At 33.8% G+C, this 72,089-nt stretch overlaps 3 protein-coding genes and 1 long non-coding RNA gene across 7 annotated transcripts; 2 read left to right on the forward strand and 2 right to left on the reverse strand.

Annotated features, from left to right (window-relative positions):
- Positions 1–8,648: 8,648 nt before the first annotated feature.
- Positions 8,649–9,194, forward strand: LOC120166814 (putative RING-H2 finger protein ATL21A). Its single transcript, XM_039176011.1, has one exon. The coding sequence runs from the start codon at positions 8,649–8,651 to the stop codon at positions 9,192–9,194; it is 546 nt and encodes a 181-aa protein (XP_039031942.1).
- Positions 9,195–35,471: 26,277 nt separating this feature from the next.
- On the reverse strand, positions 35,472–56,892 carry LOC120166877 (endoglucanase 6-like). Of its 4 annotated transcripts, XR_005519979.1 has the most exons (10): positions 56,648–56,845; positions 56,353–56,565; positions 56,081–56,281; positions 53,627–53,716; positions 53,342–53,506; positions 52,972–53,256; positions 52,535–52,883; positions 52,371–52,443; positions 51,906–52,303; positions 35,472–35,486 (listed from the first exon to the last, which is right to left on the reverse strand). XR_005519979.1 is itself a non-coding variant. In XM_039176056.1 (9 exons), the coding sequence occupies exons 1-9, from the start codon at positions 56,843–56,845 to the stop codon at positions 52,003–52,005; spliced, it is 1,875 nt and encodes a 624-aa protein (XP_039031987.1). In that variant the 5' UTR covers positions 56,846–56,892; the 3' UTR covers positions 51,679–52,002. The 4 variants fall into 4 exon arrangements, 3 of the variants coding, with proteins under 3 accessions (XP_039031987.1, XP_039031988.1, XP_039031989.1); XM_039176056.1 differs by lacking the exon at positions 35,472–35,486 and having other exon boundaries at positions 51,679–52,303; positions 56,648–56,892; XM_039176057.1 differs by lacking the exon at positions 35,472–35,486 and having other exon boundaries at positions 51,679–52,298; positions 52,375–52,443.
- Positions 44,648–47,855, reverse strand: LOC120166878 (toll-like receptor 3). The gene is made up of 6 exons (XM_039176059.1): positions 47,537–47,855; positions 47,146–47,300; positions 46,727–46,944; positions 45,724–46,333; positions 45,012–45,521; positions 44,648–44,920 (listed from the first exon to the last, which is right to left on the reverse strand). The coding sequence occupies exons 1-6, from the start codon at positions 47,710–47,712 to the stop codon at positions 44,835–44,837; spliced, it is 1,755 nt and encodes a 584-aa protein (XP_039031990.1). The 5' UTR covers positions 47,713–47,855; the 3' UTR covers positions 44,648–44,834.
- LOC120166879 lies at positions 44,726–56,832 on the forward strand. Its single transcript, XR_005519980.1, has 3 exons — positions 44,726–44,799; positions 53,300–53,308; positions 56,821–56,832. It is a non-coding gene; the product is annotated as an uncharacterized LOC120166879 (long non-coding RNA).
- Positions 56,893–72,089: the final 15,197 nt, after the last annotated feature.

The following is a 72,089-nucleotide window of genomic DNA, read 5'->3' on the forward strand; positions in this document are numbered from 1 at the left end:
ATCCTCATCTGTTGCATGTGATGACAGCTCTGTGGCCATTTTTAATGTGGGGCATGGATGTTATTGGACAAATTTCACCCAAAGCTTCAAATGATCATCACTTCGTTCTGGTAGCAATAGATTACTTCACCAAATAGGTAAAACCAGGTTCCTATGCAAATGTTACACAATCAACAGTATGTAAGTTCTTAAAGAAGGAAATCATTTGTAGATAGGGATTACCAGAGAGGATTATCTCAGACAATGCATTGAATTTAAACAATAAGATGATGGACTATGTCTGTGATTAATTCAAAATAAAGCATCATAATTCCACTATTTATCTCCCAAAGATGAATGGGGCAGTGAATGCTGCTAATAAGAACATTAATAGGCTTATAGAGAAGATGACTAAGACTTATAAAGATTGGCATGAGAAGTTGTCATTTGCTCTATTTTCCTATCGAACTTTAGTACGGACGTCAACTGGGGAAACTCCGTTTTCTTTGGTTTATGGGATAGAAGTTGTCCTCCCTATTGATGTGGAAATTCCTTCACTTTGGGTTTTGTCAGAATGGAAGCTAAATGAGGCAGAATGAGTATAGGCCAGATACGACCAATTAAATTTGATTGAAGAAAAGAGATTGAAAGTAATTTGTCATGGTCAGATGTACCATAAATGTATGATACGAGCACATGATAAGAAAGTTCACCTTCTAGAATTCCATGAAGGAGATTTGGTGCTTAGAAGGATTTTGCCTATTCAGAAGAATTTCCCATAATTTCATGGGAAAAGATTCTCCCATATATATATGTGTATAAATATATTTTCTCTTCCGTTATTCTTTCAGGAACTCAGATATCAATGATACGAATGTTGATGACCCTGACCCAGAGATTGATTTTGAGATACCCATATCAAGGGGCAATCGAAGGTTGTGATGATGATAAGGGATGTGAACTACCTTCTGAATTGCTAAAGATGGTGGAAAATGAAGATAAACATATTCTGCCTCATAAAGAGCTTACTGAGATTTTGAATTTGGAAACGAATGAGGATAAGAGAGAAGTAAAGATTAGTACCACTCTGTTTGCTGAAGGAAGACAAAACCTGATAGAATTACTTCAAGAATTTAAGGATATACTTGCTTAGTCGTACGAAGATATGCCAGGTTTGGATACAGAATTTGTTGTCCATAAACTGCCAATAAAGCCTGATTGGAAGCCCGTACAACAGAAACTGAGAAGAATGAGACCTGGGATGCTGCTCAAAATTAAAGAAGAAGTGAAGAAAAAAATTTGATGATGGGTTTCTTACAGTTGCCAAATATCTTGAATGGCTGGCAAATATTGTCCTAGTACCAAGGAATGATGGGAAAGTTTGAATGTGTGTTGACTATAGAGATCTTAATAGAGTTAGTCTAAAGGATAATTTTCCTTTTCCACATATAGATACTTTGTTAGATAATACTACTGGAAATTCCTTATTCTCATTTATGGATGGATTCTCTAGCTACAATCAAATTAAAATGCACCCTGAAGATATGGAGAAAATGACGTTTGTCACTATGTGGGGACGTTCTGTTATAAAGTTATGTCGTTTGGATTAAAGAATACAGGGGTAATATATTAGAGGGCCATGGTGTTGTTATTTCATGACATGATGCATAAAGAAATAGAAGTCTTTGTCGATGGTATGATTGTTAGGGCCAAGATGGAGGATGAACATATTGAGAATTTGGGGAAACTCTTTCAAATATTAAGAAAGTGCCAACTAAAACTTAACCCAAATAAGTGTACTTTTGGGGTGACATCGGGAAAGCTTTTGGGATTCGTAGTGAGCCAAAAGGGAATTGAAATAGATCCAGATAAAGTAAAATCCATTCAAGATTTACCACCCCCAAGAACACAGAAAGAGGTTTGTTGAAAACATTTTGATGTTTCGATATAACAAATTAAGTATAAATAAATTTTAAGATTTTACAAATGATTTTCTAAGTATATTAGATTTAATTACTCGAATATCAAATTATTACTCCAAGTCTTCAAGAACAATTTTAAACCATACTAAATGTGTAAAATTGTGTTTTATACTTAATATATTTTTGAAACAATTTTCACAAAGTATTTTGAACCAAAATCAAGCCTAAAATCAATTTTTCAAAGTGATGCACCGATGCACCAATCCATGCATCAATGCACCATGGAATAAATTAAACATCGAATGCATTTCATGCATCGATGCACATACTATGCACCGATGCACTCAGAGTTTTATGAAAACATCGAATGCATTTGATGCATCGATCCACCAGCCATGCATCGATATACTCTGGCTATTTTGAAACATCGAATGCATTTCATGCATCAATGCACTCTTAGTGCACCGATGCACTAAGGGTCCAACGGTCAAAATATTTGAATTTTACACTTGATGCACCGATGCACCTTGGGTATGCATCGATGCACTGACGCTCCCAACTGATTTAATTAATTGTTTTCACACTTAAACGGCTCTATTGACTCCAATAATCATACCCAACGTTCAGAATCATTTGAAGGTGTATTTAAACAAGCTTAGAAGCCATTGATCAACAACAAGAAAACACAAGAAACAAGAATCAATAGAGAATCAAAGAGAAAGCATCAAACCACAAGTTTGAGAATTTCAAGCATATTTTTCTTTCAATATTCAGTTTGCTTTCAAGAAAACTACTTGTACTCAATTGTATTTATTTTTTAGTGTTCTTTTCTTTGTTCTAGAATTTTGTAAACAATCTACCTTGTGAGGATTTCCTTGTAAGTTTGCAAATTTGTAATCTTCTCTTTGAGAAAGAGTGTTCTCAAGAATTGGGGTATATTCTTGAGGGAGTTGTAAGGTTATCTCTTTGGCCTCAAAAGAAAGAACAAATTAGTGAATTTATTGGAAAATCCTTAGTGTGGATAGCTAAGGTAGTGGACGTAGACTTTGGTTGAGAAAGTCAAACCACTCTAAATCGTTATGCAAATCTTTTCAATTTTCTGCAAAAGCTTCCACCAAAATTTTAATTGCCAATTCACCCCCCTCTTAGCCAATTCCATCGATCGATTAACTCAACAATTGGTATCAGATCCTCACTCATTTGAAGGTTTAATAGCCTCTTGAGTCAATTCAGGAAGAGTTACATCGATTATCAAGTCATCAATGGCCTCTACTTCAAATGTCGACTCCGGTCTCGATTCGATGCCCATCAACAAGCCTCCTTTCTTCAATGGAGCTAACTATGCCTGTTGGAAGAATAGGATGATGTATTTTATTCAAGAAAGTGACATGGGATCATGAATGTTGTAGAATACGGATATATCAAACCTCTCACTCATCCAAGATTGTGGAGTGAAGGAGAGAAAAGAATGAATGAGAGAAAATAATGTTCCAGCTCAACTCCAAAGCCATCCTATCATATTTTGTGCTCTTGGACCAGATGAATATGGAAGAGTTTCATCTTGTACAACCGCCAAAGAAATATGGGATAAACTACAAGTCCCTCATTAAGGCACCGACGAGGTAAAAGAATCCAAAATTAGTCTTCTAACACATAGCTATGAAAATTTCAGGATGAAACCAAATGAAGATATCAAAGCTATGACGGATAGATTCTCAATGATTGTCAATGGTCTCAAATCATATGAAGAGATCATTCCAAATGAAAAGCTTGTGAGGAAGTTAGTTTACTCACTTCCAAAATCATGGCAATCCAAGAAGACGACAATCGTTGAGGCTAAGAACCTAAAGTCCTTAACTCTTGAAGAGCTAATTGGTTCCCTCCTCACTCATGAAATGATACTTGAAGATGAGGTGGACCTCGATAAGATTGACGAGACACCAAAGGAGAAGGAGAAGAAGAAAAACATTGGAGTTGCTCTCAAATCCACAAAAGATAAGAGTGATTCGGATGAAGATGACGAGGAAATGGCATTGGTTGCCAAACAGTTCAGAAAAATAATGAATCCTTACCGAGGAAGAAAATTCAAACAAAATGAAGGCCTAAAAAATGAACCAAAAGAGAAGGACCCTATCATTTGCTATGAATGCAAAAAGTCAGGGCATGTCAAATATGATTGCCCATAATTGAAGAGAAAGGGTCAATCAAAGAATAAGCACAAGGATCATGTGGCTACATGGAGCGATGAAGAAGGTTCTGATGAAGAGGAACAAGAAGTAGCAAACTTGTGCTTGATGGCACTCGGGAAAGATTCTAAGGTAACCTCTAACTCATCTGAATTAGATGATTTATCTTATGAAGAGTTATTAGAGGAATATAATGGGTTGGCTTCGGATCATGAGAAATTATTTTTAAAATATAAAAATGATATTTTTAAAATATAAAAATGATGTCTCAAAATTGAAAATTGAAAATAAGCTCATATCCAAGACCAACAATGATTTTAAAAGTAAAATCAAAGATTTGCAAATCAAACTAGAAGAGTTTGAAAAGAAAAATTCAGATTTGCAAAATTTACTTTCAAAGGTCAATGATTATCATCAAAAGAAAATTGATGATCTTAAAGCTTTTTTTGATAAAGTTGGAACAAAATGTTTTGAAAATGAAGAAAATTCAAAATCCAACTTTGTTAGAAAAAGTTTTAAAAACTACAATCATAGAGGTCCCCGAAGAACCTCTAATGGAAAAATTGTTAGAAGTTTATGGGTTCCTAAAGGACTCATTACTACTAAAGATAAGGATATCTTACACAAATGGATACCTAAGGGGACTAGGATTTTGGAAACTAATGAATATGGACCCAAAAGAATTTGGGTACCAAAAATTAGAAATTAATCTATATTTGTAGGAAAATGAGCATTGCTATAAGGCACGGGAAACAAATTCAAACTCATGGTACCTTGATAGTGGATGCTCAAGACACATGACGGGGACAAAAGCCGGTTCATAGAGCATAACTCCAAAAATGGAGGAGAAGTGACTTTTGGTGATAATTCAAAAGGTCACATTGAAGATATAGGTACAATAGGTAATACCTCTTCCATACAAATTAAAAATGTTTTAAATGTGAATGGGTTAAAGCATAATCTTTTGAGTATTAGTCAATTATGTGATAAGGGATTAAATGTCATGTTTGAAACTAATGGTTGTAAAGTCATTGACATTGCATCTAATCGGATTATGCTTGTTGGTCATAGAATATGAAACATTTACATGGTGCATTTAGATTCTATTGATATGACTAATTTATGCCTAGTTGCTAAGGATAAGCATGATAGTTGGTTATGGCATAGGAGACTAGGACATGCTAGTATGAGCGTTTTGCAACGGCTAATTCAAGGTGATGTAGTTCGAGGGTTGCGTAAACTAAAATTTAATAATGATAAAATCTGTGATGCTTGTGCTAAAGGAAAACAAAAGCGAGTTTCTTTTAAATCCATTAATGATGTATCAACTAGTAGAGTATTACAATTGATCCACTTAGATCTTTTTGGGCCATCTAGAACTACTAGCTTGGGTGGAAAATAATATGCATTTGTCTTGGTAGATGACTATTCTAGATATACTTGGGTTCTATTCTTACGTACTAAATATGAAGCATTAGAAAAATTCATCACGTTTTCAAAAGTAATCCAAAACGAAAAATGTTACTCTATAACTAGTGTTAGGAGTGATCATGGAACTGAATTTGAAAATCTTGGAATTACTAAATTTTATAATTCAAATGGTATTAGCCATAATTTTTCAGCACCTAGAACCCCTCAACGAAATGGAGTTATTGAGAGGAAAAATCGAACTTTAGAAGAAATGGCTAGAACCATGCTTTGTGAAAACAATTTGCCAAAATATTTTTGGGCGGAAGCCATAAATACCGCTTGTTATGTTATTAATCGAGTAATGATTAGGCCTATTTTAAAGAAAACTCCATATGAACTTTTTAAAACTAAAAAACCTAACATTAGCTATTTTCATCCTTTTGGATGTAAATGTTTTGTTTTAAACAACGGTAAAGACAATCTTGGCAAATTTGATGCCAAAAGTGATGAAGGAATTTTTATGGGTTATTCCTTAAATTCTAAAGCTGATCGAGTATTTAATAAAAGAACTTTGGTTTTAGAAGAATCTATACATGTTTTCGATGATAATCTCCTTTCGATAAAGGATTCTTGTAGGTGTTATAAATACAAATGACGTTAGACATGACATTGGAGACCATCATCAAAGGAAGAAACGAAAGACGAGAAAACCCATGATCCTCTCGAGAATCCAACCATTGAAGAAAGGGAAGTATCTTACCCAAGAGAGTACAACTATGTCAAGGATGGTGAAATTATAGGTGATCCATCCAAAGGGGTAACAACTCAATCTTCTCTTAGAAATATTTGTAATTATGTTGTATTTATCTCATGCATAGAGCCTAAGAATATTAAAGAAGCATTAAAAGATGAACATTGGATTATGGCTATGCAAGAAGAGTTATATCAATTTGAGAGAAGAAAAGTTTTGACATTAGTTGAAAGGCCTAGTAATAAATCTACTGTAGGTACTAGATAGGTATTTAGGAATAAGCTTGATGAGAGTGGTAATATAGTGAGAAACAAGGCTAGACTTGTTGCTCAAGGTTATACTCAAGAAGAAGGCATAGACTATGATTAAACGTATTCTCCCGTAGCTAGGATGGAAGCAATTAGAATGTTATTAGCATTTGCATGCTTTCATGAATTTAAATTATATCAAATGGTTGTTAAAAGTGAATTTTTAAATGGTTTTATAAAAGAAGAAGTGTATATGGAACAACCTCCAGGTTTTGAAGATTTAAAATTTCCAGATCATGTTCTTAAATTAACAAAAGGGCTTTACGGTTTAAAACAAGCTCCTAGAGCTTGGTATGAAAGATTATCAAACTTTTTAATTGAAAAAGGTTTTTCAAAAGGGAAGGTTGACACTATATTGTTTTTAAAACATAAAGTGCCTCTTGATCTTGGAAATAACGCGGCAACTATCAAACAAATATTTTGAATTTTTTTCCGTTTCGTTCTCCTATGTTTGACTTGTGTTGTACGTCTGATTTTAGTGGATAAGTTTTTTAATAGGATTTTTTTTACTTACACAAGGCCTTAAACTCGAAATCTACTTAAACGATATCATATTGCTTATCACTTAAATCAATTCTTTGGTACAAATTTTTTTTACTTTAATTTTAAGAAAGAGACGTTTTTTTACTTTAATGCACAAATGACAAATAATCAAATATCAATCAATATAATTCAGTTGTTTCTTTGTTTAAATTTAGTTTTTTTCAATTTGCAAACAATTAGTGAAGAAATAAATTTATGACATTAGCTGCCGAATTGGTAATTTCAACATTATTTCTAAGGTCAACTCTCTCCAATTTGTCTTATTAATTTCTCATTGGAATTATCTTATTAAGGAAGCTCCTACTTTTGGTATTATGCTTCAACAAAAAAAAGTTTTCCCATGAATTAACACAGTTCTAGGGTAACTTGTAATATCATATTATGGAAAAATATACGTATTCAATTAGTCAAGTTGTTCATCTTTATTCCTTTATATTCTTTTAGATCATAAATTCTGGACTCATTAGGAGAACTCTTATTCAGTCTCCTAGAGTCTCACTTCTCTCCCCTTTAAGTAAGATTATGATTAGATTTATAATTTGTCAAAAAAGAAATTATTATCATATTATAGATAAATTATATCGATGACCACTTAATGATTGTCATTTTTTATTTTGACAATCGAATCCTTTAATTATTTAATTGTTGTTAATCAAACCACCGACCGTTAACATTTAACGGAGGCACTGACGCGATTAATAAAATCAATATAATCACACATATAATCCTTATTACTTACACATTCTATCAATTCGATCCTAATTTTAAATTTAATTCAATAAATTTAGTCCACAATCAGATAGTGAGATATGTCACCATCCGATTGGAGACTTTTTTATCATTTAATTTAGGGTAAATTATGTGTTTAGTGCCTAAACTATCACTTTTGGTCTGCTTTAGTACCTAAACATTCAATTTTTTTCAAAACCATACCAAAACTTTCATTTTAGTACCCTATCGTTAAAAACATAACGGACAGGCTGACGGGGCATAGCTCTGGTGGACAAACAGTCAATCTGAACAGTGAACCACGAGAGAATGATGAGTCAACCAACATAGTCCAAATTTAGGCCCAAATGATGGTTGACGAAAGAGATTAGAGGAAGAATAAGTTGAAGAGTTCATCGTCGAATTAGGGAGATTGAGGCATTTTACATTAAAATGGAGGCCAAAAATAATGTTTAGGGGGTCGAAAAGATGTAGGCTGAAAAGTTTGGGCTTCATTAGCCGATGGATTTGACGATCGGCGACTGTAGATGCGGCGATCGATGAGCCCGTCTGTTAAGTTTTTAAAGACATGGTACTAAAATGAAACAAAAACTAAAAATTAGGAATGGTTTTGAAAAAATGAAAGTTTAGATACTAAAACAGACCAAAATTGATGATTTTGGTATTAAACGCATAATTTACCTTTTAGTTTAATAATTTAAAAGGAAAACCAACATTTGGTCCGAGGTGAGAGTAGAAATTAGATGTTTGAATGGTGAGAAACCCCTCATCTCTTGTTCCAATAAAGAGAAACTAAAACTAAAACACTAGACCACATGAAATGGGTTCCAAGCTTTGTTTCATCATCTCTTTCACTCTTATATCATCGACCACGAGCGATATCTGTCAACCAAAATGCGGGTACCAGGAGATCAACTTCCCATTTCAGCTCAAAAACGAAACCCGGTGCGGCTATCCAGGCTTCGACCTCTCATGCAATAACCAGACCGACACCATCATAACATTCCCATCATCGGGTAATTTCACAGTTCAAGTCATCAACTATTATGTGCAATTCATTGTGATAGGCGATCCAGATAATTGCCTTGCGAAACATCTACTGGAAGGGTTTGATACCACTGTCACACCATTCCACCAAGACTACCTACAGAACTTCACGCTGCTCAACAGCTCCTATAATGTACCCTACATGGAAACATTAAACCTAACATATACTCCTTGTCTTAGTAGTGATTATAATTGTACCGTGGTGATACCGGTGGACCGACCAGATCTGTTCAAATCGTTCTCGTCGTGTTGGGAAATAGAGACGGTCTCGTTGCCGTTGCTGGAAAATGGGAATTTCTTGATGATAGGATATGGTTAAGGTGGAATGAATCAGATTGTAAAAGGTGTTTAGACAGGGAAGGCATTTGCCAGTACAAGAATAATACAGGCTTTGACATTGGATACTCTGTTGTTTTGAATCCAAGTATGCTCTGATGCAGAGTAGCATGTTTCAATTTTCTAGTTATTGGGTGTAGACACCCATTTTTGTCCGGGTTCTAACTAATTATTATTATTATTATTATTATTATTATTATTATTATTATTATTATTATTATTATTATTATTATTATTATTATTACCATTATAATTACATTTTGTAGGCCCAACCCGAAGCCCAACAAATCCCAGTATACAAGCCCACAAGGAAACAAGCCCAACAACCCAAAGCATAATCCACCAACCCGATTACACTCAACCTAGACCAGTTTGGGGTTTTTATCTTAACTGCAAGTCACGTCCAACGTCAGCGTTCGATATGGACCCATCCTTGACGTTCGATATGGACCCATCCAACGGTCCAGATCGCCTAAAGTTTAGGGTTTTAAACTCTAAATATATTAACCAGTCATCGCTGTCAGCAATGAGCCACCACCTAGCCGACGCATGAGTCCCATTGCTCGTCTTCTCTCCACGTGAGCTTCCACTGAAAGAACCTCAAGTCACCACCGTCATCAATAGTGACAAAACACCAAATCAATCAGAAGATCAACTCAAAGTTAAAAAAATAAAAAATGAGAACAAATCAAATGATATCCCAAGGTAAATCTGGGACTGCCAATATGCAAATATAGAGTACTCAAACCCTATTTCCTTAGAAACAACAAGCCATCACCAAAATCAATAAAGAATAAGATAAAAAGGAATACCAGATTAAAAAAGAGGGGACTGGAATGAAGAAAAAAGAGAAGACTTCGAACATTCAAGAAAAAGAAGAAGAAAAAAAGAGACATCGGTTCAAAAAATAAGAAGAAAAAAACCAGAAAAGGAAAAAGAAACAGAGAGAAAAAAATAAGAAAAACATCGAAAAAAGGAGTCGACATTTGTTCTTGGATGGAACCGTGATCTCCATCGAGACAAAACCTTCAATTTTAAGAAGGTAACCACTAGACTTTTTTAGATCTAGGGTGAAGGGTTTCATTTCAGGGATTTTAGACTTGGTTTTTGAGTAAGGGCTGAGAGAAGGTTTATTTGGGACCAATTTCTTTTTCTTTCAGCGTCAACCCGTGGTGGCCGGGAATGTTTTCACGGTGACGGGTTTAGTTTGGAGAAAGAATTCACCCCCTTTGGTTTTGTAAGAAATGGCAATGAGAGATTAAAATGAGAAAATGGGGTTCCAGAACCCTTAGTATGATATATAACCCCACCAGGAAACAACGTCATTTTGGCGTTAGGGTTCCATGCGTTTAGAGCATGGGTTAATTGCGCATGAGGGTCCCTACTTTGTAACATTTGCGTTTTAGTAACTTAATGAAAGTTTTATCTTTCCATTTCGGTTTCTTCCTTTATTTTATGTTTTATTTTGGTCCCTATAATTTGGTTATTATATTTGTTCATATTTAGACTTTTGACCGTTGATTTTACATAATATTTGATTGTAGTCCTTAGTATTTACTAATGTATAAAGTTGTGTGTTTTATGTTTTAAATCATATTTTAGCCTCGTATTCATTTAAGTCACCAATTCATATTTATATGTTTGCTTATTTTTTAATATGGTCCTAAGGTTGATGATTCTTTTGTTTTAGTCACTATTTAGTATGAATGCATTTAGGCTTAATTATTATCGGCCCTTTTATATTCATGGTTTAGTTCATTTTAATCCTTAACATTATTTATGGATTATTTTCATTTATGGCACCTATATTGCTTAATATGTTCAATTGTAGTTCTGGTTTGCTTATAATTGTTGTTTGGTCCTTCAAGTTTCTGTTAGTATCATTTTGATCCCTTAAATCACCAAATATGATTATTTTTTTTATTTGTATGTTGATATATAATATTTTTTTTGTTTTTCATTCTAATCCTTCATGTATATATATATTTTGTATATTATAGCTATATGTATTATATTAAATAAACATTATTAGTTCTATGTGTTGTAGATATTTTATTCTATAGATTTTAAATTCTATTTGTTTTCATCATATTTCTTTATCTATCGATATGTTATCCGAATATTTTCAAGAACAACAATTTGTAGAATGGACATGGAAAGTATTGATTGGTTGAAGTAGTGCGATCTGATACGACGTTCGAACACCAATTCATTTTCTTATTTCAAGTTAAATAATGCAATGCATGTTTCTCTAAATAACAATTTTTTTTTTGTATATGTTGATGTTCAATTTATATTCGATTCGCGTTTTTTTCAAATCGAGGAGGGAATATTCTTTTTAGGCAAGAAATAGAATAGATAGCCTTCCTGTCGGAGGATGAGCAAATCTCACTATTTCTTTTCAAATTAAATGATTTTCCCTAATAAATAATTTGAAGCAAATTAATTAACTTTCATAAATGGATCACATTCTAACTTTATATTCAATTCATAATTTCCACTACCGCGACAATATATAGCGATTAAGTACCAATTTTGGGCGTTGTGGGGGGTGCTTATCCTTCCCCACGTGTAATCGACTCTCGGACCCGTTAAATAGAATTTTTGGTAAACGCAGACCTATTTTTTTCTTTTAAATTATTTTTCTGAATTGTTTAAAAGATGTTTTTAGGTATTCGGCCTACCTAATTTAAAGGTCAATGATGACTCCTATTCAATTTAATTCAAATTAATACAAAATTGCCAATTTTTCAAATATAATCATAATTATTTTTTTAAAAAAATGGTTATGACAGCTTGGCCACTCTACTGGGGACTTTTTTAGAGAGTCAGACTGTAAGTCGCTTACACATTGTCGTAGTAGGAAATTATAAGTTTGAGTCTATAGTTAACTTATGATCCATTTATTTAAATTTTTCTAAATTCTTTATTTTTTATACTAACATTTTAATTTTTGTTTTCAGCAATGTTCAAGTTTCTATTGAGAGTTTTTTTTTCTTTAGAGTCAAAGGTTTGTATGTTCCTCCTTACACACATCACGTGCATTTGCATGACATAAGCTCTAGACTCGAGCTTTGTTTCAAGTAAGTGAGTGAACGCTTTACTCTCGTAAAATTTATTCTTCGTATGAGTTTTAGCAATAACCTCTGGGGTACACATACCTTATACCTTCGTAGGGATTTATTCCTCGTATGGGTATAAGGAAGTGAATCCCCTCGAATTGAACTCGATTCGTTTACGCCTGTAATGGGTTAGGATTGAGGGTTTGGTAGCCCAATGGGCACTGACATCAAGGACAATTTGAGTATTATTTCCTCATAGAGCCGAAACCATGCATATAGTGAACCGTAGAACGGTCACCCTAGGTATAGCCATACCGAACCTTTATCGGCTTTATCCATCGGTAGGTGCCAAAATAAGTGTACACAAAAGATGAGTGTTCTTGAACCTTTACCTTTTGATTTAAGTTCATAGAATATATTATTCTTTTTGAATAAAAGCGTACAACTATAAATTATTTGTGGTTAGGATTATTTTTTAAATAAATAATTTTGGGTAGATATCATGATTAGGTAGGTGATACATTTAAATAGCATCATTTAATTCCATCAATTATTTTACCTGTACTAACTCGTTTCTTTTATTTTTGTCATTTTCACATTTTTGCATTGCATTTCATCAACATGACATAATGTGAAGGTGTTGACCCGCAAGGGGATATTCAAGTGAAAATTTTCACAAGGTGAAATAAAAGTTTTCAATCAAGCAGTCACGTACACAGACACAGACCGAAGGCTAAAAGAAATTCATAAAGTGCAAGAAGGAAACTTGCTAGAAGATCGTGCAATATTCGAGATTGGAAAGATGATACATTGATCCGAGAAGTAATCCAGTAGAAGAGTTTGTCTACGATCGTTCCATCGCTAATCACAAAGGAGTGACGCGTGACTTCAACACTGTTGGGGCATTAACCGAGTTACGTTACAGGTCATTCGAGGGGCATAATTTTCAAGGATGAAGCTCCGAGACGAAACATTGACCTATTTCAGACTCAACATCCAAGCAAAAGAATGTTTGTAAAATGGACTATCTTTCAATGTAAAGACTTTTATCTCTGGTGAAAATTATTCAATGATATTCATCGTTGGGACTAACACTTTTTTCATCTGCATTATGCATGACATTCATTTAGGCATTTTTACATGCATTAATCATGGATACATGGATTTATCTCGTGGAGGACTCTGAGGAGATATTTCTAACTATGCAACTTCATTCACACAGTACTGAGCATGGAAGCAAAATTTAAGAAACTGAAGAAAGAACTAGAAGATAATTTGCAAAGGATGCAAATAGATTGGGAAGCTAAAATGGAGCAAGCGCAAAAGGCCACTGTGAATCGCATCTTGCAAAACCAGGACCACCTAGTTGACCAAATTATAACAAAATTGACTGAGTTCAACCAAGAATGAGGCAAAGAGAAGATTTTCGACCATGGAAACCTCTGAATATGTGATGGCACAGATTAGTCCACAACTACTCATTTCGCCCAACAGGCTTCTAAGCCACCAAGTAGACTTATTCGCCACTAAAACTCAAGCAATTATGTTAGATCCTCATGATAATACTAATCACGACATGTCTAATCCCGATGAGATGAAAAAAAGACAAGAATGAGATCAGTGAGAACTTAAAAAAGTGGTGTAGAGAGACATTCAAGGGGATGAGAGGACAAAACTCTCATAATGAAATTGATGCAAGAGAACAAGTCTTAGTTCCTGATTTGATGCTCCCGCTCAAATTCAAAATGCCTGATTTTGAAAAATACAATGGAACCAGTTGCCCTACTGCCCATCTCATGATGTTTATTCGAAGGATGATTGGATACACCAACAATGATCAGATATTGATCCACTACTTTCAAGACAGTTTGACTGGACCCGCTTCTAAGTGGTATAAGCAATTGAGTCGTACTCAAATCCACTCCTGGAAGGATTTGACTCATTCCTTTTTGTGTCAGTACAAACACATGACTGATATGACCCTTGATCGAACAACGCTGCAAAATATGGAGATGAAGTGTGATGAGAACTTCCGACAATATGCACAACAATAGAGGGATGTTGTATATCAAGTGCATCCACCAATGATTGAAAGGGAGTTCATTACTTTATTCATCGATACATTAATACCTCAATATATTAACCACATGATAGAAGCTTCCACTAAGAGTTTCTCTATAGCTATCATGTGTGGAGAAATGATTGATAGAGTTGTCAAGAATGGCGAGATAAGAGGCTAGTAGTACTGACATTGAGTCAAGAGCCGAGATTAACATAGTGGGATCTTATCTAGCTAATCAGAGGATCAAACCTCATAAGGTGTTCCATGAAAAGATTCACATCAATCCAATTCCAATGACGTATGAGGAATCACTCCAAACACTAGTTGAGAAGAACCTTATGACTCCAGTTCAATCCAAACCAAAAGAGACCACATATCCTAAAGGCCATGATGTTAACGCCATATATAGCTACCATATTAGGAGCTCAGGGCACACTATTGAGAATTGTGGGGCATTGAAGTGCAAAATCCAAAATCTGATTGATTTAGGGGCTTGGACATTCGATGAGTAATAGGGCATTCCGATCAGGAGTGGACTATGATATCCATCAGAAATTTTCTTGCACTCTCATTAAAAGCATTCATCTTGTTTGAACTTGTTTTCTTCCTATGTTTGAATGTTTGTAAGTCATTTGACGTTCGAACATTTTAAATAAAATGTTTCCTTCTAAGGTAATGAGAAATGAGCAAATTTTAATCTTGAAATTCTTTGAATATCAACTCAATAAAAAGCTCTTTAATAATCGAGGTTGTAAATCTTTGGCAAATGACAAGATTAAACCTTTGTAAAAAAAGAACCCCTAATCCTACTCTAGAATATACACCAGAATACATAACATTCTCTTACAGGGACCAAGCTAGCTTTCTCCTTGCATGTGGAGTCAATCAAAGGGCTTGGCATTAAGGTATGTATTAGGAGCGGACAAAATGGGGCATCTTGCATATGAGATTGCAAAGCTAATTGGTTTCCACTTCCGTTGATGACGTTCAATGTGATCATGATCTTCACAGATGGAATGGTCGAGTAAGTGAATCTAGTTTAGGTAAGTTGCTTGGAAATTGAACTTTAACTATGAGATTCTCTAACCTTCAACAACACCTAGACTATAATAGGTTCTTCTTGACAAGCTTAAAAAATTGAATTTGTATACCAGAATATAATTATATGTATACAATAAAGCTGATCTATTCCGTTAAAGCAATTGGTTATAGAGGAAACTCAAAAGCCCTAGCTTTATGAATAGATTATATTCAAACCATGACATTGATCGGGTAATGGGAAATTCGGTGTTTGCTCCACTGTGATTGTCAAGTCAAAAATTTTGTGATTACATGAATCCTTTAACTAGCCAAATAAGGCAATTTTAAAATAAAACTGAATTCAGCTAGCCAAACCATGGCAAACTAAATCAAATTTACTAAATAAGAAGTTTCGGTGAATATGGACTAAGAGAGTTGAGGAAAACCTGTTATAGTCAATTTCACACGAGCACTCAGGAATCTCATTTTTAGATCGATATTTCTGCACTGTCTTGGCTAAATGAGTGTACGAAGCTTGAACAAATGGAAGATTTTAGAGAACTGAAATAGAAGTGTTCTAAAAAGTCTAGTAATTGACTATGCTAGTTGTGTCATTTTGTTCATCTCTGATCAAAATACCAAACTAATAAAGAGGGTATGTCATAATTTTCACGAAGATCGAGAAAAGGAAAAATGATGAATCGAATAAACAAACCTTAAAATTTAGGTAACTAACCTCAAAACCAACCTGTCGATCCTGAAATTTGTCAAAGATTTGTAATTATGAAACATTAAAAGAGAGTTGATTCTTTTGATATTCAATAAACTCATGTTTTGTTATTTACTTCAATTGTGAGGTCGAAGATGGGGCATTATTTTAGTTCATTCGACAATACAAATTCAGATATTCTTTCTTCAGTAAGAAAGAAAAGCATTTTCAAACAAGATAGTCTCTCTGGAAGTATTTCTTGGAATTCAACAAATATCTCTAAGAAGTTCATAATCGAAGATGGGGCAAGGGAAGCCAAATTTTTTGGGGTAAAATTTGGGGACAAGGAAAACAAATTATTGCAAGTCAAAGTTTGCAAGAGTACACCCTGGTGGAAAATAAAGACATCTGAATTAGGAAGAGAATGAAAACTACTTGTGCGCTCATTCCTACCATTAATTAAGAAACATGCATCATCATATATACACATGATTTTGCATATTTGCATCAAACGTTCATCAACATGTGCAATAAAGACTTTCATTTTCCCTCTCATGAGGATACTTTTAAAAATTTTACTTGAAATCTTGTCTTTCTTAAAGACATTTTACCCTCTCATGAGGACAAATTAAAAAATTGATCAAATCAAACACATGAAATAAACTTCATAATACACCCATAAAACATTCAAGATAATCATTCATAAATGCATCATATTGATCTTTTAGTAAATAAAGTTTGGTGATGACCAGATGTCCTCAACATGAAAGAACAATGTCATCCACAGATTTGACATCCTGAAGTGAATGATCAGATCTTCTAAAGGAAGCTAGATCTCCTCAACATGAAGAAGCAAACTGTCTGTCGCCTTTCAGATTATTTCTCTTGAAACAAAGCTTCGTCTCGCTAAAGACAATTTTTTCTTGAAACAAAATTGATCTCACTTGAGATTGTTTTCGTAAAATCAAATTTTGTCTTACTTGAGACAATTTTTCTTAAAAACAAATTTCATCTCACTTGAGACAATTTCCCATTTTGAAATTGTTTCACTTGAAATAAAATTTATCTTGCTTAAGATTGCTCTCAAAACAAATTTCGCCTCACTTGAGACAGTTTTTTCTTCGAAACACAAATTCGAAAATTTTTTCACTAGCAAAATATAAACCATTGAGATAGTTTCTCTCGAAACAAAGTTTAGTCTCGCTTGAGATAGTTTCTCTTGAAACAAAGTTTTGTCTCTCTTGAGATAGTTTCTCTTGAAACATAAACAATTGAGATTATTTCCCTTGAAACAAATTTTGTCTCGCTTGAGATAGTTTCTCTCGAAATAAAGTTTCGTCTCGCTTGAAATACTCTCTCTTGAAACAATTTTTTGTCTCTCTTGAGACAGTTTCTCTTGAAACATAAACAATTGAGATTGTTTCCCTTGAAACAAATTTTGTCTTGCTTGAGATAGTTTCTCTCGAAACAAAGTTTCATCTCGGTTGAGACAGTTTCTCTTAAAACAAAGTTTTGTCTCTCTTAAGATAGTTTCTCTTAAAACATAAACAACTGAGATTGTTTCCCTTGAAATAAATTTTGTCTCGCTTTAGACAGTTTCTCTCGAAACAAAGTTTCGTCACGATTGAGACAATTTCTCTTGAAACAAAGTTTTGTCTCTCTTGAGACAGTTTCTCTTGAAACATAAATAATTGAGATTGTTTCCCTTGAAACAAATTTTGTCTTTCTTGAGATAGTTTCTCTTGAAACAAATTATCCCTAAAGATGGCTAGACGTCCTCATCACATAGGAACAATCATCCACCGACCAGATTTCCTCATAACGTAAGAGTAGCATCATTCTCATATAACCAGATATCCTCATCACGTAGGAACTGTGTTGTCCCTAAATTATCCCTAAATATAGCTAGACGTCCTCATCACGTAGGAACAATGTCGTCCACCGACCAGATCTCCTCAACATGTAGGAGCAGTGTCATCCTCAGATAACCATACTTCTTCATCACATAAAACCATCTTGTCTCCAAAATCATCTCTAGATTGACCTGATTTCCTCAACGAAAAGAACAACGTCATCTACAACAAACCATCAAGTTTCAAAGAGACAAAGAAAACCGAACAAAAACTCGATGTCTTGTCGTCTTTGCCCTATTCCTGTTAATACAAGAATATGCAAAGAGGGGCAGATATAGACACTCGTTTATGTTTGGGTTCTAATTAATTATTATTATTATTATTATTATTAACATTATAATTATATTTTGTAGGCCCAACCTGAAGCCCAAAAAATCCCAGCATACAAGCCCACGAGGAAAAAAGCCCAACAAATTAAATCATAACCCACCAACCCAGTTCAGACCTAATTACACTCAACCCAGATGAGTTAGGGTTTTCATCTTAGCTGCCAGTCACCTCCAACATCAATCGTTCGATCTGGACCCATACAATGGTCCATATCACCTAAAGTTTAGGATTTTAAACCCTAAATATATTAACCAACCGCCATTATCAGCAATGAGCCACCACCCAGCTGGTGCGTGAGTCTCACCGCTCGTCTTCTCACCACGTGAGCCGTCACCAAAAGATCCCTGAGCCATCGTCGTCGTCAACAATGACAAAACACCAAATCAATCAGAAGATCAGCTCAAAGTAAAAAAAACAATAAAATGAGAACAAATCAAATGATATCTCAAGGTAAATCTGGGATTGTTAATCTGTAGAGATAGGGTACTCAAACCCTATTTCCTCAGAAACAACAAGCCATCACCAAAATCAACAAAGAAGAAGATAAAAAGAAGGACCAGATTCAAAAAGAAGGGATTGGAACGAAGAAAAAAAAAAGAAAACTTTGAATATTCAAGAAAAAAAAAGACATCGATTTGAAGAAAAAAAAAGAAAAAAACCAGAAAAGAAAAAAAAACGGAGAGAAAAAAAATAAAAGCATGGAAAAAAAAAGTCTACCTTTGTTTTTTGCAAAAACCGAGATCTCCATCGAGACAAAGACTTCGATTTTAAGAAGGTAACCACTAGAGTTTTTTCAGTTCTAGGGTGAAGGGTTGTATTTCAGGGGATTTTAGACTTGGTTTTTGAGTAAGGGATGAGAGAAGGTTTATTTGGGACCGATTTCTTTTTCTTTCGGTGCCTACCTGTGGTGGTCGGGAAGGTTTTCACGGTGGCGGGTTTAGTTTGGAGAAAGAAATCTCCCTTTTGGTTTTGTAAGAAGTGACAAATGGAGATTCAAATGAGAAAATGGGGTTCCATAACCCTTAGTATGATATATAACCCCACATGGAAATGGTATCGTTTTGGTTCTAGGGTTTTATGCGTTTAGCACATGGGTTAATCGCGCATGAGGGGTCCCTGGTTTGTAACATTTATGTTTTGGTCACTTAATAAAAGTTTTATCTTTCTATTCTGGTTTCTTCCTTTATTTTATGTTTTATTTCAGTCCCTATAATTTGGTTATTATATTTGTTCATATTTAGACTTTTGACCATTGATTTTACATAATATTTAACTGTAGTCCTTAGTATTTACTAATGCATAAAGTTGTGTGTTTTATGTTTTGAAACGTATATTTAGCCCTGTATTCATTTAAGTCACCAGTTCATATATTATGATATGTTTGCTTATTTTTGAGTTTGGTCCTAAGGTTGATTGTTGAGTTAATCGATCTAAGGAATCGTCCAAGAGGGGGGTGAATTGGCAATTAAAAATTTCGTGGAAGCTTTTGCAGAAAATTTAAAGAAATTGCACAGCGATTTACAGTGGTTCGACTTTCTCAAACAAAGTCTACGGCCACTACCTTAGCTATCCACACTAAGGATTTTCCAACAAATTCACTAATTTTTTCTTTCTTTTGAGGCCAAAGAGATAACCTTACAAAATCCCTCAAGAGTATACCCCAACTCTTGAGAACACTCTTTTTCCCAAAGAGAAGATTACAAATTTGCAAACTTACAAGAAAACCTCACAAGGTAAGATGTTTGCACAATTCTAGAACAAGAAAAGAACACTCAAAGATAATTACAAATGAGCACAAATGGTGTTCTTGAAAGCAAAATGAATATTGAAAGGAAAATTGGCTTGATTTGCACAAACTTGGTGTTTGATGCTTTCTCTCTTGTTTCTCTATGATTTCTTGTTGATTGATGTTTCTTCTTGTTGATCAATGGCTCCAGAACTTGGTTAAATACCCCTTGAATCAATTCTGAACGTTGGTGATAATTAGTGGGGATAATAGAGTCGTTTAAGTGTGAAAACAATTAATTTTTCTAGGTGGAGCGTCTCATGCATCGATGCATGATCAAGTATGCATCGGTGCATTCGTGTAAAATTCAAATATTTTGACCGTTGGAACACTTGATGCATCGGTGCACCAAGTGTGCATCGATGCATGAAATGCATTCGATGTTTGAAAATAGCCTGAGTGCATCGATGCATGGCTTGTGCATCGATGCATCAAATGCATTCGATGTTTTGAAAATATTCAGAGTGCACCGATGCATGGAGAATGCATCGGTGCATGGAATGCATTCGATGTTTCAATTAATTCACTAATGCATCGATGCATGGTTGATGCATCGGTGCATCACCTCAAATAATTGAATTTAGGCTTTGATTTTGGTTCAAAATACTTTGTGAAAATTGTTTTAAAAATAGTTTAAGTACAAATCACAATTTTACACATTTAGTAAGGTTTAAAATTGATCTTGAAAAACTTGGAGTAATAATTTGATATTCGGTTAATTGAATCGAATATAAAATTGTAAAATCATTTGTAAAATCTTAAAATTCATTTAACTTAATTTGTTATATCGAAATATCAAAAATGTTTTCAACATTGATGATTCTTTTGTTTTAGTCACTATTTAGTATGAATGCATTTAGACTTGATTATTACTGGCCCTTTTATATTTATGGTTTAGTTTATTTAGTCCTTAACATTATTTATGGATTATTTTCGTTTCTGGTACCTATATTGCTTAATATGTTTGATTGTGGTTCGGTTTACTTATAATTGTTGTTCGGTCCTTCAAGTTTCTGTTAGTATCATTTTGATCCCTTAAATCATCAAATATGATTATTTTTGTTATTTGTATGTTGATATGTAATATTTTTTTGTTTTTCATTCTAGTCCTTCATGTATATGTATATTTTGTATATTACAACTCTATGTATTATATTAAATAAACATTATTAGCTCTATGTGTTGTAGATATTTTATTCTATATGTTTTAAATTGTATTTGTTTTCATCATATTTCTTTATCTATCGATATGTTATTCGAATATTTTCAAGAACACCAATTTGTAGAATGGGCATGGAAAGTGTTGAGTTAATCGATCGATGGAATCGGCCAAGAGGAGGGTGAATTGGCAATAAATATTTTGGTGGAAGCTTTTACAGAAAATTGAAAGTAATTGAACAGCGATTTAGAGTGGTTTGACTTTATCAACCAAAGTCTACGACCACTACCTTAGCTATCCACACTAAGGATTTTCCAACAAATTCACTAATTTGTTCTTTCTTTTGAGGCCAAAGAGATAACCTTACAACTCCCTCAAGAATATACATATGAGCACAAATGGTGTTCTTGAAAGCAAAATGAATGCTTTCAACATTTAGTATAATACATTTGAGTAATTTTAAGATTTGTTTAAGAAATTATTTTTGAAATCGATTTTGAAAAACTTACTCCCCCTTACTATAGCACATCTTAAATTTTCTCCCCCTTTTTGTTAAATCAAAAAGACTCTATAAAAACGTTTTAAACAAGAATTTTGAAAAAAAACATAGCCAATTGATATTATATATATATATATATTAGGCTGCTAAGATCACAATCAAAAGAGAGATTAGCCATTAGTTTTCATAAACAATATTCATAATAAAATGTGAAATGGCATAATTTGGTCATAAATTTCTAATGATGCAAAATTAATAAACAGAAAGCGTTAAAATTTCAAACCAAATATATATAATAAGTTCAAGCATCCTCAAACAAACATCCAACAATTAATCAAGTTCAAAGTATCAATCAAAACACAAAAAATCAAATCCAAGTTTTAAGAACAAGAAAGCATGGCAAGTAAGTCTACTCCATCGGAGGATCGGGAGGAGGATATTGAGGAACGGGAGGACGGTTTTGGTGAGATCGACTAGAGGATGTCCTAGGGCGTTTGGGATTAGACATGATTAAAGTAAATCGGAATAAGGAATATCACCTGCAATTTGAAACACATGTATGCACAATCAATTCCCAAAACTCAAATGAGTCCTCAATAATTCAAGGTTCTCTAAACCATATCCTAATGGGCATGTTTTGAAAACTATTTAAAAAATAATATTTGATAATCATAATATAGTTTTCATGAAAACAAAACAATTAAATCAAAAATCTTACTAATTTTCGTTTTTTTTTTTAAGTTTCGAAATTCAAAGAAAATTTTTTGAAAAATTGTTTGTTTTTGACGAAATTGGTAGTAAAATCTAGTTTAGAACCAACAAACAATAAATGCCCGATATAATGTACATTCTAGAACTAATTAAAACTAGTTCTAAAATCATAAATTTGTAAAATAGAGGTTTTTAGAAAAATACCTTGAAAATTCGGATTGAGAGGGATGAGGAGTTGTTTTGCACGATTTAATGATTGAAGCAGGTTTGAGAGTTGAAAAGCTTGAAGATTCCGACGAAAAATCGTTGATTTTGAGCAAGAATGGAGATTAAGAGAGAGAGGGACGAACGGCTAGAGGAAGAGTTTTTAGGTTTTGAGATAAAATAGAAAAATAAGTCTTTAAAATCCCAAAACCCGACGGATGCATCGGTGCATGGTCTTATGCATCGATGCCTATTCAAGGCATGCATCGGTGCATCATGGTGATGCATCGATACATATTCAAAGGGATGCATCGATGCATTGTTAAATGCATCGGTGCATGAAGCACAAAAATGTCAAAAATCCGTTTTAAACACTTAAAATGCTAAATAATTTGGCTCTAATGGTAATGGCAACTCATATATCAAAAATTAATTATGTTCAATCAATCAAATTAATCTTCAAACTTTATTTGAACATAAAATTAATTTTCATTAAGAATCATAAACTCCCCCTAACTAATAGCAAGAATGCAATCAAAAATTATTATTATAAGCATTTTTCAATATTATTTAAAAGTGCTAAAATATTTTAAACACTAAGTGAAGATAGGTCAGTTAAACCTAATTCTCTTCTAAGTGTCCAAAATCTTTCTTTATCTAAGGGTTTTGTAAAAATATCCGCTAATTGGTGCAAAGTATCAACAAATTCTAGAACTACATCTTCCTTAGTGACATGGTCCCTAATGAAGTGATGTCTTATTTCAATGTGCTTAGTTCTAGAGTGTTGGATGGGATTTTTAGTGAGACAAATAGCACTAGTATTGTCACACTTGATAGGAATGGTACCTACTTCAATTCCATAATCAAAAAGTTGTTGTTTCATCCATAAAACTTGTGCACAACAACTACCGGCTGAAATGTATTCCGCTTCAGTGGTAGATAATGCAACACAATTTTGTTTCTTTGAAAACCAAGAAATCAACATATTTCCAAGGAATTGACAAGTACCGGAGGTGATTTTCCTATCTAATTTGCATCCTCCATAATCCGCATCAGAAAAGGCATGCAAGCTAAAGCTAGAGTCTCTAGGATACCAAAGTCCTAAACTAGGAGTGTCCTTAAGGTTTCTAAAGATTCTCTTAACAGCTAGTAAATGTGATTCCTTAGGACATGATTGAAATCTAGCACATAAGCAAACACTAAACATAATGTCCGGTCTACTTGCAGTTAGATAAAGCAAGGAGCCAATCATTGACCTATATAATTTAACATCTACACATTTACCTCCTTCATCTAAGTCAAGCTTTGTTGAAGAGCTCATTGGAGTGTTATGAGGTTTCCCATTTTCCAGTCCAAACTTCTTGAGCATATCTTTGACGTACTTAGCTTGATTAATGAAGATGCCATCTTTTCTTTGCTTGATTTGGAGTCCCAAGAAAAATGAGAGCTCCCCCATCATGCTCATCTCAAACTCACTTTGCATTAGCTTAGAAAATTCTTGGCAAAGAACATCATTAGTAGAACCAAATATTATATCATCAACATAAATTTGAACTACTAATAAATCTTTACCTTTTCTCTTTAAAAATAATGTAGTGTCAACCTTTCCTTTTAAAAAACCTTTTCAATTAAAAAATTTGACAATCTTTCATACCAAGCTCTAGGAGCTGTTTTAAACCATAAAGAGCTTTTGTCAATTTTAAAACATGATCCGAAAATTTGAATCTTCAAAACCTGGAGGTTGTTCCACGTACACTTCTTCTTTTATAAAACCATTTAAAAATGCACTTTTAACATCCATTGATATAATTTAAATTCATTGAAACATGCAAATGCTAATAACATTCTAATTGCTTCCATCCTAGCTACGGGAGCGTATGTTTCATCATAGTCTATGCCTTCTTCTTGAGTATAGCCTTAAGCAACAAGTCTAGCCTTGTTCCTCACTATATTACCACTTTCATCAAGTTTATTTCTAAAAACCCATCTAGTACCTACAGTAGATTTATTACTAGGCCTTTCAACTAATGTCCATACTTTACTTCTCTCAAATTGATTTAATTCTTCTTGCATAGCCATAATCCAATGTTCATCTTTTAATGCTTCTTTGATGTTCTTAGGCTCTATGCATGAAATAAATGCAACATAATTATAGATATTCTAAGAGAAGATCGAGTAGTTACCCCTTTTGATGGATCACCTATAATTTCACCATCTTTGACATAGTTGTACTCTCTTGGAAAAGATACTTCCCTTTCTTCAATGGTTGGATTCTCGAGGGGATCATGAGTTTCCTCATCTTTTGTTTCTTCCTTTGATGATGATTCTCCAACGTCATGTCTAACGTCATTTTCTTGTACAATACCTACATCATCATTAACAGAAGAATCCTTCCTCGGAAGGGGATTATCATCGAAAACAACATGTATAGACTCTTCTACAACTAAAGTTCTTTATTAAATACACGATAAGCTTTAGAATTTAAGGAATAACCCAGAAAAATTCCTTCATCACTTTTAGCATCAAATTTACCAAGATTTTCTTTACCGTTGTTTAAAACAAAACATTTACATCCAAAAGGATGAAAATAGCTAATGTTAGGCTTTTTATTTTTGAGAATTTCATATGGAGTTTTCTTTAAAATAGGCCTAATCATTACTCGATTTACAACATAACAAGCGGTATTTGTGGCTTCCGCCCAAAAATATTTTGGCAAATTATTTTCACAAAGCATGGTTCTAGCCATTTCTTCTAAAGTTCGATTTTTCCTCTCAACAACTCCATTTTGTTGAGGGGTTCTAGGTGCTGAAAAATTGTGGCTAATACCATTAGAATTACAAAACTCAATAAATCCAAGATTTTCAAATTCAGTTCCATGATCACTTCTAACACTAGTGATAGAGTAACCTTTTTCATTTTGGATTATTTTGAAAATGTGATGAAATTTTCTAATGCTTCATCTTTAGTACTTAAGAATAGAACCCAAGTGTATCTAGAATAGTCATCTACCAAGACAAATCCATATTGTTTTCCTCCCAAGCTAGTAGTTCTAGTTGGCCCAAAAAGATCTAAATGGATCAATTGTAATACTCTACTAGTTGATACATCATTAATAGATTTAAAAGAAACTCGTTTTTGTTTTCCTTTAGCACAAGCATCACAGATTTTATCATTATCAAATTTAAGCTTAGGCAACCCTCTTACTAAGTCTCCTTGAATTAACCGTTGCAAAACACTCATACTAGCATGACCTAGTCTCCTATGCCATAACCAACTATCATGCTCATCCTTAGCAACTAGGCATAAATTAGTCATATCAATAGAATCTAAATGCACCATGTAAATGTTTCCTATTCTATGACCAACAAGCATAATCCGATTAGATGCAATGTCAATGACTTTACAACCATTAATTTCAAATAAGACATTGAATCCTTTATCGCATAATTGACTAATACTCAATAGATTATGCTTTAATCCATTCACATATAAAACATTCTTAATTTGTATGGAAGAGGTATTACCTATTGTACCAATACCTTTAATGTGACCTTTTGAATTGTCTCCAAAAGTCATTTCTCCTCCATTTTTGGCGTTAAGCTCAATGAACCGGCTTTTGTCTCCGGTCATATGTCTTGAGCATCCACTATCAAGGTACCATGAGTTTGAATTTGTTTCCCGTGCCTTGTAGCAATGCTCCTTTCCCTACAAACATAGATTAATTTTTGATTTTTGGTACCCAAATTCTTTTGGGTCCATATTCATTAGTTTCCAAAATCCTAGTCCCCTTAGGTATCCATTTGTGTAGGATATTTTTATCTTTAGTAGTAATGAGTTCTTTAGGAACCCACATACTTCTAATGATTTTTCCATTAGAGGTTCTTTGGGGACCTCTATGATTGTAGTTTCTAAAACTTTTTCTAACAAAGTTGGATTTTGAATTTCCACCTTTTTCAAAATGTTTTGTTCCAACTTTATCAAAAGAAGTTTTAAGATCATCAATTTTCTTTTGATGATCATCATTGATCTTTGAAAGTAAATTTTGCAAATCTAAATTTTCTTTTCAAACTCTTCTAGTTTGATTTGCAAATCTTTGATTTACTTTCAAGATCGTTGTTGGTTTGGATATGAGTTTGTTTTCATTTTTCATTTTTGAAACATCATTTTTATATTTTAAAAACAATTTCTCATAATCCGAAGCCAACCCATTGTACTCCTCAAATAACTCATCATAAGATAAATCATCAAAATCGGATGAGTTAGAGTTTACCTTAGAATCTTCCTCGAATGCCATCAAGCACAAGTTTGCTACTTCTTGTTCCTCTTCATCGGAACCTTCTTCATCGCTCCATGTAGCCACATGAGCCTTGTGTTTATTCTTTGATTGAACCTTTTTCTTCAATTGTGGGCAATTATATTTGACATGCCCCGGCTTTTTGCATTCATAGCAAATGATTGGGTCCTTCTCTTTTGGTTCATTTTTGAGGCCTTCGTTTCGTTTGAATTTTCTTCCTTGGTAAGTTCTCATCATTTTTCTGAACCGTTTGGCAACAATGCCATTTCCTCGTCATCATCATCATTATTAGAATCACTCTCATCTTTTGTGGATTTGAGAGCAACTCCAATATTTTTCTTCTTCTCCTTTTCCTTTGGTGTCTCTTCAACTTTATCAAGGTCCACCTCATCTTCGAGCATCATCTCATGAGTGAGGAGTGAACCGATAAGTTCTTCAAGAGTTAAGGACGATAGGTCCTTAGACTCGATGATTGCCGTCTTCTTTGATTGCCATGATTTTGGGAGGGAGTAGACTAACTTCCTCACAAGCTTTTCATTTGAGATGATCTCTCCATATGATTTGAGACCATTGACAATCGTTGAAAATCTATCCGTCATAGCTTTGATGTCTTCATTTGGTTTCATCCTGAAATTTTCATAGCTATGCGTTAGAATACTAATTTTGATTTCTTTACCTCATATGTACCTTCATGTGTGACTTGAAGCTTGTCCCATATTTCTTTGGCGGTTGTACACGATGAAACTCTTCCGTATTCATCTGGTCCAAGAGCACAAAAAATAATATGGATGGCTTTGGAGTTGAGCTGGAACATTCTTGTCTCTCCTTCACTCCACAACCTTGGATGAGTGATAGGCTTGATGTATTCTTCTTCTACGGCATTCCATGCTCCCATGTCACTTGCTTGAATGAAGTACATCATTCTATTCTTCCAATAGGCGTAATTAGCTCCATTGAAGAAATGAGGCTTGTTGACGGGCATCGAATCAAGACCGGAGTCGTAATTTGAAGTGGAGGCCATTGATGACTTGGTAATCGATGTAACTCTTCCCGAATCGACTCAAGAGGCGATTAAACCTTCAAATGAGTGAGGCTCTGATACCAATTGTTGAGTTAATCGATCTACGGAATCGGCCAAGAGGGGGTGAATTGGCAATTAAAAATTTCGTGGAAGCTTTTGCAGAAAATTTAAAGAAATTGCACAGCGATTTACAGTGGTTCGACTTTCTCAAACAAAGTCTACGTCCACTACCTTAGCTATCCACACTAAGGATTTTCCAACAAATTCACTAATTTGTTCTTTCTTTTGAGGCCAAAGAGATAACCTTACAAAATCCCTCAAGAGTATACCCCAACTCTTGAGAACACTCTTTTTCCCAAAGAGAAGATTACAAATTTGCAAACTTACAAGAAAACCTCATAAGGTAAGATGTTTGCACAATTCTAGAACAAGAAAAGAACACTCAAAGATAATTACAAATGAGCACAAATGGTGTTCTTGAAAGCAAAATGAATATTGAAAGGAAAATTGGCTTGATTTGCACAAACTTGGTGTTTGATGCTTTCTCTCTTGTTTCTCTATGATTTCTTGTTGATTGATGTTTCTTCTTGTTGATCAATGGCTCCAGAACTTGTTTAAATACCCCTTGAATCAATTCTGAACATTGGTGATAATTAGTGGGGATAATAGAGCCGTTTAAGTGTGAAAACAATTAATTTTTCTAGGTGGAGCGTCTCAAGAATCGATGCATGATCAAGTATGCATCGGTGCATTCGTGTAAAATTCAAATATTTTGACCGTTGGAACACTTGATGCATCGGTGCACCAAGTGTGCATCGATGCATGAAATGCATTCGATGTTTGAAAATAGCCTGAGTGCATCGATGCATGGCTTGTGCATCGATGCATCAAATGCATTCGATGTTTTGAAAATATTCAGAGTGCATCGATGCATGGAGAATGCATCGGTGCATGGAATGCATTCGATGTTTCAATTAATTCACTAATGCATCGATGCATGGTTGATGCATCGGTGCATCACCTCAAATAATTGAATTTAGGCTTTGATTTTGGTTCAAAATACTTTGTGAAAATTGTTTTAAAAATAGTTTAAGTACAAATCACAATTTTACACATTTAGTAAGGTTTAAAATTGATCTTGAAAAACTTGGAGTAATAATTTGATATTCGGTTAATTGAATCGAATATAAAATTGTAAAATCTTAAAATTCATTTAACTTAATTTGTTATATCGAAATATCAAAAATGTTTTCAACATTGATGATTCTTTTGTTTTAGTCACTATTTAGTATGAATGCATTTAGACTTGATTATTACTGGCCCTTTTATATTTATGGTTTAGTTTATTTAGTCCTTAACATTATTTATGGATTATTTTCGTTTCTGGTACCTATATTGCTTAATATGTTTGATTGTGGTTCGGTTTACTTATAATTGTTGTTCGGTCCTTCAAGTTTCTGTTAGTATCATTTTGATCCCTTAAATCATCAAATATGATTATTTTTGTTATTTGTATGTTGATATGTAATATTTTTTTGTTTTTCATTCTAGTCCTTCATGTATATGTATATTTTGTATATTACAACTCTATGTATTATATTAAATAAACATTATTAGCTCTATGTGTTGTAGATATTTTATTCTATATGTTTTAAATTGTATTTGTTTTCATCATATTTCTTTATCTATCGATATGTTATTCGAATATTTTCAAGAACACCAATTTGTAGAATGGGCATGGAAAGTGTTGAGTTAATCGATCGATGGAATCGGCCAAGAGGGGGGTGAATTGGCAATAAATATTTTGGTGGAAGCTTTTACAGAAAATTGAAAGTAATTGAACAGCGATTTAGAGTGGTTTGACTTTATCAACCAAAGTCTACGACCACTACCTTAGCTATCCACACTAAGGATTTTCCAACAAATTCACTAATTTGTTCTTTCTTTTGAGGACAAAGAGATAACCTTACAACTCCCTCAAGAATATACCCCAATTCTTGAGAACACTATTTTCTCAAAGAGAATATTACAAATTAGCAAACTCACAAGAAAAACCTCACAAGGAAAATATGTTTGCACAATTCTAGAACAAAGAAAGAACACTCAATAATAAATAAAATTGAGCACAATAAGTGTTCTTGAAAGCAAAATGAATATTGAATGAAAAATAGGCTTGAAATGCTCAAACTTGAGGTCTGATGCTTTCTCTTTGATTCTCTCTTGATTCTAGTTGCTTGTTGTTTCTTGTTATTGATCAATGGCTTCTAAGCTTGTTTAAATACACCTTGAATCACTTCTGAACGTTAGGGGTGATTAGTGGAGTCAATAGAGTCGTTTAAGTGTGAAAACAATTAATTAAAGCAGTTAGGAGCGTCAGTGCATCGATGCATACCCATGGTGCATCGGTGCATCGGTGTAAAATTCAAATATTTTGACCGTTGGACCCTTAGTGCATCGGTGCACTAAGAGTGCATCGATGCATCAAGTGCATTCGATGTTTCAAAATAGCCAGAGTGCATCGATGCATGGCTGGTGCATCGATGCATCAAATGCATTCGATGTTTTTATAAAATCCTCAATGCATCGGTGCATGGTAAGTGCATCGATGCATGAAATGCATTCGATGTTCAATTTAATTCATGGTGCATCGATGCATGGATTGGTGTATTGGTGCATCACTTTGAAAATTTGATTTTAGGCTTGATTTTGGTTCAAAATACTTTGTGAAATTTGTTTCAAAAATATATTAAGTATAAAACACAATTTTACGCATTTAGTAAGGTTTGAAATTGATCTTAAAAGACTTGGAGTAATAATTTGATATTCGATTAATTGAATCAAATATACTTAGAAAATCATTTGTAAAATCTTAAAATTCATTTAAACTAATTTGTTATATCGAAACACAAAAATGTTTTCAACAATCTCCCCCTTTTTGATATAACAAAACTTTTGTGTTAATTTAAGATTTTCTAAAAATTTGAAATCAATTTTTGAAAAATTACTCCCCCTTACTATAACACTTCTCCCTTTTAAAAACATTTTTAACACTTAACATTTATCCCGCTTTTTGTTAAATCAAAAAGACTTAAAAACCGATTTAAACAAGGTTTTGAAATAACATAGCCAATTGATTAAATATATATATATAACTTAAGCTGCTAAGATCACAATCAAAAGAGAGATTAGCCATTAGTTTCATAATCAATATTCATAATAAAATGTGAAATGGTAAATTGGTCATATTTCTACTAAAAAATAAATGATGCATATATTGAAACAAACCAAAATATATATGAAATAAAAGTTCAAATATCCATCAAACAAACATCCAACAATCAAAGAAACACAATCCAAAATGTTTTAAACTTTAAATTCAAGTTCAAACCCAAAAACAATCAAAGCAAGATAAGTCTATTCATCCATCGAAGGATCGGGAGGAGGAGGAGGATAACGAGCTCTCATCTCAAGCGTAAGTGCATCCAAACGATCATGCATATCTTGTTGTCGAGCTCCCAAGGTAGAGAGCTAAGACTCAATGAATGTGAAGCGTGAATCCATGGACGCATACCGTAAATCAAATGTCTCCAAAAACGAACGTAAATATGGAGGCATTTGATCTTCTTGTGGAGCTGTTTTCGGTGCAGGCTCGTCATCAGGTACGTGATCATCGATGTCTTGCATAAGTTGTTGAAATTCAGGATCATCGTCAGAAGCCGGAGCCGGAGGAGGAGGAGGAACACGAGAGGAGCTAGGAGCAGCTCGTGAGGAACTAGCTCCCTGAGTTTGTTTTCCGGGTCTAAAAACCTATTGACCGGTTACCTCATCTTGTTTCCAATCCACTTTCTTCAAGGATATGAGATTGATTTGATTTTAGAGTGGGATAGGATTGTCGAGAGAGACTTCTAGACCAAGTTTGATAAAGAGGTTACTAAGAAGACATCCATAAATCAATGTTTCAACATGTTTTGAAGGAACAATGTTTATGATGTCCACTAATTGACTGAATATAATGTGGGGCAAATTTATTTTGATTTTATTTCTAATACAATACATCCACCATAAATCCCTAGCACGAAGTGTGGAGTACCTACCTCCAGATGGTCTAAACCACTAAGAGATCATCAAATGGAGAAAACGATCATGATGAGATCATAGAGTACTAACACTGGAGTTTGGAACATAGGGATATTCCACATTTTCACTCTCATTATATACACCACTGTCATCTAACCCAAATCGGAAAGATATAGTCTCGGGGTCAATATTAATATATTGGCCTAAAAGATGGGATCTAATGGCTATAGTTCCACATTGAGTTTCATTTTGAATACACACCGCATTGGAATAGAAAATGAAGACCAATTGTTGATAGACGATAGGTTTAAGCTGAAACAATTTATCAAACTTCCAAGCTTTAAGAATCGGAAGGTATTCGAAGTCAATGTCAACCATGGCTTGAAGCGAATGAATACGCTCTTCACGAATTCTATAAGTTTGGAAAGAATTTATGTACCTAGAGTACAATTCGTCTCTACGACGCTCAAGCATGTTAAAACAAGATCCTAATAGAGATGAAGGTGGATGAGGAACGGGATTAGGAGGTTAGTTTGAACGAGAACGACTTGACGAAGTTCTAGGGCATTTAGGGTTTGACATGATTAAAGGAAATCGGAATAAGGAATATCACTTGCAATTTGAAACACATGTATGCACAATCAATCCCAAAACTCAAATTAGTCCTCAATAATTCAAGGTTCTCTAAACCATATCCTAATGGGCATGTTTTGAAAACTATTTAAAAATAATATTAGATAATCATAGTATAGTTTTCATGAAAACAAAACAATTAATTCAAAAATATTACTAATTTTGAAATCATTTTTTTTAATTTCGAAATTTAAGGAAAATCTTGAAAAAATTGTTTTTTTTACGAAATTGGTAGTAAAATCTAGTTTAGAACCAACAAACAATCAATGCCCGATATAATGTTCATCCTAGAACTAATCAAAACTAGTTCTAAAATCAAAAAATCAATAAAATAGAGGTTTTTGAAATATTACCTTGAAAATTCGGATTGAGAGGGATGAGGAGTTGTTTTGCACGATTTAATGATATAACAGGTTTTGAAGATGAAAAGCACAAAGAAATCAATGATTTTCTGATGATTTTAAGCAAGAGGAGGATTTAGAGTAAGAGAGGCATGAACGGCGGGAGAGTTTTAGTTTTAGGGTTTAAGAAAATAAAGAAAATGAGGCATTTTAACCCAAAACCCGACAGATGCATCGATGCATGACCCTGTGCATCGATGCACATTCAAGGTGTGCATCGGTGCATCAACATGATGAATCGATGCACATTCAAAGGGATGCATCGATGCACTGTTAAGTGTATCGATGCATGAAGCACAGAAATGTCAAAAATCCGTTTTAAATACTTAAAATGCTAAATTAATTACCTCTAGTGGTATTGGCAACTCATATATTGAAAATTAATCATGTTCAATCAGTCAAATTAATCTTTGAACATAAAATTAATTTTCACCAAATAACATAAACTCCCCCTAACTAATAACAAGAATGCAATCAAAAATATTATTTTAAGCATTTTTCATTTATTCTTAAAAGTGCTAAAAATTATTTTTAAACACTAAGTGAAGATAGGTCAGTTAAACCTAATTCTCTCCCAAGTGTCCAAAATCTTTCCTTATCTAAGGGTTTTGTAAAAATATCTGCTAATTGGTGCAAAGTATCAACAAATTCTAGAACTACATCTTCCTTAGTGACATGGTCTCTAATGAAGTGATGTCTAATTTCAATGTGCTTAGTTCTAGAGTGTTGGATGGGATTTTTAGTGAGACAAATAGCACTAGTATTGTCACACTTAATAGGAATAGTACCTACTTCAATTCCATAATCAAAAAGTTATTGTTTCATCCATAAAACTTGTGCACAACAACTACCGGCTAAAATATATTCCGCTTCAGTGGTAGATAATGCAACACAATTTTGTTTCTTTGAAAACCAAGAAATCAACATATTTCCAAGGAATTGGCAAGTACCGGAGGTGCTTTTCCTATCTAATTTGCATCCTCCATAATCCGCATTAGAAAAGGCATGCAAGCTAAAGTTAGAGTCTCTAGGATACCAAAGTCCTAAACTAGGAGTGTCCTTAATGTATCTAAAGATTCTCTTAACAGCTAGTAAATATGATTCCTTAGGGCATGATTGAAATCTAGCACATAAGCAAACACTAAACATAATGTCTGGTCTACTTACAGTTAGATAAAGTAAAGATCCAATCATTAACCTATATAATTTAACATCTACACATTTACCTCCTTCATCTAAGTCAAGCTTTGTTGAAGAGCTCATTGGAGTGTCATGAGGCTTGCCATTTTCCAGTCTAAATTTCTTGAGCATATCTTTGACGTACTTAGCTTGATTGATGAAGATGCCATCTTTTCTTTGCTTGATTTGGAGTCCCAAGAAAAATGAGAGCTCCCCCATCATGCTCATTTCGAATTCGCTTTGCATTAGCTTAGAAAATTCTTGGCAAAGAACATCATTAGTAGAACCAAATATTATATCATCAATATAAATTTGAATTACTGATAATCTTTACCTTATTGCTTTAAAAACAATGTAGTGTCAACCTTCCCTTTTGAAAACCCTTTTTCAATTAAAAAGTTTGACAATCTTTCATACCAAGCTCTAGGAGCTTGTTTTAAACCGTAAAGTGCTTTTGTCAATTTAAGGACATGATCCGGAAATTTTGAATCTTCAAAACCTGGAGGTTGTTCCACATACACTTCTTCTTTTATAAAACCATTTAAAATGCACTTTTAACATCCATTTGATATAATTTAAATTCATGAAAACATGCAAATGCTAATAACATTCTAATTGCTTCCATCCTAGCTACGGAAGCGTATGTTTCATCATAGTCTATGCCCTCTTCTTGAGTATACCCTTGAGCAACAAGTCTAGCCTTGTTTCTCACTATATTACCACTCTCATCAAGCTTATTCCTAAATACCCATCTAGTACCTACAGTAGATTTATTATTAGGCCTTTCAACTAATGTCCATACTTTACTTCTCTCAAATTTATTTAACTCTTCTTGCATATCCATAATCCAATGTTCATCTTTTAATGCTTCTTTGATGTTCTTAGGCTCTATGCATGAAAAATGCAACATAATTACAAATATTTCTAAGAAAGGATCTAGTTGTTACCCCTTTGGATGGATCACCTATAATCTCACCATCCTTGACATAGTTGTACTCTCTTGGATAAGATACTTTCCTTTATTCAATGGTTGGATTCTCGAGAGGATCATGAGTTTCCTCATATTTCGTTTCTTCCTTTGATGATGATTCTCCAACGTCACATCTAACGTCATTTGCTTGTACAATACCTACATCATCATTAACATAAGAATCCTTCCTCGAAAGGAGATTATCATCGAAAACAACATGTATGAACTCTTCTACAACTAAAGTTCTTTTATTAAATACTCGATAAGCTTTAGAATTTAAGGAATAACCCAGAAAATTTCCTTCATCACTTTTAGCATCAAATTTACCAAGGTTTTCTTTACCGTTGTTTAAAACAAAACAATTACATCCAAAAGGATGAAAATAGCTAATGTTAGGCTTTTTATTTTTGAAAATTTCATATGGAGTTTTCTTTAAAATTGGCCTAATCATTACTCGATTTACAACATAACAAGCGGTATTTGTGGCTTCCGCCCAAAAATATTTTAGCAAATTATTTTCACAAAGCATGGTTCTAGCCATTTCTTCTAAAGTTCAATTTTTCCTCTCAACAACTCCATTTTGTTGAGGGGTTCTAGGTGCTGAAAAATTATGGCTAATACCATTAGAATTACAAAACTCATTAAATCCAAGATTTTCAAATTCAGTGCCATGATCACTTCTAACACTAGTGATAGAGTAACCTTTTTCGCTTTGGATTACTTTTGAAAATGTGATGAAATTTTCTAATGCTTCATATTTAGTATTTAAGAATAAAACCCAAGTATATCTAGAATAGTCATCTACCAAGATAAATGCATATTGTTTTCCACCCAAGCTAGTAGTCCTAGTTGGCCCAAAAAGATCTATATGGATCAATTGTAATACTCTACTAGTTGATACGTCATTAATGGATTTAAAAGAAATTCACTTTTGTTTTCCTTTAGCACAAGCATCACAGATTTTATCATTATCAAATTTAAGCTTAGGCAACCCTCTTACTAAGTCTCCTTGAATTAGATGTTGCAAAACACTCATACTAGCATGTCCTAGTCTCCTATGCCATAACCAACTATCACGTTCATCCTTAGCAACTAGACACAAATTAGTCATATCAATAGAATCTAAATGCACCATGTATATGTTTCCTATTCTATGACCAACAAGCATAATCCGATTAGATGCAATGTCAAAGACTTTACAACCATTAATTTCAAACATGACATTGAATCCCTATCGTATAATTGACTAATACTCAAAAGATTATGATTTAATCCATTCACATATAACACATTTTTAATTTCTATGGAAGAGGTATTACCTATAGTACCAATACCTTCAATGTGACCTTTTGAATTATCACCAAAAGTCACTTCTCCATTTTTGGCGTTAAGCTCTATGAACCGGCTTTTGTCTCCGGTCATGTGTCCGAGCATCCACTATCAAGGTACCATGAATTTGGATTTGTTTCTCGTGCCTTGTAGCAATGCTCCTTTTCCTACAAACATAGATTAATTTCTAATTTTTGGTACCCAAATTCTTTTGGGTCCATATTCATTAGTTTCTAAAATCCTTATCCCCTTTGGTATCCATTTATTAAGGACATTCTTATCTTTAGTAGTAATGAATTCTTCAGGAACCATATACTCCTAACAATTTTACCATTCAAGGTTCGTTGAGGACTTCTATGATTGTAGCTTCTAAAACTTTTCTTAACAAAGTTGGATTTTGAATTCTCACCTTTTTCAAAACTTTTTGTTCCAACCTTATTAAAAGAAGTTTTAAGATCATCAATCTTCTTTTGATGATCATCATGAACTTTTGAAAGTAAGTTATGCAAATCAGTATTTTTCTTTTCAAAATCATTAATTTGATTTGCAATTCTTGATCTTACTTTCAAGCTCATTGTTGGTCTTGGATATAAGACTATTTTTGTTTTCAATTTTGAAATATATTTTTGTATTTTGAAAATAGAGTCTTATAATCCGAAGCCAACCCATTATAATCCTCTAATAACTCATCATAAGATAATTCATCCAAATCGAATGAGTTAGAGGTTACCTTAGAATCTTCCCCGATAGCCATCAAGCACAAGTTTGCAACTTCTTGTTCCTCTTCATCGGAACCTTCTTCATCGCTCCATATAGCTACATGAGCCTTGTACTTCTTTTTGGATTGACCCTTTTTCTTCAATTATGGGTAATCATATTTGACATGCCCCGACTTTTTACATTCATAGCAAATGATCGGGTCTTTCTCCTTCGATTCAGTTTTGAAGCCTTCATGACGTTTGAATTTTCTTCCTCGGTTGGGCATCATCAATTTTCTGAATCGTTTGGCAAATAATGTCATTTCCTCGTCATCATCATCGTCATTCGAATCACTCTCATCTTTTGTGGATTTGAGAGAAACTCCAATGTTTTCTTCTTCTCTTCTCCTTTGGTGTCTCGTCAATCTTATCGAGGTCTACTTTATCTTCAAGCATCATTTCATGAGTGAGAAGGGAACCGATTAGTTCTTCAAGAGTTAAGGACGTTAGGTCCTTAAACTCAATGATCGTCGTCTTCTTTGATTGCCACGATTTTGGAAGAGAGTCGACTAACTTCCTCACAAGCTTTTCATTTGAAATGATCTCTCCATATGATTTAAGACCATTGAAAATCATTGAAAATCTATCTGTCATAGCTTTGATATCTTCATTTGGTTTATCCTGAAATTTCATAGTTATGCTTTAGAATACTAATTTTAGATTTCTTTACCTCATCGGTACATTCATGAGTGACTTGAAGTTTGTCCCATATTTCTTTGGCGGTTGTACACAATGAAACTCTTCGTATTCATCTGGTCCAAGAGCACAAAATATGATATGGATGGCTTTGGAGTTGAGCTGGAACATTTTTGTCTCTCCTTCACTCCACAATCTTGGATGAGTGAGAGGCTTGATATATCCTTCTTCTACTGTATTTCATGCTCCCATGTCACTTGCTTGAATGAAGTACATCATCCTATTTTTCCAATAGGCATAGTTAGCCCCATTGAAGAAAGGAGGCTTGTTGACGGGCATCGAATCGAGACCGGAGTCGAAGTTTGAAGTAGAGGCCATTGATGACTTTGATTATCAATGTAACTCTTCCCGAATCGACTCAAGAGGCGATTAAACCTTCAAATGAGTTAGGCTCTGATACCAATTGTTGAGTTAATCGATCGATGGAATCGGCCAAGAGGGGGTGAATTGGCAATAAAAATTTTGGTGGAAGCTTTTGCAGAAAATTAAAAGTAATTGCACAGCGATTTAGAGTGTTTCGACTTTATCAACCAAAGTCTACGTCCACTACCTTAGCTATCCACTAAGGATTTTCCAACAAATTCACTAATTTGTTCTTTCTTTGAGGTCAAATAGATAACCTTACAACTCCCTCAAGAATATACCCCAATTCTTGAGAACACTCTTTTCTCAAAGAGAAGATTACAAGAAGATTACAAATTTGCAAACTCACAAGAAAAACCTCACAAGGAAAATATGTTTGCACAATTCTAGAACAAAGAAAGAGCACTCAATAATAAATACAATTGATCACAATAAGTGTTCTTGAAAGCAAAATGAATATTGAATGAAAAATAGGCTTGAAATGCTCAAACTTGAGGTTTGATTCTTTCTCTTTGATTCTCTCTTGATTCTTGTTGTTGATCAATGGCTTCTAAGCTTGTTTAAATACACCTTGAATCACTTCTAAACGTTGGGGATGATTAGTGGAGTCAATAGAGATGTTTAAGTGTGAAAACAATTAATTAAAGCAGTTGGGAGCGTCAGTGCATCGATGCATACCCATGGTGCATCGGTGCATCAGTGTAAAATTCAAATATTTTGACCGTTGGACCCTTAGTGCATCGGTGCACTAAGAGTGCATCGATGCATCAAGTGCATTCGATGTTTCAAAATAGCCAGAGTGCATCGATGCATCAAATGCATTCGATGTTTTCATAAAATCCTCAGTGTATCGGTGCATGGTAAGTGCATCGATGAAATGCATTCGATGTTCAATTTAATTCATGGTGCATCGATGCATGGATTGGTGCATCGGTGCATCACTCTGAAAATTTGATTTTAGGCTTGATTTTGGTTCAAAATACTTTGTGAAATTTGTTTAAAAAATATTAAGTATAAAACACAATTTTACGCATTTAGTAAGGTTTGAAATTGATCTTAAAGGACTTGGAGTAATAATTTGATATTCGATTAATTGAATCGAATATACTTAGAAAATCATTTGTAAAATCTTAAAATTCATTTAAACTAATTTGTTATAACGAAACACAAAAATGTTTTCAACAGAAAGCATTGCTTAGTCGAAGTAGTGCGATACGATACGAAGTTCGAAAGAAATGTGAACTTGAAATAAATCGAGTTTATTTTTCTAATTAATTCATTTTCTTATTTCAAGTCAAATAATGCAGTGCATGTTTCTCTAAATAGCAATTTATTTTATTTTATGCAAATGTTAATGTTCAATTTATATTTGATTCGCTTTTTTTTCAAATCGAGGAGTGAATTCTTTTAGGCAAGAAATAGAAGATATAACCTTCTCGTCGGAGGATGAACAAATCTCGATATTTCTTTTCAAATCAAAGGATTTTCCCTAATAAATAATTCGAAGCAAATTAATTAAACTTTCATAAATGGATCACATTCGAACTTTATATTGAGTCATAATTTTCACTACTGCGACAATATATAAGCGATTAAGTACTAATTTTGGGCGTTGTGGGTGTGTTTATCCTTCCTCACGTGTAATCGACTCCCGAACCCGTTAATTCGAATTTTTCGTAAACGCATACATATTTTTGTCTTTTAAATTATTTTTCTGAATTGTTTAAAAGATATTTTTAGGTATTCGACCTACATAATTTAAAGGTCGATGACGACTCCTATTCAATTTAATTCAAATTCATACAAAATCGCCAATTTTTCAAATAAAATCATAATTGATTTTTTAAATGGTTATGATATTGGGGATTTTTTTGTTAATTTGTTCATGATTTAGTTTACTAATTGTTTTTTTGGGTAAATTATGTGTTTAGGACTTAAAATATTATTTGGTATGTTTTATTACCTAAACTTACAATTTTTTCCAATTTATACATAACATTTAATTTTTGTTTCATTTTAGTACCCCGTTAAAAACTTAACGTGAAGTTTCAATTTTTTTTAAAAGTTTAGGTACTACAACGGACTAAAACTAGTAGTTTAGGTACTAAACGTGTAAAGTTTTTAACGATGTGTACTAAAATGAAACAAAAGCTAAACGTTAGGTATGATTTTGGAAAAATTAAAAGTTTAGGTACTAAAACAGAACAAAGCTGATAGTTTAGGTACTAAACGCGTAGTTTACACTTATTTTTAATTATTTTCCATTTGTTTAATATTTATTTTTGATTTTTCTTTTCATTAATTTAAAATGAAAATATAAAAAAATATTAATATTTATAGAAATTAATTTAATAAATTATTATATATCGAGTGAATATATAATCTTTGTTCTTACATTTAATCTTCAAATAATATTAAATGTTAGTTTTTTAATACTTTTTTCCTAATATTAATATTAAAATATTTCATAACAATGATATAGAAGTGTCATAATTAGATAATGTCATGTCATCATTGAATAAAGATGAAAAAAATAATATTCAGCATTTATGTTAATTTTTTAACAGTATCAAATTGAAACCTAAACTAAACATTAAGTATGATTTTGAAATAAAATAAAATTTGGATACTAAAATAGAACAAAGATAATAATTAAAATACTAAACGTATAGTTTACCCTAACTTTTATTATCATACGCATCAACTGGAAATTGGGAAGATGCAAATCCTTTTTGATCTCTCAAAGGCTAATTTAATAGTCTCATTATTCATCTCTTAAATCACCCGAAAGATGCCTTATTCTCTCGCATGAATTAACTCATTATAAGCTATTCATAGTTGTGGTTTTTTAACATTTCTTACTTAGGGAGAGGAGAAGAAGAATTTTGTTTGTATGCATGCTCTAAAGATTACTGACACTCATAGTTATGGTTTTAGAATTGAACATATGTCAATATTCTGATTAGTTGGTTAAAGGTACATGCACATAGATATTTTTTATTTGAGTTAAAATTTAATTAGATCTTGATAATTTAATGGGTGTGGTTAAAAAATAGTTGAGTCTTTAATTTTTAATGGATTTGATCTTAAAGTATGTATTTAGTATATAATATATGAAGTGTTTAATATTTTGGTTAATTCTGTTAATTAATCGATTTCAAATTAAATTATTCATTAATCAAATATTGAAAAAATAAATTATTCTCTGACCGAACTAATTTCGGTGGCCGACTGTTTAATCGAACTAATTTGGTTTGGTCAATTAATTCGATTAACTCTAAGAAGTGAACACCCTGAATACTACAAGAGGGAGACTCAAATACGAGATTCTTAGACTTTTCTTTTTCTGGTGCTGATAAGCCAACTCTTCTTAGGGAAGTGTCGAGGGAGGAGATTAAGTCATCTATGAGCAGGGGTCGGATAAGGCTCCGAGGCCTGACGGGTTTTCCTCCCATTTCTTCAAATCTGCTTGGGAGATAGTGGGGGATAATCTTGTTAGTGTTGTTTCGTGGTTTTTAGTTCCTCTGAGATGTATCCAGCTTTCAATGCTACAATCTTGGTGCTTGTTCCGAAGGATGCAAATCTTAACCATATGAGGGATTTTCAGCTGATGTCTTATTGTTCGATTGTTTATAATCGTATCACTGAGACCATTGTTAGAAGGCTTCTATCGTTCTTGTCGGATATTGTCTCGAGTAGTCAAAGTGCCTTTGTTCCTAGGAGGTACATAGTGGACAACACGCTCATGGCTCAAGAGCTTGTTAGGGGCTATGGTAGGGGTACTCTTTCTCCTAGGTGTGCTCTGAAGATCGATTTACAGAAGGCGTTTGACTCTATTGATTGAAAGTTTATCTTTGTTGTTTTGACTACGTTGGGTCTACCTTTGTTGTTTGTCAGTTGGATTAGAGAATGCATTACCACGCCTCGGTTCTATGTATCTTTAAATGGGGGGCTGATGCTGTATTTCAAGGGCGCGAAAGGGGTGCGATCCACTCTCCCCCTACATTTTTGTCCTCTCTATGAATGTGCTGTCAAGATTATTGGACAAGGCTGCGGAGTGGGTGATGTTTAGTTATCATCCGAAATGTCGTAGAGTTCAGCTAACTAACTTGTGCTTTGCTAATGATTTGGTAGTGTTTACTAAGGGCACTTATGAGTTTATCTTGGGAGCGTAGAGGATTATGGAAGTCTTCTATCACTTCTCTAGCTTGTAAATGAATTCGTTCAAATCTGAAATTTATTCTTCTGGTGTTAACATGTAGCCCTGCAGGCGGTTTTTGAGTTCAAAGGCATCAAGAGAGATACCCTCTCTGTGTGATATCTTAGGATTCCTCTAATCTCTAGGAGACTCGCTGTGAAAGATTGTGCTCCTCTACTCGAGAAGATCTCGGTCAAGCTCCAGAGTTGGAAATCTAAGCAGCTTTCATACAAGGGGAGACTTCACCTTATTCAATGTCTTATATAGCATCCAGAACTTCTGGTCCAACCAGCTCTACTTGCCTACTATTGTTATTAGAAGAATCAATCAATTGTATTCTCGTTTTTTTTTTTTTTGGAAAAGCGAGGATAAGCGTACTAAGGGAGCTAGGATCAGTTGGCGGACCATTTGTAGCCCAAAATCGGGGGTGGGGGTGGGGGCTTGGTCTTAAGGATCTTTGTAACTGAAACTAGGCGTGTTCTATCTTGTTGAACAAGGTGGTGTTGTTGAAGGAGGGTTCTATTTGGATATCTTGAATCCATTCTTATGTGATTAAGAGATGCTCCTTTTGGCAGGGCCTCAGGGGTGTAGCTGGACATGGTGGAGTTTACTGCGTGTTAGGAGCAGTGCAGCTTCTATTCAGGGGCTTCTTGATAGTTCTTTGTTGCTCAAATTTGGAGGGGAGATTAGGCCTAAGAAGGATAAAGTCCTTTGGGATAGACTGATGTGGCATTCTGGCCACATTCCCAGGAACTCAGTCATGGCATGGATGATGGTTCTAGATAGGCTCCCAATCAAATGTAGACTTATTGAGTTTGGATTAAATGTGGATACCTCATGAGTTGTTTGCAAGAATGACTTAGAGACTCGTGATCCTATATATTCTCTCAGTGTGATCTCTCTAGGTGAATTTGGCAAGATGTATTGCATTTGTGCCAACTGAATAGAGGTGCTATAAGCTATGGCTCGGAGCTTGGGTGGGCCTATCGCAGGTTGAGGAGGTCCTTGTTCTCCTTGGTGTTGAAGCTGACCTGAAATTATTTTATCTCCACAATTTGGTGAGAAAGAAATCAAATGGTGTTTCTACATTTCAATTGCTCGATTTCGGATTTGGTTACCCGTATTACGTATGTTATTAGGCTAAGGCTTAAAGGTAGGCTTTTAAATAGAGAGGATTCCTTTAACACAGTTATTTGTTAGACCTGGAACCTTGAAGATTAGGTATTGCTATCTTCTCTTCAGGTTTTATGCTGTACATATGGTTTTGGTTGGTATAGTTGCAAAACAATTTACTATTCATCGGGAAAAAAATCTTGATGGTATAATAGATGACGTAATATTCTACATCAATTATATATGATATTTATAAAATATTTTTTAATATTGAAATTTATAAATATAAAATAAATAAATACAATTGAAACAATTGACTTATTTTCTGTAAAATATAGTGTATGTTTACTACGTTTGAGTTTTAAATATATAAAATCCGAACCTTTCATAATTTGTTCTTTTAAAGATTGCAAACAATTTTTTTAATACTAAACTAAAATTATAGTTTAAAATTATTTAATTTATTTATATTTTTACATTTAAATTATCTTTACATAAAATAAAAATAAACACAAGTGCATGGCATGTGTCAAAAAGTTAATTATTAACAAAGAAAATAAAAGCAAAACAATTATTTAGTCCCACTTGTGAAGTTAAACGTAACCGATAATAAACCCGACCTCAGTGATAAAATGAAAATGATGTTCTGCCTAGAGATTTTGGGTTCGAGATGTGTGCATTATCAACCGATTAAAAAAATTCTAAACAGACACTGAATTGTAATCAGCTAGTATTCGAACAACTCATTTAAACCAAAAGTGAAATTACTAAAAAGGGTGGAAACAAAAAACACAATTCATCATTCGAGTACAAGTACAAGAATACAGTAACACATATATTGGGTTCAGGATGTGTGTGCATTATCAATATATACTACCTTGTAATCAGCTAGTATTCAAACAACTCGTATAAATCAAAAGTGATATTAGTACAAAGGGTGGAAACGTAAAACACAATTCATCATTCAAGTACAAACACAAGAATACAGTAACACATATATATTGGGGATAGGGAGAGGGATGACTTGAAATAAAAAAAACCAAGCTTACATGTCTCACTTAGCTTTCTTGTTGCCACTAAACAGAGAAGTAGTTGTCAATGGTTCCATTTGATATGACTGTAAGTTGGGTGTGGTACTAACCTATATTATGGGGATATTTAAGGGATGAAGGTGAAAACTGTAGTGCAAGTAACTCCTCTCTGCTATATTTCAATCTTTGATCTAATATTTGAGAAGAAAAAAAGGAAAATTAGATTATAAAAGAGAGACGATATTTGATACTAGAAGAATAAAATTGTGAACGTCTACTTACCTACGAGAAACTCAGGCATGGGCAATTTTACCTGTTTTTTGTTCCATCGAGAAATCTTTGAAAATTGTTGTGATGAGGATGGGCTACTGGAAAATATTTGCTGCTCTGCTGAAATGTTCTCGATAACTTCGTGCCGTATCTCAACTTGAGGATGTTTCTTTAAGAATAGTGAGATAGCATCTTCAGTTAAAAGCCAACAACCCATCAGGTCCAGTAATCTCAATGTTCTTGGTGGGCAAAATGCATCCAGGCCACTAGTTGTTAACACAGCATCACGGACCTGAAGTGTGGTCAGCTTTGGGAGAGACGATAAGTGATGCAACGTGGCGTCCGTAAGGGAAGCACATCTGAGAGATAAATGACTCAGTTCTTTGCAACTTGATAAAGGGTGCAAATCCGGATCCCTAACTTGTGTATGCTCCAAGTTCAAGCTCTCCAAATAATTAAGATTTTGAAGTGCCGTTAGTGTGCTATCCTTATGTGACTCGATGCCTGGCTGGAGAATAAAACCTGCAAATTGCAAAAGAAATGTTAAAAACTAAACAAGCATGCCAAGGATTAATAATTCAGTTCAAGTCCACAACTGAAGAACAAGGCAACAGAAAAACATATTTTCCAAAGACGTGAAAAATCAAGACTACCACAATATTCATGATCAATCCAAGATTCCAAGTAACTAACTAACTTAAGGTTTGTAGTGAAGAAACCAAACCTTCAATGTTTGTGTTGCTTAGTTCAACAACCTTAAGTGATGGCATCAAGCCAATATAAGACAAGGCAACATCATCAACTGATGTCTGAGATAAAGATAAAATTTCAAGTTTGGGAACATGTCCAGCTAAAATCCCAATCCCTACAGAGCTGACCTTTGTTCTGCTTAGATTTAGATTTTTCAGACCGGCTCCAATACATACAATCATTTCAACAGAATCATCCCCAAAGGTGCTAGAGCTGAGATCCAAATGTTCTAGCATTTTCATATCAGCTAAAAAACCAAACCGGTTAAGGGAAGATTTGGATACATCTAAATAGGATAAGGAACTCATTTTGATATGTAAGAAGGCCTCAGCCTCACTCGTGAAAGTTGATCCGGAAAAAACAAGCTTCAAGAAAGGAGATTCATCACCACCGTCTTCAAGGATAGAATCAATGGAACAATTACTCATGTTCAGACATTCAAGAGATGACAGATTTGGAAAGCTCGTAACATTGGTCCAAGCAAGATTGAGGAAGCTCAGCTTGGGGAAGCTTTGAAGGACCAAAGCCCCTTTGTTAGATATTTTACTCCCCCATAGATCAAGGTATTGTAGCTTTGTCAATGCCTAAAACAAAACAGCCACCACAAATCTTTTTAACCTGAATAATTTTACCTGAAAATGAAAACTAACTAATAGATCTTAGAATCAATCATTCAAAATGATACAGCCAAACTTAGACTAAAAGAACAATCTATGGTAATTGAAATATAACTAAGCTCATCCAGCTCTTACAAATGATTTTAACTGCAAGGAAACTTCACTAACACAAATATCAACTGAAACATCCAAGTTCTCATCTAAATAAAGTACTTACAAAAAGAGAAGGTTACTAACAAAGTTTGCAGAGTCCAGCAAAACTCAAGAGGCATGGATCATCAGTAATTTTGGATATAGTTGTGAATTATTTCATTCTTCAGCCAATGATAATAAATACAGTAAATATAATGGGGTGAGTACCTGGAGAGAATTCAATGCAGTATCAGTGACAGGCAAACCACCCAAGTCTAATACAGACAAATCCTTAAGAGACGAGAGCAGTCCAACTCCATTCTCAGTGACACCGGTCTCAGAAATCCATAACTTATCCAAAGTTGAAATGGATATAATATGCCTAACGCCAGCATCACTAACCTTCATGCACCGTGAAAGGTCCAGCTCTTTCAGACTAGTCATCCCTAAGACCAAGAAAGAAAGAACACAACAAATTTATAAAAGTAATTCAGGTTACCAACACGACAAAATTGAGTTTTGGTATCCATTTCTTTATGGGGTTATTATTTTAATGCATCTAAAATAGCCTAATTTTCGTATAGATAACTGAAAATAAACTCCCTTATATTTTTTATTACATTTGAGAAAAATAAATGAAAACATACCAACTAAGGACCAAATAGCAGAATTATTAATTCTATGACAATCAGCGAGATTAAGAGTTCGTAGATAACCAAAAGCGCCTAAATACGCCATCCATTCCGCATCAACAGAATTCTCGCCACTAAGATCTATCTCCTCCGCACTGTGTTTGAACACTCTGCATACAAAAATGAACAATCTACTTTAATAGGGATCAGATTGCAAAAATTCAAAATTAAACTGAAAGCTAAATAAAAAAACGTAAATTCTTATTCACAGTTTTTTTTTGGCAGACAATTCAGATCTAAGTTTTTAGAAATTGTAACAATTGAACAAATAGAAAACAAAAAAAAAATCAAACTATTTAGAAATTATATAAAAAATTGAAGTGATAATAAACGAATGTTAGTTTACTCGAGCAAGGAAGGGAAGAGGAGGCGACGACGGAGGAGGTTTCGAAGGAGAGCTTGAGAAAGGTGAGATGGCAGCCGCTCAAGAGTTCTTCTTTGTCTCCGCCATTTCTCCACGCTCTCTTTGCTTCGACAAGCTGCTTCTATGCACCGCCGAATCAACACGCTCTCTTGCTCCATTTCCTTTAGGTTTATTACTTTTCTGTTCTCTATTGAGTTTCGATCGATCTTGCTCTTCGCTTTTTCTCTCTTTGATCTTTCAGGCTTCAGATCTTCGAAAATTGAATCTGACCAAAGATAAAATTCAAAGTCGGCAACTATTATTTTATTTGATTGCAATTCAACTGAAATGTCAGATGTGGAATGTTTATTTATTTTGTTTTCATTTTCTAATGAAATTTTATTGAAGGCTCAGAAAAAAATTCGGAAAAAATGACGTTTTTTAAGTATAATAACGTAAGGGTAAACTACAAATACGGTCACCAAGCATTTTGGATTCTTGCATTATGGTCAAACACTTTTAAAACTTTAAATACAGTCACCAATCTTTTAGTTTGTTTCTAGCAGGCTCCCTGACGTTACCCCCGTTAGTTTTATCTGACCTTGCACTTTACTGTTATTTTTTAACTTAATAAAACAATTCCTTTAACAGATTTCATCTTAATAAAAATGTTCTCACCTAAAATTGACTGGAAACCCTAGAAATCAAATTGGGACTAAAATCCAAAATCATTACAACTTAATCTATTTTTTTATTTCGAATCTTATTGGGACAAAATCACATTCAATATGATAAAAAGTAATTCCAGAATATGAAAAGTCGCTCAATTTCAGATTTCAAAATATTTAAACAAACTTCATACAATTGGATAATACATGAATCAAACTAGAAATAACAATTTATCGTTCGCCACACTTGAACAAACCTTCGATCGAGTCATTATCTCTCTCATTTTTATCCAGAAGCAGTCAAAAATTTAGAGGGGAAAAATCTAAATCAGAAAACCCAAATTAAACTAATTTATTTAAGTCATTTGAGCAATGAAAGAGTTTTAAACCATTTTAACTTTTCTCAAATTTTATACGGCATCGTTTTAGATTTTTTTTTAATTTTTATTAAGCTTAAAAATAACTGTAATGTGACACGTCTTATAAAACTAACGGGAGGTAACGTTAGAGACCTTACTGAAAACGAACTAAAACTTCAGAGATTATATTGTAAATTTTAAAAGTTAGGTGACCAAAATACAAGCGCCTTGAACGTTTAGTGACCATTTATGTAATTTACTCTAAATATTAATATGAGTACTAATGTAGCAATCATGTTTTAATTATAAAGGATTAGTGCCTATGAGATCAAAGCATCTTGCTTCTAAGCTAGTTATCATTTATTTATTTAAGCAATGTTCTACAACCTCAGATCCATTAAGGATTAATGCATTTTCTCTGGTGAAGAATTCAACAAACAATGTGTTTGTTCAGAAGGTATGATCTTTTTCTTTCCTTTGTTTTCTGATATTGTGAATTGATTTGGCTTACTATGTGAATCCATGTTGATGTTTAACCTTTAGGACATTTTTCATGCTTCTAAAAAAATCCAGCTTGTGCTTATTCATGCCATCACTTGTAGCTTCTAGCTTCATCACTTTCTGTGTTACCTCAACGACTTCAATATGATCAAGAGGAACCTAACTCGTTATGGCAGTGGCTTCAACGCTGGACATTTTCACAGGCGATATTCGCTGCCATCTTCAACCAATAGCAATCTAGGTTCACTCTCACCTGGTGCTCAAAGGCCAGCTCACCTAGCTGGTAAGGAGGTAAGCATTACTTAAGATAGATGTTTTATGCCTCTGCATTTGTGTTGCCATATTGGTACTATCTTGTATGAGACTTAGTTTACCTCGTTCTTTCTGCAAGACACTGGGTTTGCATGCTCATGTTGGTTGTTCAAATTTCATATAGGTTTTGATTGCTTGGCATTTTCAGATAAGGTGGTCAGAGCGGAGTGGGGGAGGTAATTCTCACACAAGGAAGCGTTTCAGATTCTCTTGCAGTTCATGGAATTGATGCAAGTTTCATCACACGTCAATCGAACCAGGAAAGTTAACAATCTAATCATTTGTTTAGTGGGTACATTCTTAAGTTCATTGGCATTTTGAGGTGCGAAAATTGGCAAATAGTTGCACATGTTTAAGTTGTTTAGTTTGGGTTTGTGTTTGTATAATTATGATCATCTCATGCACTAAGCTTTGATCTGCTTTAGTATCTAAAATTTCAATTATTTTCAAAATTTAATGTTAATTTTTTAACGGAATACTAAAATGAAACAAAAACTAAACATAAGTATGATTTTAAAAAATTAAAAATTTTATATATTAAAATAGATAGATTAATAGTTTAGATATTAAATGTATCTTTTCGAAATTCAACACATCAATGGCTTTTGTTGAGCAGCCAGACAAGCCTGACGAAAGGGAACGAGTAGAAGCAGGTGGAGGAAGGATCATAAACATTAATAGGAATCGTGTCCTTGGAGTACTTGCCACTCCAAGATCATCAATCGGTTTGTAAAAATCTATGCATGTGCACGTGTTCCTTCTAAAATTTAAATTTTTTTAAAAAAAAGTTATATTATTAACATGTATGTTTATATTTAAAAATATTTTTAGGTCCGTCATCGCTTCGATCATTTGTTTGTTTATGATAAAATGGTGTTGAACTGATTCAGGACATCAATATTTGAAGCCACATCTGATCTCCAAACCAGAGGTCTCTGTGACTGAGAGAACAAAATCCGACACCTTTGTAATATTAGCCAGCGATGGTCTGTGGGATGTTGTCTCCAACGAACGTGCATGCGAAGTTGTCAAAAGATATTTCGATCAGACGACGACGATATCGACAACGACGACAGGTTAAGTGGAAATCGAGCTGCAGAGGCGGCAGCCATGGTAGCTGAGTTAGAAATGTCTCGAGGGAGCACCGACAACATTAGTGTAACTGTAGTTGAGTTGAAAACTTGAAAGTCTCTTTTATTTTCTCATATGTTTTTGCTTCCTTTTTCACTTTGTTTTCAAGTTGTAATCCCAAACTGACATGTAAAGTTTGTTCTGCGACAGGCTACAGCATGGGATATTTGGTTAAATTACATGTTTAGTATCTCAACTATTATTTTTGTTCTATTTTGTCCATCCAACTATTTTTTTCTAAATCTTACTTAGTATTATATTTTGATTTTATTTTAGTCATCCACAATCAGAGATTTTGATTTTACTTTGATAACCCACAATTAAAGACGACACTAAGATTAAACTACAAGAGGACAAATTGCTTAAGTTTAAAATGAATAATGTCTTTAAAATTGAATAAATCATAAATTTGAAAGAGTTATGATTGAAATTCATTAATTTCAAATTGAAGGGTCTTAAAAAATAATCAAACCAAAAAAAAATAGAAGTCAAAAGTTAATTTTAAAACTAAAAGGATATTAAAATATAATTAAATCAATAAATTTCGAAAGGGATACAAACTTAAACTTAATAGTAATGATTTCAAAGATATTAGTAACAAACTTAATAGTAATGATTTCAAAGATATTAGTAACCTAAAATTAATTACACCGTCAAAACTAGGGGGCAATTGCCCCTCCACCTCCAAGGTAGCTTAGTTTCTGTTAATGGTTAAAATAATATAGCATTACCTTACACTGATATATCAGCATTACTGTCAATTTTCTAATAACAGATAACTAAAATAAAATCAAAACTACCAAAGTTAAATGTTAGAGTTGATTTAAAAAAAATTTGTGTAATCAAAACAGAACAAAAGTAATTATTGAGGGTATCAAACATGGAGTATAATCTAAAATTGACAGAATCATCCTTTATTTAAGGTGGACACGTATTCATCTTGAATTTTGGATTTTGTTCAATTAGTTATCTAGTTTATTTGATTGTGTTCATCTTAAAATTTTATTTATGTTCATCCCATCAAAAGTTATATTATTAAAAAATATTTATGAATCTGTCACTCGAACTTAATCATTAGAAGAGAGACAACATTGTTGTACAACAAACTATATTTATACTGGAAGTACAAACAGCTGCAGAGATGCAACATGAGGACACCAAAAGGAAACAAAAAAGAAAAGGAAATGGCTGCTGTGAAGTACATATGAAAAACAAGACCCTTTGCAATCCATATGACAAGTCAATTTGGCATTAACTTACTCTTTGAATGCCTCTCAATCATGTCTATTAGATATATAATAACAAATGAAGCAGAGGGAGAAAGAGGATGAGCAACTCCTTTAATTTCTCTTCACTCCTTTCTCCTCCCATCTTCCACTATTATTTTTACCTAATATGAACTACAACCCCTAATCAAACAAGGACACTGCATTTTGTATGGCTGCACAAATCCAGAAACTATTTGGAACCTTCAATATGTATCACCAATCTTCTTCTCTTAAGCCGAATCGTAGCTCGAAACCGAGACATCAGCAGGAGAAGCAGCATGGATGTACACAAACTCGATGCTCTTTCCTGCAGGTAAAGGGTTGAGATGTGTTGGGAGACCATAAGAATTCCCAGATTTAGTGAGACCCCATATAGGACCATAGAGCTTTGATATGGACAGCTTGAGATCCTTTCGTGTCTTGGAGGACTTGTTGGTCACCACTGTGGAATATCTGTAGTAAGTTCTTCCTTTTGCATTCCAGGACTTTGTCACCTTCTGCTGTATGGAAATTGGACTATAAGATGCTGCAAAAACAGAATCCTGAGTCAGAATGGGGGAGATGGTGTTATCATTAACCGAAACAACGTTCTCGGAATGTACCAGGAGTCGGTTTGGCTTTTGGCTCGGTCTTCGGTTTGGCAGCAACTGGTTTAGGAGCTGGGATAGCCACTGCATTGGAAGGAAAAGCCATGATCATGATCATTGATTCAGAAAGCAAGAACCATGGAACTTAATGGGGATATATATACGCTGTATATACCAGGAAGCAGCTGGTTGTAACCGGCATGACCACCCCCAAGTCTAGCCAGTATGCCAAGAAGAGGAGCATTGTTGTAGGTAGCAGGCTCTGTTTGTTCATAATTGTCTCTTTCATCAGCGAAGTTGTCGTACGCATCAGGCCCTCCAACCACAGCACCGGTGAGGACGTTGGGATCGCTTGCTTTCCTTGAATACCAAGTGGCATAACCTTGTCGGCACGCGACAAATTGAGGGTGGAACTTGATTGAAACGATTGAAGAGCCTCGGTGATGAACTTGTCGTGGGAAATTGTTACCATAATCAACCATGTAACTTGTAGCTCTTGGATTGTCCCCTAGAAGGTAATCCACCTGAGATTTTAACATAGAAAAATTACATTAGGAAAACTTTGTTTTAAGGCTGAAGTTGCTTATCATTTATATCTCTCTTTAGAGTTACCTGAGATTTAGCAAAAGAAAGAAGCTGAGATGGTGCAACATTGCCAGCATCACACCTCAAGGTTCCTCTAGAGGATGTGAGATAGTCAGAGTACACGGTGGCTAAAAACGAGGCGCTCGTTACGAACTGCATGTTGTTCCATCGCTGTCGGAAAATCAAACCACCGGGAGTCTTCTGAACATTACGGCTACCCTTTCCAATCAATGCACACATGAAGTGCTCTGCCTTCTGATGGTACCTCTCAAACACTGGAGCATGGAGACCAGCTTTGCCTTGCATCAAGAACTGCAGGTTCACCAACAACCATTAATTACCGAGAAAAACCAAGGAATTACTCGTTGAAAAGACGAACAATTATCGTTCGATATACCTTGGAGACGAGGGTCTGAACCCCAGCGTACTTGACGTCCCAACCGAACTCGGTCATGGCCCAGCCGGTTCCACCCATAGAGTCACCATTCTTTCCAAGATAGTTCAAGTAGTAGTCATTGTTACTAGCTTGGTACAACCATGCTGCAGCCCACAACAACTCATCCTATACAAAATTCCCAGTTATCACAACTAACATCCCATTTTCGACCATCAAATGAATTTTGCAGTAACATTGGTAAAATATTTTGTTTAAGAAATTTTGAAGAAGAAGAAGAAAACTTACATTGTAGCCACTGACGGATCGGTAGTACTTTTGGGCAACTGTGATGCTGCTGTCGTATTTGCCTCTGTATTTATCAGCAAATTCGAATAGCTGAAAAATAGAAACTTATATTACAAACGAATCAAATGACCTACTTTCGTTAAGAGATTGTTATTATCTTTAGAGATTGTGAATTCGAGCATTACATATACTTACATTGTGAATTGATTGAGAGATTTAAACAGATATTATATTATATTCACCCATATTAATTAAAAAAAAATTATATGGCAAACTTTGCGATAAAATAAACGGTTAAGATCTACTGGTACAATAGATCTGTACGGTCAACAGAAAATTAATCACACATGACAAAAGTGCCTCCAAGATCCAATTTATGCGCTATATAAAATTCAATTTGACACCAAAAGTTTTGAAGAAAACACACCTAAACGACAACGTTTCTTTTACAGACAAGACAAAAAGTTAACTGGTTTTTTGGGAAACAAATGCTTAACAGTTACAAGCATTGTTTTCAGAAACGGAGCGGTTAGCGAATCGGATCGATTAGCGAACCGGTCATACTACTGATTCACTGATTCAACCGGTCGAATCGGTTCGATCGGTCAGAAGAACCGGACGACGTCATAATTATTTAAAAAATTAAATAAAAATACCAAAAATATTTAATAAAAAATAATTTTGTATATCACAAATCATATTCAAAGCAAGTCATAACATATATAAGTTAAAAACCATAAAATCAAGTGAAACAAAATGATTCAAATTAACTACAACATAATATTTAAGTTAAACATATTAAATAATAAATATAATTATATAATTATAATTAAAAAATAAATTTGGGACTAAAAAAATCATAACAAAATGATATTGTTTGGTTTAAATTTTTTTTTTAAAACAATCTCACATGGCTAAGAAACATAGAAGAACATCCCAAAAGTCTAAAGAGTAAAAATATGAGAACAAAACAATCCCACATTGCTAAGAAACATAGAAGAGCATCCCAACTAACTTCTATAAATAATAGAGGTAATTTGGCATTCAAAATCATTGAGCTTTTTGGTGAGCATAGAGTGAACTATTCTTTCACTTCTATCAAGCTCGAATTTTAGGCTTCAATCGAGCTTCTAAATTTTTTTTTGAGTTCAAGCCTTTTCGAGTTCAAGTTTCAATATTATATTTCGAGTTCGAGTTGAACTTGATAATTTTTAGTTCGTGAGTTTGAGTCGAGTTGAGCTCAACAATACTCGAGTTTGACTTGGCTCATTTAACAAACAACGTCGTTTGGTTTAATTTTTTTTTTTAAAAAAAACAAAATTTCCGGTTTTTTCCGATTTTTTTCGATTTTTTCTGGTTTTCAGCCGGTCTGGTTCGAACAATTCAGCAGTTTCGGTCGGTTCACTAGTAGTGGTTCAACCAGTGTAGTTTGAACCGGACTAGATAACGGTTCCCGGTTGAACATGCCGGTCCGATCCGATTTTCAAAACACTGGTTACAAGGAAAAAAATTATAAAACCAATTAAAAACTTTATAATTATTACATTAAACAAAACAAACCTAATTAAAAGTTATTAATAATAATATTTTTTAATAAATAATTTAAGACAATTATAATGTAGTTAGGGGTAAGTGTTTGATCGAGTTCAGTTGAGTCGAGTAAAAAAAATTGAGTTGATGAATCTTATTTTATAATTCAAACTTACTTGAAATTTTTTAGTCAAGTTGAATTGAGTTAAGTTGTTTGAGTTTTTGTTTAAATTTAATTATAAATTTTTATAATATTATGATACTATTTTATTTCAATTTAAAAATTTTCTATAACAATATACAATATATATATATTTCTTCATATTTTTCCATTAGTGTTATAAATATATAATTATAGAGTCGAATGACTCGACTCAAACTTTAAAATCAATCTACTAATTACTAAAATTTTTGAGTTATTCGGGTTACTATTCAAGTTCTATTATGTAACTTAATTCAAATTTAAAATGTTTTCGAGTCAAGTTTATAAAATTACAACTTAAAGTTAATTCGAGTTGAGTAGAATCTAGTCAAAAAATATCAGTTTTTCAAGTCAAATCAAGTCGAAAAGATCAATTTTTCTAGTCTAGTCGAATTTATCAAATTAAAATTTTAAGTCGAATTTATGAAATTAAAATTCGAAGTCAAATTCGAGTTGAATCGAGTAGAGTCGAAAAGATCAATTTCAATTTAACTAAATGTATTATATGTTCTGAATTTTTTTAACCATGACTAATAAACATCTTATAGATTTAATTATTCGAATTTAAAATCTCTAAAGATAATAATAATCTATTATATCACTAAAATCACTTAATAAGTTAATAAATATTATTTGATTACTTTAAAAATCCAGAATTAAAATAAATCCACCAAAATAGGCTCAAGAAGTGTAACCATAAGCTAGAGGGAGTAGGAATATACCTGATAAGCGTGTCGAAGGAGCTCGGTGGAATACGCTGGGTTGAAGCGGCGGAAGACGATTGAGGCGGCAGCCATGGCTGCGGCGGTCTCACCGGCGAGATCCGACCCGGGGTTGCTTGGGTCAATCTTGTAAGCATGGCGGTCAGTGGTCATGTCCTCTGGTCTTTGCCAACAGTAGTGGTCACTGTTTCCATCTCCCACCTAAAACGAAGATCACCGGAAAGTTCCAAAAACAAACAGATTCGAAATGGATCTTCACTTAACAAGATTACCTCTCCGTAAAGGACGTAAGGTTCAGGGTGAGCCTTGATGAGATAATCAGTGCCCCACTTGACGGCTCCCATGGCATGGCCGAGCTCTCCATTCGCCGCCATTTGCTTACCGTACTCTATTATGCTCCATGACATCATTGTGATGGTGAATGCCATTGGCAGCCCAAACTTCACATTGTCCCCTGCATCGTAGTACCCTCCTACCAGATCCACCTGTTCAATTTCACTACAAAAATTACAATCATAATTCTCAATTCAAAATCAATGGGAGTGTTAAGTGTTAAGATTAGCTTACCCCACTGGCCTTGCCGTCATTCAAGCCGGAATTAGCTCTCCATGAGACTCTCTGGTCACGAGGAATATACCCAGATCTTTGAGCTTCAAAGAAGAGAATGCTCTTACTTAGAGCTTGGTTATAGTCATGCCCACCAAATGCGAAAGGAAGACACAGTATTAAAAGCAGAGGAGCCATTGAAATGAGCTTCTTCTCCATGTATTCACAGTAAGACACTAAACCAAGTTGCAATATCAACGAAAACAGGGGGAAAACAAATCTGTTTTCTGCAGAATCTGTACACTGCAAAATGGGATTTCCTTCAACTTTCTAGAAATCAAAGAGATTCAAGCAATGTTGGTATGGATTAAAATTCCTGATAAAACCCACCAATAAGAGAAGGAAGAAAATGAGAGTGGGAAATGTAAGAGGAGCTCAAGCCTCTTTATATTGCAGGAGGGAGGAAGCAACCCATAGGGTAGAAATAGGCAGGGATCAATAAATGCAAAATATTTTAATTTTTCATATTAAAATACAAATTTTGCCATTTTGGAGGAGAGGAAAACGGCTGATAAAAGAAAAAAAAACAGAATTATTTGGGTGCCTTATAATATACGATTTTGATCAATTTTTTTTTTGATTTACCAAAATGACCAATAAAATCGCAATGCGATCTCTAAATCGCAACGCGATCTCCAGTATCGCAAATCAGTTTCCAGATTCGCAACGCGATTTTGACTATCGCATTGCGATTTACATATTATAAGGAATTTGGAAAATCGCAATGCGATAGTCAAAATCGCGTTGCGAATCTGGAAACTGATTTGCGATACTGGAGATCGCGTTGCGATTTAGAGATCGTATTGCGATTTTGTTGGTCATTTTGGAAAATCGAAAAAACGTTGGTCAAAATCGTATATGATAAGGAATTTTCGGTCACTGAGGTTATTTTCTCTTATTTTTATTTTGAAATTTTTGCATTATTATTAGGTTTTTCATATTGAAATTGATGATAAGTTTACTGGTAATTTCAATAATAGATTAACCATTTCACTTAGATTGCTTATTAAATTCATTCGATTGCTGCCAATACTACTAAATTGTTTAGTCTTTAACCTTGTAAAGTTAGTATTTATCTTTGTTTTGTCTTTTGGTTGAAGTAATGCAATTCATTCAAGTTTCAATTTTAGACAATGACTATTTGAAACCGAGGATCGCAACGCGAAATGAAAATCGCAACGATAGGCAAATTCGCGTTGCGATAGTCATTTTCGTGTTGCGATTTTCATTTTCGTATTGCGATTTTAAGTTTCAGAAACTATTATTCTTCTGCAAATTGAAACTTGAATGAATTGCATTACTTCAACCAAAAAACAAAGACAAATACGAAATTCACAGTGTTGCAAATTTAAGTTTGAAGAATAAACTACCACTACTCTTTATGTTTATTATTGTTCTCTATTATTTTTGGTATATCTTCACAGTGTAGTTTTTAATCTAACTTGGTATGTTTATTGTTTTTGTAGAACTTTTTTTCGGCTCAATTGACCTTAAGGAATAAAATAAGCCTAGTCACTACAATTACGTCGAAGCTTTTACCTGTACAAAGAAAATTGTTTGAGAATACTTGCTTCAGGCCATGGCTGAAAATACAACATCCGGGTGGAGATGCTATGTTGACCCATTTGTGGCTTCAGACCATGACTAGCGATCTACCCGAGAGTATAAAACGTGGTAATGAAGAGATATGGTTTCATTTTCCACCGGCGTATACGTGTTTTGGGCGGGAGGAGTTTTGCGTAATCACTGGTCTACGCTTCGGACACGATGATGTAGGTCGATACATTAGTCATATTACCCGCCCATCATGGTTATCCCGGGTTTTTCCTGAGCTGTCAATGGAGAAGCCGAATTTACACGTCGACGACTTGACGAGATTATTGAATAAGAAAGATGGTTTTACTCGGATGGATAACGTCGATGTTGTCCGAGTATGCCTTTTAGTACTTTTGCATGTCGGCTTTTTAGGCAGAGAGGCCAGACAACCTATTCCTAATGACCTAATATTATTAGGTAGAGGACCTAAATGCATGGAACCTGTTTCCGTGGGGTTCGTATCTATGGAAAGCTACCTGGAATAAGTTGTCGTCTACCTTTGATGACCGTAAAAGTTTGCGTGGCGATGGTTCCAAATACACTTTGTCAGGCTTTATTTGGGCCTTTAAGGTAAGAATTTCTATATAATGTTTCCAAAATTATAATTAATTATTTAACAATTACTAATGTTTGTGTATTATATTGTTTTTGTAGATTTGGATATTTGAGGCTTTTCCCGACGCATTAAAAACTTCAAATGATATTCCTAGAGCTATTTCCTGGAAGAGGAAACGGCGGCTGTTGATTTGGGAAGAGTTACTACGGTATACGATAATAAATGATGTAAGTTAACACAAATAATATCATATATAAACAAGTTATTACTAGTACACGTTTAACTTTGTTTGAACTTTTATATTGTTAGGAGGCCAACACTCCATTACAGAGGCTGAGCTTGCCACTGATTGGTGGCAAGCTAGTAAGCATTTTTTTGATGGCACGAATGATTAGCAGCCTCCACTTCGAGAGCCATCACCTCACCCAGAGCCATCACCTGATCGACCATACTATATACCTTTACAACGAGAGCTATCACCTATTCCGTCACATCATCGAGCCTCTTCTCCACCATCACCTCATGATAGGCGACCGGCAAAGATGCCATGATATTTATCTCCATGTTCTCCACCTCCACGAGATGAGTTAGGGGAGTTACGTGATGAGGTCAATGCCTTGCGTGAGGAGGTCGATACTTTACGCGATGACAATGGTGCATGACGTGACGAGGTATCTACTTTATATGGTGAGGTAGCGACTCTGCGTGAGATGGTAGCATCGTTGCAGAATGAGGTTCATACTCTACGCAACGAGGTAAGTTTAAGATTTTTCATATTTAACTTGATTTACTTGTAATTTCACTTAGATTAACCATTTCACTTAGATTGCTTAGTAAATTCATTCGGTTGTTGCCAATACTGCTAAATAGTTCTAAAATAACCCTGTGAAGTTAGTATTTGTCTTTGTTTTGTCTTTTGGTTGAAGTAATGGAATCCATTCAAGTTTCAATTTGCAGAAGAAGAATAATTTCTGAAACTTAAAATCGTAACACGAAACTTAAAAAATCGCAACGCGAAAATGACTATCGCAACGCGGAAATGACTATCGCAACGGGATAATCGCAATGCGAAATAAAAATCGCAATGCGAAAATGAAAATCGCAACGCGAATTTAGTTTCGCGTTGAGATTTTGGTTTCTCGTTGCGATTTTTATTTCGCATTGCGATTATCCCATTGCGATAGTCATTTCCGCGTTGCGATAGTCATTTTCGCGTTGCGATTTTTAAGTTTCGTGTTACGATTTTAAGTTTCAGAAACTATTCTTCTTCTGCAAATTGAAACTTGAATGGATTGCATTACTTCAACCAAAAGACAAATACTAACTTCACAGTGTTGCAAATTTAAGTTTCAAGAATAAACTACTACTCTTTATGTTGTCCTTGAACATGCACTAAACCTATATGCTGTCATTTTAAATGTTTATATAAGTGCTTACTTCCGGAATGTTATCTGATGCATTTTGTGAACTATGATAGAATAATGACTTGGGTGAATATCGTGCAAGTTTGAAACATATTTGTCTTTGTTTTCACTGTTTAATATCATGTCTGTTTATTTACTGATTCATGTATTAATTTATTTTTAGCGGCCCGATAAGGTGGATAATTTACGTCGGGTTTTTCTTGTACGACGGGGTTCACGCATCAGACGGCGTGCACGTGCCATTACGTCTCCGTTCACCCCAATAGTGCGAAGACTCCGTAAGAAGAAGCCTGACTCACCTATCATCGTTCAAGAGGCCTCTCCTATCATTCAAGAGGCCCCTATCATCCCTCAAAAGTCCTCTCCCACTGTTCAAGAGGCCCCTGTCATGGTTGAAGAGGTCCCTCCCACCATTCAAGAGCTCGATTCATACGGCGTAATATGTCGAATTATTGAGAAACCACCTCACGTGTCGGATATGATGGATGACTGTTGGCTTTCGTATGAGTTACCGGCCAGTACCATTCCGGCAGATGAAGTGGAGAGGAGACAACTACCGGAAACAATTCTGGATAATACCCTTTGGGCTAAGACTGCAGTTGATTTTTATCTATATGAGCAGAGCCAGGGGTGTTACGCTGACATATACAAACTCAACGATGATATGCATTTGTTGATTGATCGGTCTTGGTGGGGTGTGTTATTAGGGGTTGAAGACAAAGGCTATTTCGATGGGGGTAAGTCTTATATTTCTTCTTATATTTCATTTTGATTAATTGTTTTTTAAATTTATGTAATTCAGTAATATGTCTTTTTTATTAAAACAACATATTGATGCATGGGTGTCATGTCTTCTAATAGTAAGGAAATTGAGGAAAAATAAAAAAAAACGTGATATACAATTATGTCGACGTCTTTTCACGTAGTTCACTTGAAGAATCAATGACAGTAATCATATGTGTTGGCTAATGGACAAGCTAAACTTTATCCTGCATGGTGGGAGGTCGATAAGGTTAGTATTTATTTTTAAATATTTTAAAGGTGTTCATAAATAAGTGCGCAATTTGAATTATTACTTATGATTGCAGGTGTTTATCCCTGTTTTGGAACATACTCATTGGCTTCTCGTCGAGCTTCAGCTCCCATCCCTGAAGACAATAGTATATGACAACATGATAAATTACAGATCATTGTCTGATTTGAGAGATATTATTAAGGGATGGAGCTCTCATTTGGCTAAATTCTTGGATGCGATTAATTATTGGACTTATTCTGGAAACAAGAAGCCAAAGAAGTTCAATGTTACAGTTATCAGAGACGAGACCGCGCCACAACAAATGTAGGAAGCCAGAGGGGATTGTGGTCCTCTCGTATGCATGTGCTTGGAGCGTTTGACGACAGGAAGTACACAGTTTCTACCTCCCACCGATAGAGATAGAGGTGCAGTAGGCTTGTGGTTTGGGTATTTTATGGCTAGAGCGATATATGCGAGACACTGCCTACCTGCATCCGCGTTATCAAAGTGTTCATAAACAATTTGTAAGTCAAATGCAAGTGTTGTTAAGTACCTAGAATTCAATAATAATTTGTTGTTTGTTGGTTTTAGATGTGTAGAAAGTGTTGTTTGAGCAAATGTTTGGTTTCTGCAGGTTAATCCTGAAGTGAGCTGCGTGAAATTGATGTATGGGTGCATAAACAACTATCTGGGGTACACTTTTTTTATTGTTTAATTGATTCTTAAAAGTCTGATTTGTTTAATTGATGAGGAAAATAAGAATTATTAGCATTTTTTGCTTGTTTAATTGATTTGTAAAAGTTGATTGATTTGTTTAATTGATGTGTAAATAATTCTTATTTGTGCTTGTTTAATTGATTGAAATGTAAAAGTTGATTTGTTGATTTCAATCTGCAACATATTGAAGGCAAAAGACCTGTTGAAGGTACACTTTCGCAACGCTAAACTCAAAATCGCAATGCGAAAGTCAAAATCACAATACGAAAGCCAAAATCGCGTGAAAGTCAATTCACGTTGTGATAGTCTAATACGCTTTGCGATTTTCTCGTTGCGATAGTCAAATTCCCGTTGCGATAGTCAAATTCGCGTTGCGATTTTTTGCGTTGCGATAGTCATATTCGCGTTGCGATTTTTGCGTTGCGATAGTCAAATTCACGTTGCGATATTCAAATGAATGTGTAATAGGTGATAACAACTGAACAGATCATAACAATGTTCAAACTCAAGTTACTAATACATGCCTAACTGAAAATGTTAAAAATTTACACATAAAATACACATAATAGTCAAATTCGTGTTGCGATATTCAAATGAATGTGTAATAATTGATAACAACTGAACAGATCATAGCAATGTTCAAACTCAAGTTACTAATACATGCCTAACTGAAAATATTAAAAGTTTACACATAAAATACACATAATACAACGTTTGCATTTAAAAATCACCTAAGTTAATAGTCCCAAAAGGTGAAGCCGGGTTGTGATTGGGATTTTGATTTTGATTGCGATTTTGATTGCCTTTTTCCTGATACCATATGAGCTTTGGATTTTGATGAGGATCCATATTTTGGTAGAGGAAAAGATGATTGTGATGGCACTGGTGATCCACATGTCAACCTTGTATGACCACTTTCCTTGCACCGACTACATGTCGATCTCTTCTTCTCTTCACCCTTAGACGGTATACGATCGTGACTTTTTGGTCGGCCAGGTAGCCTTCTGTCCATGGCTGGTGGCAAAACTGATTGTAAGTCATCTGGTATGTCCCACTCAGAATGATGTGGAATAGGGTAGATAATCTCGGCATAAGTCTGTAGATATACTTCTGTAGTGTAGCAATCCATAGCGTATGCGCTTGAATCATCTTGGTTTAGATGAAGAGAAACTTTTATAACATGGCCATACGGATAACCAGATGTTTGCCATTTCATACAACTACATGTCTTTTCATTTAGATCGACAAGACCATTTAAGTTATTATCCAGTACTTCAAACAAAGTGTTTGAACATGGTTCAACTCTCCATGACGTTGACTTCACAACACGTTTCGTTATCTTTTTTTCAGTCCATGGTGTAACTCGATGTTCCAATGTTCCTGTAAATTTAAATAAATAATACTTAGTAAAATACATGATAAGTTACGAATTTAAAGAAATAATACCTGCATGGTTTCTTTTCTTGTAGTACCACTGTTGAATAGAGGCTCGAAAAAACTCCATTAACATAGTAATGGGTAATTTCCGGGAATGAAGACTTAGAGCGTTGATTGATTCTGCACTATTAGACGTCATGAAACCATATCTTGCTCCAAGTTGATGTACTCTTGACCATCTTTCAAACCCGACATCTTCTAGTGTTTGAGCACACTGAGGCAAAACACGTCTTAAACAATTTATATGCTTATTAAAATCCACTTCCCGATAAGCTTTTACAGTCTTCCAGTATATCCATTTGTGATTTTTTATACCAGCAGACCTTGATTTTAGATTTCTATACAAATGAACACCACAAAGTCCATGAAAAGAATATGGGAAACACCTTCTAACAACGTTGTCAATTGAGTTTGCCCTATTGGATATGATTGTCAGATTGCTAATAGGACCTATGTAATCCCTAAGATGCCCCATAAACTATGTCCATGAATCATAGGTTTCAGATTTGCCAACCCCGTAAGATATTGGCAGTATCCCATTGTTAGCATCCATGGCTACTGCTAATAAGTTTACTCTAAGGTATCGACCTTTTAAATATGCTTCGTCAACTATAATAACTGGACGCATGCAAGTAATAAACGAACGAATCTACAAAATCATATACACAAGAAATATAATCATTTAAATGTGAAATGCATGTAACTAACAAAAATGAGTCAACAAAATTATATTGATTTACTAACCGCAGCACCAATGGCGATAAACAGCAACTCAAAGCGTCAATCTCTATCTGTTTTGATATGAGTTACCGACCTAGGATTTTTTAGCTTTAAATTGTGACAATAAGCCGACAGTTGGGCAAACAATGCTTCTGGCGACCCCCTCAACAATTCCAAGGCATAACATTTGGCTCTCCAAGCTTGAGAATATGAGATACTAATCTTGAACCGAGCATTCATGTCAGTCATAATTTCATGTCCCCGATATACCCTGCCATTCAAAAACATTAACTCAGCCAGAAAACCACCCAACACTTTTTTGTTTGTCTGTCTATGGTGATGAAAAACTTGGGTTCTTGAACATGTATGTTTATCAATAAAAGTCCTAACTTGAAATATTTCGCAATCTTTTATCATCTTTGTAATCATACGCCACGTACAGTTTTTGTCAATCATACACCTTGTTTCGAAACGATCTTTGCTTGATTTGTTAACTTTTAGTTGATAGCCATCTTCCACACATTTTGTATACAAAGTTATCTTCAAGTCTTCCTTTGTATCAAAACAATCATCTTTCTTGATACGAATAATTTTTGTGTAACAATCAACTGCTGTCTTTACCAACTCTTCTTCCGGTATCTGAAGTAATTCTGACATATTCTAGTTATACTCCCGTGGTATTTTGTTTGGGGACTTTTCTTTGGGGATTTCTTCTTCTTCTTTTTCTTCTTCAGGGTTATATGAATTACAGAATGGATGTTCAACATGTTCATTCACAGTCGTAACTTCCTCCTCATTATCATCAACAATATCTTCCTCGGCAGCGGTTGTTTCATCATCAAAATTCGGGTATTGACCAATATCAAAATCATTACACGCAGGGTCTGTTTCTTCTTCTGAAACATCATCAAAATCTGAGTATTGAACAAGATCAAAGTCCGGGTATTGACCAAGATCAAATTTCGAATACTGACTAGTACTCACAATTTTTTCTGTTGGCTCATCATCGTCTAACTGGTCAATACGAAAACCGGAATTTGGTGCTGAAAGTTGATTGGGATTTGGATTAGGGAAAGGTTGTGGGTTTTGAGATTGTGTTTGGTATTGGAAATGTGGTGAAACAAAATTTGCTTGGTGATGAAATTGTGGTGGAACCATTAAATTTTGAGCACCATAAACTGGAGTTGAAAAACTTAGTTGATTATTACCCTCTACTGACCCAACTTCACTACTTCTAGGTTCAACAACATACAAATGTAACATCATCTTGCGAAACACTAATGTAAGCAATGAATCGTTCAACATCTTCATTGGCGGTTAACAAATAAACTTTACCTTTTCTCTGATAAGATAGCCTAAATCCACTTAAGGGCTCTAAATTCAATTTATTTGCAACACGTAACATTAGAGTTTCATAAGTTAACTCTTTAATGACAGTTTTAGATGAAGATTCATGGGTAAAGGCATATATTGTAAAACATCATGAACATTCTCTCATGACCCTCTAAAACATAAATCTATCCAAACATGATCAACATTAGATGATTTCATTATTGTAAATTAATTTACTAAACAAACGAGCTGCAAAACTAAAACCTGTTGCCGGATAGGGAAGGATGTCGTTGGATATAGGAACGGATGTCGTCGGAGAGAGTGATAGATGGAGATGGAATGAGTTGCAATTTAGGGATTTAGGTTATGAGTTGTTGCTGCTGCGTAGTTATATACCCAAAACATTTGTGTTGCGAAACTAAAACCTGTTGCAAATTTGAAATTCAGCGTTGCGACAGTCAGAATCGCGTTGCGATAGTCTGAATCGCAATGCGATAGTCTGAATCGCAATGCGATAGTCAAAATCGCGTTGCGAATCTGGAAACTGATTTGCGATACTGAAGATCGCGTTGCGATTTAGAGATCGCGTTGCGATTTTGTTGGTCATTTTGGCAAATCGAAAAAAAGTTTGTCAAAATCGTATATTATAAGGAATTTTCGGTCACTGAGGTTATTTTCTTTAAAAATAATTAAAAAAATAACCCTCGATGGTTGATTTGGTTGATTTTCCATTTCTGATCGTGAATGATTGTGAGGGTGGCTCTGAGAGATGGAGATAGATGGATTTCGCCAGAGATGAGGACGGATTTCGTCGGAGATGGGGATGGATTTCGTCGGAGATGGGGACGGATGTCGTCGTAGAGAGTGAGAATGGAGATGGGACTGAGTTATGATTTAGGGGTTTTAGGTTAAGAGTTGCGATTACGGGATGTATTAATATTCGTGTTTGGAATTTGAAAATAAAATACGCGTTGCAATAATGGCGCTTTGAAAATCGCATTACGATTTTGTATTATCGCAACGCGATAGTCAGAATCGCGTTGTGATTATGTATTATCGCGTTGCGATTATGTATTATCGCGTTGCGATTTACATATTCGCATTGCGATTTTCAAAAATCGCAACGCGAATTTGGAAAATCGCAATGCGATAGTCAAAATCGCGTTGCGAATCTTGAAACTGATTTGCGATACTGGAGATCGCGTTGCAATTTAGAGATCGAATTGCGATTTTGTTGGTCATTTTGACAAATCGAAAAAAAGTTGGTCAAAATCGTATATTATAAAGAATTTTCGATCACTGAGGTTATTTTCTTTTTATGAAATTGTTTGTTGTTATCTGCAAACCTCTAGTACTGCAAACTCCAGATATGTGAACATAATATTTATAAGAACCTTCAAGCATGCGGATCGTACCATACAAGTAACCACGTGTTGATAATCTATTACCCTTGCAAACACATCTCACGTCACATCATTAGCATCCACATGTTGATACACATGGTCTCTTAATCTAAATTATCACTTTCTATGACGTTCAATCAATGCCAATGCCACTATAATTCCTTAGTGACACTTGTGTAGGATATAATAAATAGACATGCAATAGAGAACGGGGCACAAACACTTCTTCACCACAAAAAACAAGACCAACACCCTCAAAACTACCGGAATCACCATTGGGACCACCTTTCTTCCACCTTCTACGGTTATTGGTTACTTTACTAGTCAACAATGTTCTTATTCGATTTGTATTTATTTTAATTTTTATTATCGTGTTTGTTTATTTATTTATAAGATATTTGTGTTCGCACTTTTACATTTGCGAACATACTCATTTAACGTTCACAAACATATTCATTTAACGTATATGTTTGTTTAATGCTAGGTAAAACACTATCTTATTACCATTTTATTCACAAGCTAAAGAAAAATAGTGAAAATAATATATTAGTCTTTAAATTTCTTAGGTTTCACAATTTGAACTCTAAAATTTATCATATGTTCAATTTAGTTAGTATCACTAATATTTAAAATAAAAAATAAAAAAATGAAAATGAAAATGAGTAAACGATCTTATAAACGAGTTAATAAACAATTCAATAAACAAGTTTTTTAGTGAACATAAACGAACCAAATATACTTATATTCGTGTTCCTTTGTTTCTTAAATGAACATAATTTTTTTGTTCATACTTAATTATTTAATTTAATAAAAGATTATAAACAAATATTATATAAACTATTCACCAACGATATGTCAGACGTTATGTTCGTTGACATCCCTAAACAATACCCGCACCGCAAAATTTTATGGTTACAAATATTAATAAAATTGAATTTTCAGAAAAATGGCTTCGGCTTGCTTTAAGAAATCAATACAAAAATTTATAATATAATTAAGTGTTAAGTGAATTATTTTTAGATCTAACGAATTTGGATAAAAGCATTAATTAAAATATGTGCAATATAAAACGTGCTTTAAAAATATATCATACTACACTTAATTTTAATTTTAATAAGACGAAAAAATACTGTTTATATGGATGATCTGTTTTTGAGGATAGACCGAAGGGTTATAGTAGGAGTGTTTAATGAGTTGATAAGTTCGAGCTGCTAGAATTTGATTCGATCAGAATTTGATCAATACTCGATTTGTATTAACTCGACTTGAATTCGACTCGAGATTTTATCGAGTTGAATCGAATAAGGTCCAACTCAATTCTATAAGTTTGCAAGTAGTTCCTTAATTCTTTTTATAATTTTTTAGTAGTTACCTTAAAAAATTATTTCATTAAAAAAAGAAAATTTAAATAATAATTACTAATTTGCTAATTAAGAAAGATGGTAAATTACTAATTAATAATTACTATTAATTTACTAGTTTGGTGTGTTTATGGATTGTTATTTTAAAGTTTAGACTTTGAAATTGTTTTTATACACTCTTTTGATAAAAAATTTTGCTTAAATTTATTAATTTATGTTTATATTAAGATCTATATAATATTAAAATTTTACTTATAGTTTAAAAACAGTGTAAAAATTCTGGTAAGTTTAACGAGCAAAGAATCGAGTCGAGTAACAAGTTTTATTAACGAGCAACGAGCCGAGTAAAATTTTAACAAGCTTAATAAACAACGAGTTGAGTCGAGTAACAAAATGTTTTAACGAGCGAGTCGAGCAGTGTCCAACTCGTGATTGGCTCGCTAGATAAGCACCCGTAGTTGATAGAGGTGGTCCCTGAAAATTTTAGATACTCATATAATTTTAGTTTTTTTTAATATTTTCTATTTATATTCTATTTTTATCCCTTAAAATTTTATAACTTTATCTCCTAACATAAGATTTTATGTTCGTTACTACACTTCTTTAACATATTATTGATTATGTATCATTTTTTACACAAGATTTTAACATGATTTTATCATTTTTTAATGCAAATAATATTTTATCATTTAAATTTTGTAATTTTGTGTCCCTTCAATTTTTTTTTTTTTACTTTTTTTTGTTAAAATAACTAAATCTGATAGAAAAAGTGATGGAGTTAGGGATGGGCATGAGTCGAATTTTTGGTCCACCTGACCCTATCCGAGAACAACTACTCCTTCACAATATATACCCTCTATCTGACCCGAACCCGACCCGTTTTTTTGAAATAAAATATGATCTGACCTGATCCGACCCGACCTGAAATAATAAAAAAACATTTTTATTCAATAAAAATAGTGATTTAATTGGAAAAAATAATATATAGAAGGATATTATTGTAATTATTTCTAAATATATAAGGTAAATTATATTTTTATCAGGTCAAGTCAGATATTTTTCACCCTAAACCCGAATCCGACCCAACCCGAACACAACCTTAAAAAAATTGACCCGACCCGACCCGAACCCAAACTAAAAAAACCAGACCCGATGGGGTCGGATCGAAACATGTCGGGTTCGAGTCCCATGCCCATCCCTAGATGAAGTCCTTATGCTATGTAATTTATTTTATCTTTTTATCAATATTACTGTTAATCATTTTATCATTATTAAAATTAAAAATATTATCAAATTTTTAAAATATAAAACAAATTAAAACTATAAAAAATCATAAAAAATATTCTAAAATGTGTAAAAAAAAGTTGTAAAATAGTATAAATATTATAATATTTGTAAAAATAGAATATAAGTTTTAAGAAAATTTAAAAAAATGGAAATATATAAAACATTATTAAAAAAATGTAAAAATTTAAAACACAAAATTTTTATAAAAAATTCAAAATTTTGAAATATTTCTGACACATTTTATGTTTAGTTTGGCCAGTTTTTTTTTCTTTTAAGAATAAAAAAAAGACATAAAAATATTTAAGGGTTAAAATAACAAAAGTTACAAAGTTTCATTTTAATTGTATCATATGTCCTCAAACTATAACTTTAATTTTAATTTGATCCTTAAACTTTTAAATATTCCAATTTCATCACAAACTATTATTCTCATTCTAAATTAGTCCTTAAAATTTTGAACTTTCTAATTCCATCCCTAAAATATGACTTTCTTTTAAATTGGTCCCCAAACTTTTGAATATTCCAATGTCATCCCTAAATTCATCCAAATATGTAATTAATTTCAACCATAGTTTAACCTAAATTATGTTTTTTCAAACATATAATAATATAAATTGTCCTGATTTTACTAACAAGGGATATGATTAGTATATACATATAGTTTGGGATGAAGTTAAAATGTTCAAAAAGTTTGGGAGACCAATTTAGAATGAAGGTAGTAGTTTGGGGATGAAATTGAAATGTTCAAAAGTTAAAGGAATAATTCAGAATTAAAGTCATAGTTTAGGGATGAAATTGGAAAATTTTAAAGTTTAGGTACCAATTTAAAATGATGATCCTTCTTTGAGGACATGTGATACAATTAATTCCATTAAATAGAAAATTTTAAACTGGTAGGTTATGTGAAATTTTTTAGTTGCCTCCTTGGTTCTCAAGATTTTGCAATGATTAATTCGAACAGACTTGGGTCGTACACTTGATTTTGGTGGGTGAGTTTCTTAATGAGAATTTTTTATATGCATAAAGATTTGAACTTGAGATATATTTAAACGATAACTGCTTACTACTTGAACCAATCTCCGTAGTTATGCCACATTTTGCTCATTAATTTCTTGCAACAAGAAAAGCCTCTCTTTTTGTCTAATTTATTGTTCTTAGTTGGAAACTTCCAGACATGAATCTTGTTGTCAAGTAACATTTGCTTCTTTGCCAGAAAAATATGGGAGTCATGAATCTTCCAGGCAAATCACACATTTGCAGAGCCAATTAATTTGCCTGTTTTTATCCGTTACCAGTTGTGATTAAAATATTAGCTGGATTTCAATCCTTTTTTTAATTATTACTATTTATAGTTTGTGATGCGACTTAATTACTTCAACTACTCATTTTAAATAAATTGTAGTATGTATGGATTAGCACCCTTGTACTACCCTTTCGATACTAATTTAACTTATCAGTTGTCTTAATTGTGAAAATTAAAAGTTAAATTATATTTACAAGTTCGATCCGAATCACTTACCCCTTTAACAAATTTAAAATTGCCCTAAAAATCAAATTAATTAGGCCATAAGATAAAATAAAAATTGACAAGAATTAAATTTAGAGTTAAAATAAAAATAGATTTAAAAAAACAAATAAAAAGAAATTGATAATATTAAAATAAATAAAAGACATACAAGAAAATTAAAGTTAAATGTATCGGAAAGAATAAAGAGAGTCAAGGCTTAAATTGACATTAATTAGATGATGCAGTGAGAAAAACCAAAAGTAGGGGGCTAATTTACACAAATATAAAAATATAAGTAATGATTAAATTGAATAGATTATAAATTTGAGGACAAAATTGCAAATGGTGACCAAAACAAATTACGCTTCAAAACAATGAGGACTGCGGAAAGGATTTAGAAATCTCCTCATTACATCTCAGTCATTCTTATAAATACCCCCGTTTAAACCCAAAATTCATTTCTAACCCATTTAACAAACACTGCGCCCTTTCCTCTCTTCAAACGCTCCCGATGCTTTTCTCCCCGGCCAAACAGTCGGCCCATCACCAACATAGCTCTGTCACCGTTCCGCCGCTCCGGCCACCACCACCGATGGCCGGAATATTAAAACCTTACCCAGAATGTTCTTCTCACTATCCCTATGTCGAAATTGAACCCCAAATCCCCTAAAATCACCTAAATTGTGTAAATCTAAGGTGGAAGGTTAGATTTTACCTTTTCCGTGTGTCTTTTCAATTTCCGGTGGCGATTCTTTCCTGAGCCAAGATTAACGTTGATTTTATATTCCTTTTACTTATGTGAATGCTTTGCTTGATTTTGATTTTTGTGGTCTGTTTTCAGTTTTTTCATATCCTTGGCTGTTGTGTTGCTTTTCGTGATATGTTTGCTGGGTGTTTGGCTCTGTTGCTTGGTTTACTTGGGCTATTTTTAACAATTTTGTGGCTCTGATCGTTGTTGTTTTTTCGTGTCCTTTGGTGTGTCTCACTGGAGGTATTTATATGACTCCTTCGGGGGTCTGTTACCGATCTTAAAGGGGTTGTTCCCCTC

This window comes from Hibiscus syriacus, unplaced genomic scaffold, assembly GCF_006381635.1.
Source record: "Hibiscus syriacus cultivar Baekdansim isolate YM2019G1 unplaced genomic scaffold, ASM638163v2 tig00111648_pilon, whole genome shotgun sequence".
NCBI classification, from domain to species: Eukaryota; Viridiplantae; Streptophyta; class Magnoliopsida; order Malvales; family Malvaceae; genus Hibiscus; species Hibiscus syriacus.

Excerpts from the sequence above, each read along its gene's own strand:
- LOC120166878 (XM_039176059.1), bottom strand. The coding sequence starts at position 47,712 with ATGGAGCAAGAGAGCGTGTTGATTCGGCGGTGCATAGAAGCAGCTTGT. Across the intron at positions 45,522-45,723 it reads AAGCAACACAAACATTGAAG|GTTTTATTCTCCAGCCAGGC; the intron begins GTTTGGTTTCTT and ends TGCAATTTGCAG. Across the intron at positions 44,921-45,011 it reads CATGCCTGAGTTTCTCGTAG|ATCAAAGATTGAAATATAGC; the intron begins GTAAGTAGACGT and ends CTCAAATATTAG.
- LOC120166877 (XM_039176056.1), bottom strand. The coding sequence starts at position 56,845 with ATGGAGAAGAAGCTCATTTCAATGGCTCCTCTGCTTTTAATACTGTGT. Across the intron at positions 53,717-56,080 it reads TCCTTCGACACGCTTATCAG|CTATTCGAATTTGCTGATAA; the intron begins GTATATTCCTAC and ends TCTATTTTTCAG. Across the intron at positions 53,257-53,341 it reads TTCAGACCCTCGTCTCCAAG|TTCTTGATGCAAGGCAAAGC; the intron begins GTATATCGAACG and ends GTGAACCTGCAG.
- LOC120166814 (XM_039176011.1), top strand. The coding sequence starts at position 8,649 with ATGGGTTCCAAGCTTTGTTTCATCATCTCTTTCACTCTTATATCATCG.